Source organism: Lampetra planeri, chromosome 4 (assembly GCF_965212315.1).
Source record: "Lampetra planeri chromosome 4, kcLamPlan1.2.h2, whole genome shotgun sequence".
In the NCBI taxonomy this organism is placed as follows: domain Eukaryota; kingdom Metazoa; phylum Chordata; class Hyperoartia; order Petromyzontiformes; family Petromyzontidae; genus Lampetra; species Lampetra planeri.
In genome coordinates, this window is record NC_136110.1 from 5,652,261 (window position 1) to 5,713,208 (window position 60,948).

At 42.6% G+C, this 60,948-nt stretch overlaps 2 protein-coding genes across 3 annotated transcripts; one reads left to right on the forward strand and one right to left on the reverse strand.

Moving 5' to 3' along the window:
* Nucleotides 1-41,584: 41,584 nt before the first annotated feature.
* Nucleotides 41,585-48,408, forward strand: COMTD1 (catechol-O-methyltransferase domain containing 1). 2 transcript variants are annotated; one of them, XM_078593115.1, is made up of 7 exons: nt 41,585-41,828; nt 43,611-43,738; nt 44,700-44,805; nt 45,012-45,130; nt 45,825-45,879; nt 46,452-46,585; nt 47,450-48,408. In XM_078593115.1, the coding sequence occupies exons 1-7, from the start codon at nt 41,822-41,824 to the stop codon at nt 47,600-47,602; spliced, it is 702 nt and encodes a 233-aa protein (XP_078449241.1). In that variant the 5' UTR covers nt 41,585-41,821; the 3' UTR covers nt 47,603-48,408. The 2 variants fall into 2 exon arrangements, with proteins under 2 accessions (XP_078449241.1, XP_078449240.1); XM_078593114.1 differs by having other exon boundaries at nt 41,592-41,828; nt 43,608-43,738.
* Nucleotides 45,881-57,568, reverse strand: LOC144717613 (free fatty acid receptor 4-like). The gene is made up of 4 exons (XM_078593113.1): nt 56,791-57,568; nt 53,625-53,820; nt 50,704-50,832; nt 45,881-50,052 (listed from the first exon to the last, which is right to left on the reverse strand). The coding sequence occupies exons 1-4, from the start codon at nt 57,138-57,140 to the stop codon at nt 49,456-49,458; spliced, it is 1,272 nt and encodes a 423-aa protein (XP_078449239.1). The 5' UTR covers nt 57,141-57,568; the 3' UTR covers nt 45,881-49,455.
* Between the last annotated feature and the right edge of the window lie 3,380 nt (nt 57,569-60,948).

A 60,948-nucleotide genomic window follows, 5' to 3' on the forward strand; every position in this document is an offset into this window, starting at 1 on the left:
AAGTTTTTATCTTTAAAAATGTCGGGCCATATTTAGATTTAGTTTTTATCTTTAAAAATATCGGGCCATATTTAGATTTCACCCCCCACCCACCCACCCACCTCCCGCCGCCTCCCATCGGGAGGTTTCTAGAACTTGCCTCGGCTTGAGCTGCTGTCGGAAATTCCTGATGTCACGGATTCAACGTGGCAGTGCTTTTGGATAGTATAAGCAAACCCAACCAGACATCGGCACGTGTTTTACATGTTTACGACGGGTGCAGAGAACGTGCTGGGCTCACAAAAGCGTCAGGCCATGAAGCTTTGAGGCATGCAATTAACTGTGCCGAGCTGTTCCTGGAATGGTCCGAGCGTGGCTTGGATCTGATTTGTGATCATCGTGAAGACGCCGCATTAACCGATATGACAAGCGTGAAGTACTTCTAATGGATCAATGCTACGAGGAAGCAATCTACAACTGTGAGTTTAGGTGACCGATATATGCTCATGCAACTTTAAAATATACATTGCACTTAACTCTTGATATATAATGTAAAAATATAAACGGCAATAAAATAACCTTTTAATATATAAAACCAGGAGCTGTTTTTATTCAAAGTGTTATTGCCAGTAGCACTTAACTAATACATGATTTATATTGGCACTGAGCAAAGTGTGTGTCAGTACAGTATTACCAACTTAATGTACGTGGCACTTTAATGCTATAGTGATAACGCAGAACGACATGTCCGTTGTAGACATTAATTTCCATTGCAAAGGGTATATGATTTGGAGCAAATGGATATACATTTTCCATTGCGAATACTGGAGTGTGCTAAAGGTATGTTTTTCAGCTTTAGTTCTTTATGTCGATGTGACCTGATACAAAGATGCACCTTGGGGGAGGTAGAATAATCGTTTAGTGTCTGGATGCGTTTCCATTGATTTCCTTAATTGATTTTCTATTAGTTTTTCTCCTGCAAGACAAGTTCTTTATATTAATGTATATATTCCCCCTCCTCCGACAAACTTTCTATTTTGGAAACAGCCGGCTTCCTTAAGCTGAATCTAATCGCGGTTGGCTTATGACCACTTTGTAAAATCTTCACCAATTTGGGATTTTATACCGAACCGTGGCATGCACGGCTGTGAGTGATACCAGAAGCTGAGAAAGATGCCACCTGCCCGTAGCGGAGACTCTGCGAGCAAGTGTCAGAAGAGCCGTGGGAAATCTGCAGGCGATGCATGAAATCCGTCTCCGTACAGGTGCGGTGGTGAGATATTAACTCACTCGGCAGGTATGCAGGAGGTCGTGTGTTCGATCCCGACCCTCCCTGACGCCTGTTGCTGTATATTTGGAGTCTGCACGTTCACCCCGTGGTCGAGTGGATTTTTCTGCGGGTCCTCCGCCTTTTCCCTCCACATTTAGAAACAACACGCGCTTAGAGTATTTGGCTGCTATACATTTGCACGTGATAAACTACTTCGTCGAGCTATCGTTTGTGGCCAGGTCGCTTCTGAAAAAGAACTACTTAGCTCAGTGGGGCCTTACTTGGTAAAAGAAGAAATTATTTCGTTCATAGCTTAGTTTCTGGTCTCTCGACCAGCCCCAGGACGTGAATCGCATCTGTGACGAATGAGCGGATGATGATCCCTCGCCCAGCCGCTCCGCTCCTGTGTCGTCTGCATAGCCGATGCTTTAAGTTCAACTTCATTTCAAGTTCATTTATTAGGTATAGCCCTGTGAGCCATTCGGCTCTTGAATCGGGTGCAACCGCATCAAACATAAAATAAAAACATGAACAAAAAACATCTTAAAGTGAATATGTGACTGAGTACAGACAAAAAATCCAAGAAAAGACAGCAAAATATTGCAGAAAAAACACCGTACGTCAACGCTGTGTGCAAAAATCCCAGTGGGATGCAAGTCAAACAACCAACAACAACCACAAGACAACTTCGATTAAGCACCATTACTGACCCTGCGATGGCTTCTCCCCCCACACGTGGTCATCACCGGTCTGACTACGTTGGTATGATTAGGTTGGGGATGATTGGGCGTGGAGGGGGGGGTACACAGTGATGAATTCAAGGTGGAGGGAGGGGGGGCGATGGAGCAAATCCACCCCCCCCCCCAGTTTCGAAACCACAAAATTGATATGATATAAATGTAGGGCCAGATTTCGATTTAAAGCTTTCGTGACTGCAGGGATTCATCCTCTTGGTTCTTTCGGTAAAGTCACGTAGAAGGGAAATAAAAAAATAAAATGTTTTATTTTTATTACTTTATTATTTCCATTCTACGTGACTTTACCGATAGAACCAAGAAGATGTAGGGCCCGACTTAAGAACAAAAAATTACTGGACCGTTCAATCCACTTGAGAAGTTTCTCGATCCGCCTCTGGTAAAGCAACGGGACATATTTGGGCGGCTTTGTAACTGCGGGTGGAGTAGGTTGTAGGATGCGCACTGTAAAGGTTACAATAACTGTAGCATCCATTACTTTAACAGTGACCTTTTTCAGATATCACTTTCAGTCTTCTCCATGCCCTGGTGGAATTTCCATCATGGTGCCGTGGTGCTAGATGGAGACTTATAGCGAAGAAAAATCTTTAGAATGAATGTTAACAACCTCTCACTATTGTTTCCAATTTACAAAGAATAATGAACACGAGTGAAATGTTTACCGTATTTTTTCCCTTGCTCGAATGAATGTTTGCAGTTAGTAATCAATTAAAGGGAATTACATTGTGAATTTAAATACTATGTTTCTGTGTTTTTGTCATTCTTTTGTTTAATATGTTGCAATGACATTTTTGCTGTGTAAACCTGGTCTAGTTGATTCAACAAAGGGTACATTGGATTAACTAATTAAGAGTTCTTAATTGCCTGCCACGAACAGTACATCACTGTTTGTTTTTAAGAATGAAGCATGTGCCTTTCATTTGTTTATTAGGCTATATGTGTGTTTTATTTTCCTTTCAGGATGGTCCCTTTGCAAGCATTTAAACAAAAATAAAAACAACTCAACACACTAAGAATGGAAGCAGCAGTGTGATAAGCATGGCTGAATATTTAATGATGGAGATAGTGACTTGTTATCACAGTTTAACACGTAGGCTTTCACGACCAATATTATTCATAATAAAGATTTTTGGGTTAGATCGCGTAAAGTATAAATGTGTCGTACCCTCCACCACCTGACAGCCAATTAAAAAGGGATTTGTCACGTAAACAAAACGCCAATTAATTACTACTTCAGCCCACCGGTGTGTTGGAGAGTAAATCCACAACATTTACAATTGTTATCACACACTAATGTAACCGACTTATGTGTGTGAGATATCAAGAAAGCCACTTTGTAATTGGATAGTTGACTCAGTCCATCATCCCTCTGGTGTCAATAAAGTAAATACACTTATAAAATAGCCATGAAACTGGTTAAATGGGAGTATCCATGTAGCAAATTCAACAAACTTAAACTTTAAAAGTAGACTGTGGCTCTAACTGACACGTTCTTTTAGGTACCCAATACATCAAGAATATATAAAGTGTACAGTTTCATATTATATGAAAGCACCTAACAGTACCTACATTTAATCACATTAAGGTATTCTCAGACCATTCGATATGCATTACCCCAGCCTACATCGTGTTACTTTCCTTGTTATCATCCACAATTGTTGCTTTGCAATCACCTGTGCACATATGCTGTCTCTTATTGGAGGGCACATTTCAAAGACTAATGTTCTATTAATGGGTCAAAGTCACTCGCAAATGCCTCCAACACACACCCCCTTCCTGAACTGTTGAACAAATACAAGGCTACAATCCAACTATATAAAAAATTATATGAGCTAAAATTACATGCTTAGAATATAAATGTGTCCGTTTCAATTATAGCTAATAAATTACCTAGGAAATATGTGTGACAAGCGAAGCATACTTTCCTTTTGTTGGAAATAACTAATTCCCACTCAAATAAATGCTCGCCTGTCCGGAACAGCATTATTGCGCATTTTAATAACTCTTCCTCAGGACTCAATACTTTTGTAATGAGAAAATATATTATTATTGTTGTCGCTTTGAATAACTTTATTTTAATAATAAAATATCCGTGTAAACGCAATCGAGCATGATATGTTAATGTTCAAATGCTCTGAGAGTCAATGGAGATGTTGAACATTGTATGGATTTATGAGTGAATTATGAACACTTTAAATTTGCTTTCAACATGTTCAAGGAATACATTTAAATGTTGGAGTGGCATAGAAACAAGGTATAATGACTGACTATACATATTTTAGAAAAAAATTATTCAACTGAATTTTACCCAGAAATACTTCACTGAGTCTCATGTCTCTTTCATGAGTGTTCTGCATTGAGACGTTTGACCAATTCCAATAATGAATAGTACGTTGGAGGAAACCAGTTACTGGAAAACTCCATGCATATGACGAAATAACTTACAACGCTTTGTATTTTGATTTACCTTTAAGTTTTCAACTGGTTCCCTATTCATGCATGTATGTTGAACTTCTGTCGCACCGTACATAGCCAACCATATCAATTAGAGGTGCGGGGAAGGACAACAACCTAACCCAAAAAGAAGTTGTCAAGAAATTAGCTATCAATCTGTATTTAAGAGTAGATAGCTCAAATTGCTTCCTAATATCGGAAGAATAAAGAGCGTTCCAGACGGCCGTAGAAGCACATCTGCACGCGATGCAGTGATCGTCTTTGTTCAATGGCCAGCCAAAAGCCGCTGCAAGGATAACCAGAGTTCACGTGATGGTTTATGTTCCTTGACAAGATCAGCAAGGTATTGTGGTTCGTTTGCGGCAAGCACTTTGCGTGTAATGAGTGCAACCTTATAATGGATGCGTTCGGCAACCGGAAGACAATGCAGATTGGCGAGCACTGGACGGACACGGTCAGTATTCTTAGGTTTTTTCGGTAAAGTCACGTACCAGGTTTAGTTTTTTCTTTTTTCACACTTTTGTTATGTAGGCTAGGCGTAGTCACAAACCGTACCTCTCCATAACAAAGGCTCAGTCTTTTGTTATGCAGTCTATTCTTAGTCTTAAGCCTCACCTTACCATATTAATAAAAAGTGTGCCGTACTTGGCCCTTCCCCTCTTCAACCATTATATATACGGAGTGGTAGCTCTTATAATCTCTCATTTACTTGATACAGCTGTCGTGGCTGTGACGGTTCCACCTGAAGACGGAAGCTTGTGTTGCCTCCGAAACGTCGTGATTTTTATTTTATTTTACTTTTATTAATTTAAATTTTTTACCTACGTGACTTTACCGAAAAAACCTAAGAATATGAATCCTTGCAGTCACGAAAGCTTCAAATCTAGGACACGGTCTGATCTAAAGCATGAACTAATACATTTCGATTTAAAGCTTTCGTGTCTGCAGGGATTCGTATTATTGGTTCTTTCGGTAAAGTCTAGTAGAAGGGAAATAATAAAATAATAAAAATAAAACATAATAAAATAAAATTCTCACGACATTCCGGCCACAAAGCAAGCAGCCGTCCTCAGGTGAATAAAAAAAGGAGGATGGCTGCTTGCGTTGTGGCCGTAACGTCGTGAGAATTTTATTTTATTATGTTTTATTTTAAATATTTTATTATTTCCCTTCTACGTGACTTTACCAAAAGAACCAAGAACATGAACTAACACTTGCAGTTTTTATTGTGACCAAAGGAAACATCATTGTAACTAAGATCCGCTCTGTAAAACATCCGTACCATCGCAGGACGCCCATGAAATAGAGCGTAACACATTTGTGTGACTTTCCTGCAGAAATAAATGCAATCTATGAATATAAATGTATAGTTATAAAAAAAAACCGAAAAAGAAACAACGATGGATGACACATTGTATTCTCGATCTAATGAGCCAACGAAGAATGTACAAAAACAACAACTTGGAGAAGTACAAACAAATGCAACAGAAGATCAGAGAAGCAATCCGACAGGCAAAAGAAAAGTGGATGGAAGAACAAAGCGCCGAGATTGAAGAACTAATTAAAAAACATGACAATTTTACTCTGCACAAGAAGCTCAAAGAAGCTGGTAACATCTACAGACCACCCCCAACAGCTACCTTGTATGCGGACAACAACCAACCAATCCTAAATAAACAAGAAAAAATGGACACCTGGACAAACTATATACACAAGCTCTATGGCGCCATGAGAACACCTGCAGAAAAAGACCAACAGATGTCGAAAGACGCTCTACACATTTTAACATCAGAAGTAGAACATGCAATCAAAACAGCTAAGTCAGGCAAAGCGTGCGGGCCCGACACAATCCATGTAGAATTGCTCAAACTATTAGACAGTAACAACATACGACAACTGACTAATTGGTACAATCAAATATACAATGGCAATAAAATTCCATCCGACTGGCTACAATCCATCTTTGTGGCAATACCAAAGAAATCAACAAGCCGGAAATGCGAGGACTACAGACTGATAAGCTTGATGAGCCACGTGCTGAAAGTCTTCCTGAAGGTGATCCAACAGCGCATACGCTCCACATGCGAAAATGCATTGAAGAACACACAGTTTGGCTTCTGCAAAGGACTAGGCACAAGAGAAGCAATCTTCTGTCTACAGATACTACTACAGCGATGCTACGAACATCAGAAAGAAGTGTACATCTGCTTCATAGATTACGAGAAAGCCTTTGACTCAGTCGACCACGACCGACTAGCAGCTCTATTTAAACAACTGGGACTAGATAAAAACGACATCAACTTCATCATTGCTCTTTATTGGAAGCAAACAGCCCAACTCCGATATGACAACGAATTGACAGACCCAACACCAATACAAAAAGGTGTACGACAAGGCTGCCCACTTTCACCCAGTCTTTTCAACATCTACTCGGAGCAGATTTTTGATCGAACACTAGCAGATAAAAACATTGGTATTAAAGTCAATGGACAATACATCAACAACATCAGGTATGCCGACGACACTGCACTGCTGGCCGATTCGGAACAAGACCTACAACAAATCTTGGACGAGGTTGCCACAGAGAGTCAAATATGGGGCTTACGAATTAATAAAAAGAAAACAAAGGTTATGAAGGTCAGCCGAACTACAAGCGAAATAACAATCAAGCTTGGTAGCGAAAAATTGGAACAAGTACACCGATTTAAATACCTTGGTGTAATCATTGACGATCAGTTGAACCATGAAGTCGAAATCAAGAGCAGAATTGAACAAGCAAGGCAAGCATTTATTAAATGGAAAACACTCCTTGCAGACCGCAACTTGAGTACATCACTGAAACTGCGCACACTGAAATGCTACATCTGGTCAATTTTGCTGTACGGAGTTGAGACGTGGACACTGACAATAACAGCAACAAAAAGGCTCGAAGCTTTCGAGATGTGGCTGTATCGAAGAATGCTGAAAATCCCATGGACAGCCAAAACCACCAATACACAAGTTCTGCAAGATATGGGCACTGACAGGCAACTGCTGAAGACCATCATTAGCAGGAAGTGTTACTACCTAGGCCACATTGCCCGAAACGACCACAAATACCAGCTATTAAAGCAAATCCTGGAAGGAAAAATCGAAGGGAAAAAACGACCAGGACGGCCAAAAACGACGTGGCTCAGTAGCATCAAAACATGGCTACAATTAACAATAACAGCACAAACTCTACACGCCGTGCTAGACCGGGACCAATATCATCGTGAAGTCGCACACGCCGTTAGGCAGCACTAAAGAAGAAGATACACAGTTACCATGAAGAGTCCATTGCTGTAGTACCATCTCCTAGCCAGCAAGTAGCCCAAGCCTACAACATCTTGTATTCCCAGACATCCTCCAATCAAAGCACCCAGCAGGTTCAAGATCTGAATAATTTGGGAACGTACATGGTGAGACAGAAATTGGAAAATGTCAATTTAAATACCAGTCAGATAAAGCGACGATAAAGGCAATACGATTATGTAACGTCGGAAATAATCATTATGATGTGATTTTGTAACAACTAAAAAATTATATTAATGCATATTGACGGATATCTTGATTTAAAGCTTTCGTGACTGCAGGAATTCATATTCTTGGGTCTTTCGGTAAAGTCAAGTAGATAGGTTCAAAGAAAATAACAAAAAATAACAACAAACTAAGACGTTTCGATCGCAACACAAGCGGTGGTCTTCAGAAAAAGGAGGGTTAGCTTTCAAGGCAAACTGTTTATAAGGGTTTGAAATGGGCGTAGCCCGAATGTCTTCTATAAGGGCTGTCAGCCGTCTATTAATCCACGCTCTCACACTGCGTCCTACGCTCACACCAGTGTAGGTGCACTCTATTCTCCGTCCTTCACTTAGACCTGGGATAACTATATTCGGCTACCCCTAGGCTCTCTCACCCATCTGCCCGGGGCGGGGGATCAGCCAACACCGCCCCATGACGAGAGAGACCTCTTCCAGCCAATCCTTACCCTGGCTCCCCGCGACGACCACGTGTCCCTCACGTGGTCCCCCTCAAGAACCCTCTCGGTAACTCCTCCCCCTTAGCTCGGCCCCGCCCACTTTCTGGAAAGTGCTTTCCGAACGTCCCCCTACATGGCCCGTGACGTTACGTCATTCTTGGTCTCGCATAGCTCTCCATCCACTCAGACTTCCTTACGCTCATCCCTCATTGGCTACTCACATTACTCGTCTACATAATCACATAATCATGGGCGGCTGCCTGAATTCGAACCCAGGATGTCAGCGGCGCCTTCTCGGTGCTCTGACCTCTGAGCCAGGTCACCTCGCATATTCACACACTGTATGTTCACACGCACTGTCTGTTATCTTTGTTCAGAGGAAACTATTTGTACACATGTGACCCTCGTTTGGCCATAACCACATCTTGCCAAAACAAAGCGAATCAATATCAATCAAAAGTGATTTTCCCCCAGTGTCGTTGATGGAGGCATCAGCATGTTTTTATTTTGCAAAATATCTGACAAAGAATAGGAACTTTTGCGAACAAACAAGCAAGAGAAGCTTTCACCGACATTTGAATCCGATTCACAGTGCATTTACTTTTCTCAGGAACAATGATAACATGCTTTCAGCAGCAAAGGCCATTCTCCATTGACAATCCCCTAACTGGATAAGGACTACTGGACTTGTTAAACCGCTCTTGTCACAGTAGTCTCCATAACAAGTGACCAACGTTGTCCGACAGCATTTGGAAACTGAAAGCAGAGGTGCCTTGTCTTGCTGACCCTAAGCGATTCAATTGAATCATGTGCATGTCGTGAAAGCAGCTCGACACGGCATACAAAACATGCCTTGCACCTCCCAATTTCATCCGGACGTGTGCCCTTCGTCAGTGTCATGAGGTCAATGTCATGTAATGAGCCTTATTGTCACTTCATCGTAAGATGTAAGAAAAACGCCAAATAATAATTGAGATTCATGAGGCGCGATTCATCCAGGGATCTGGGTGCACCGTGCACGAAGTTAGAAATAATAAACACTCCAAGGTAGTCAGGAGTCCACTGGTCACACATGGGAAGTGTAGGCCTGCAGGCGAAATAGTTTGAGTCTTAATATAAAACCTAAACAGGGCGAGTGAACTCGCCTGTTTCTCCACTGGTGGCAGGGCGTTCCATAGTCTTGGCGTAGCGCATCCACTCACCCCAGGTTACAAAGTTCAGTTCTCAGCACGTGGAGCAGATTCATATTGGTGGATGGGAGAGGTCATGACGGTGCGGAGAGGTGTATCAGCTTTTGAATATAAAGTGGTGCCAGGCCATTTAAGTCATTTTATGTCCGAAGCAATACTTTAAATTGTACCCGAAATTTAATTGGAAGGCGATGCAGAGATTTTATTGTTGGCGTAATGTGCTCACGGGATGAGGTTCGCGTGGGCATCCAGGCCGCCTTATTTTAGTCGTGGTGGCGAGATGTTAACGACCTCGCCTGGTATACAGGAGGTCATGGGTTCGATCCCAACCCTTATGCCTGATGTATATTTGGAGTTTGCACGTTCTCCCCGTGGTTGCGCAGATTTTTCTCTGGTTTATCCCTCCACATTTGGCGGCTATACATTTCCACGTGATAAACCACTCTGTTGAGCTATCGTTTGTGGCCAGGTCGCTTCTGAAAAAAAGCTATGTAGCTCAGTGGGCCCTACCTGGTAAAATAAATAAAAAATGTCTCGTCTAGTTTAATCAAAATGAAGAAGACAAGAGCATGCACGAGTCATTCCAGATCAGTAGGCAACCGAATGTTAAACTACAATCGTTCATAATAAAGGTTTTTATGTTATATCGCGGAGGTATAAATGCGTCATAAACCTCCACCACCCGACACAGCTAATTAGTAAGGGATTTGTTACGTAAACAAAACGCCAATTAGTTACTACTTCAGCCCACCGGTGTGTTGGAGAGTAAATCCACAACATTTACAATTTGAGTACGACGTTTCGCTGGTAATTACATCCAGCATCATCGCGCAATTTGGCAGAAAGCTTACGTTTTAAACAACAAACGTTGTGTTTGCAACAGAATAATACAAAACTGATGGCATACCTTTTGTCCCAGATCACGGTTGCAGCTTAATGTTTCATGCACTGCTTCCTAAATTTGCTCCTCTGCAGTTTGTTAATACGTAGCACAAAAAAAACCATGATGTAAAATTTAAATTTGCAATCTCTCACAAAAAGTCTTCAGCTAGTTTTGAGAACAACGACCATGGAGTGCGCACTGCAATCCGGACGCATTCATTGGACTTCTGTTAGGTTAATTAATTCGAGTGTTTAAGCTAAAACCTGAATTATAGAATTCCCCGTCGATGCCTCCAAAATAAATTTACATCGTAAGATGCCGATTATGTAACCTAAATTGGGCTGCAGAATGTCTCAGTGTACCAAATGTCTGAATGGAAATGGAGGTGTTTTAAATATAAAATGTTTCTTTTTTAATACACAACAGATGATTGTGGCCATTTGTCGTTGTTTAGAGGCTTTGAGAATCACATTGCCTTTAGCCAAAGGGTTTGCTAAAATTGTGACACTTGGATGATGCTCAAACGTGTCTTGCAATCAGTCTTCGCTTGGCTCAACGTTCGTGACTGTGCCGAATTTAAATATTTGAAGCTGAAGTCCCGATTTACATTTGAAAACCACCCGTAAGGGTGACAAGCCTATTTTTTTTTCTTCTTGGTTCTTTCGGTAAAGTCACGTAGAAGGGAAGTAATAAAATAATAAAAATAAAACATAATAAAACAATTCTCACGACGTTTCGGCTACAACGCAAGCATCCGTCTTCAGGTGAAGAATGAGACACTGCCAAGCTAGCAGCTTATATATAAGCTCTTTATTTGTATTATTTTATTACTTCCCTTCTACGTGACTTTACCGAAAGAACCAAGAAGATGAATCCCTGCAGTCACGAAAGCTTTAAATCGAATTTTTTTTTTTTTACGAAATCCGTCTCAGAAACTACTTATGGCACATTCGAACGTCTGTGCCGTTCCAGAAAGATAAAAGAAATATCACGATTAGAAATTCTCATCGCCCCCCTCGAATCTCACACTGGCACCTGGCAGAAGTGGCAGATACGAAAGCAGAACGCGCTTCCAAGTGCAGACCTACCTCAGCCCGACAGCGGGTTAAAGGATTGGAATCTCAGCTTGGCGGATCAGAAGTTCAAATTCATAATATTTTATGTTCATTTGACCAATGTTACTTTTGTGTGAAGGCACCGCACATAATCAGCTGAACGTTGTCTATCAACGAAGTGATTAAAAAAACGATGCAATTCAGTGCCAGACATACGTGTACTCGTGGGGGATATTGGCAACTCTTAAGTGAATTGCGGGCGGGTGTCTGCAACACTTTTACATGGTTTCATAAAAAAAAGTTGTGATAATGTTTATTAAAGCACACTGTTTATTTTATTTTACACGGTCAGTGCTCTTTAACAAGAGGCCTATTTAACTCAGAATTTAATGATTTATTTTAAAACTTCATTTGTTGCATTATACAGTATGTATTCCGAACCATAGCCATACTGCACACAAATAAAATTATGAACCTATTCATTGTGTCCATAGTGGATGTGAGTACCATTTGAGAATGTCTATTCACTCTCTGGTAATGCTATTCTTTTGAAATGTATAATGTCCCTGTTTGGAAAAATAATTAGAATTTGCAAGATTATATTTTATTAATGTACGTTTATTTTTAAAGTATCTAATTTAATCCCCATGCACTGGTGTTATTCCTATTCATTGTTTCCAGAAAACCGTATTTCACTTTTTTTTGTTCTAGAGGAAAAAATGCAGATTTTTTTGTAATATATTTGGTTTATTTTTTTAGTTTAAAATGTATCCAATCTGGAAGGTTGTTTAGTTGCATTGCAGGATCGTGAGAGGTGGCAGCATCTTGGGGAGGCCTACATCCAGCCGTGGATTGAACATGGCTGATGAAGATGATGAAAACTTGTAGCTAAACATGTAATCGTTTGTAACAAAATATCATTTTGTGTGGTGACTGTCATGCACAATATGTTATTGTCTGGGATACTAAAAATAATGCATCAACATGGTAAGTAGTGAGTGAGATTGTCCATCACAAATGACAAAAACTGGAATGTAATTTTGTTATTTTCCACAATACACAGTTATCCACAAAGAGCAAACCAAATATATGCGGAATCGGCTTGCTGTGTCTTCTCTGCTGAATATAAGTCAAAAGATTGATGGCTTCACAAATTTTCACTTCACTGTTTTCTTAGTGACAGACCCATCAAAGTCTCAAACAAAAGTCCAAATCAACTCATCACTCATGGTAAAAAAAACCTTGGATAAGAGAACTATCATTTTAACATCTCATAATTAAAATTATGTTTCATGGTTTTGAATTCATGTTTTTGTTTAAATGGAAATAACAAATAGTTTTTAAGCGACTGAAATAAAGAGTTGTAATGGTTAAACATGTGTAAATAGTAAATTATTTATTTTGGTGAATAGCATCACATGACACGAATAAATAGCGTTGCTAATAAGAGGCCATTTGGCATTAAGTGAGGCCATACATAAATATGGTTAAATCCACAATTGGGCCATTACTCTTTAAGATAGCTATGACATTGACAAGTGATGTTACATGGCATCACGTGCAGATACATCGACAAAAGGTAACATTTACACGCAGATTGATTACGCCAAAGCAGTGGCGTCTCCAATGTTTGTGTTTTTATTGCTATAACAATTTACCTTGTTTCACCTTTTTGTCATAATAGGAAGAACATCATCATCAAAATATTCGTCTGGCTTCCACATTAATGCGCCAGGACAAATTGCCTCATAAATCTCACTCGTTTTTTTCTAAACTAATGAAATCTACTACCATATGATTTGATTTAGAGGGACATCAAGATCTGGTTACATATAGAAACAGATGATTAATGCCTCATTCCACGGAAAGTTGTGGCAATTCTCTTGATTAATGGTCACAGAACCAGCAGTTGGTATTGCCATTACTGAAAGGAAACAGGTAGCGCTTGTGGAAATAAGAATGTTCCTTTCTGCACATAAGCCAGTCTGAAAAACAGGGCCTGTATGTTGAGATCTGACTCATTCAAACAGGGGATATGCTGTGATAATGCAGGTAAAACATTCAAATGTGTTTGTACATTTGAAGAAGATCAGTGATGACAATTATGCCACGAATAACAAATGTCCACTTTCATCTTTTCAATGCCTCTTCTGATTCATCTGGGTTCATCAGAATGAAACAAATACATCCTGGAGCTGGTGTATAATTTATAAACACCACTGCAATGGTACAATAAACAATAGCGTGTTTTTTTTACTTCTAGTTTATTTCAGCACCTAAATAATTGGAGATATATTGCTGAGATTTCCTCTGCCTGTCTGCCTGTCCATCATTTTTTTCCTGCTGTTTGACCGATTCTGTCTCGCCGTTATCACGCAAGTGAAAATCTCTGCTCTATATCTCGATGTGTTTGTTCCTTTACAAACCCACTTCTTATTGTATGGTTCATTTTATGTTGTATACCTGCTGGCATTCTACATGTCTGTTTACTGGTTTCTTTTGTTTTGCTTTATTTGTTTGCAAACCTCGATAATGTTTACGTTATTTAGCTCTCTATATAGATGCCTGTGACGCGCTTGTCAACCCCAGTGTCTGCATCTGTCATCGTGCTACTCTTTATTCGCTTGCATTCATTTTCTTTTGTTCCCCGTCATCCCAGCAGAGTGGAAAAAAGGATGCACATAACAGGCATCCCGCAGCTGCAGGTGGTAAAGTACGGCAATTATTGCAGCTTGCTTACCACACAAATTCTGAAATTGCCGCAGTTTTTTTTTATGTAAGCCATTTGTATACGGAACGGAAAAGCTTACGCGGCTAAAGTGAAGACCAAAATTAAATTGAGTTATCCACTTGGAAAAAAAGCATGCATGGTCCTTTTCAAGAAATATCCTCTGGCTTGGGAAACAAATCTCATTTTGTTTCTGGGCATGACCTAGCATTTAAAAAAGAAACATATTGATTATCAATAAATTTAATCAGGAGTGCTGCTCATTACTGCTTGATGCTTTGCACAATTTGAACTGAAATCACGCTGACTTACATAGTGTTATAACTTGAATCCCTACCTGGAAAAATTGTAATGAGCAAACAAAGCATGTACACCGTTTTGATTGAAACACAGCAGCTAATTATAAGGCACTCATAGGTACGCACACAGTTTATGAAGGCCTAAGGTAATTGATATATATTTTTATAGCCACATAAATAAATAAAATATGCATGTGCACATTTAATTAGCATTCTTTTTGTAATTTGACATAATATTTTATTATAAATAATAATATTAGATATGCAACCATTAACCAAAACATACCATCTGCGGGTGGCTTTCATTTCTACTTGTAGCGTTTTTTTTTATTCAGCTTACTGATTCATTTGATCTTCGTTTCTGGGAGCTTGTGTATGTGTGCGTTTTGTGTTTTTCCCTCGCTATTTGCAACGCGTTGTTAATGGCTTTGCCATGACCTTTTCACCTTCATTGGCCTTTCGTGTGGGAACGAGCAAGAGATTTGTTCGGAGAATGACTGAAAGTGATATCCTGTTCAAATGAGCATTGGGGCGGTGCCCATCTCCTGTTAACGGTCTCTCTAGCGGACTACTGCTGTTGACTTGTAAATGCGCAAGCTCTCTATATAAACTACATTTTTGTTGTATCTTACCAGGTAAAGCCCACTAAGCTACCTGGCCATATATGATCGTTCAATGAAATGGCTTATCATGTGGAAATGTGTCGCAGCCAAATTCTCTCAACGCATCTTTCTAAATGTGGAGGAGAAAACCGGAGGACCCAGAGAAAATCCATCCGACCACAGTTAGAACAAACAAACTCAAAATATATATGGGGCTCCCGGAGGCATATGGCAGCAGTATACATTGATGGCTGCACTGTACTTATGAGTCCTAAAGAAGACGAAACCAGTCAACAATTGTGCCTTTGTATGTATTTATTTAAAACTTATTTTGCACTGTACGTAGCCAACCGTGCTAATCATCGGTGTCACTGCTGTCTGTTAGTTGGCCACATATTTTAGTTAGTGGTCTAAGTCAAAACATGGCCACACAATTCAGTTATTTTAGCTGGTGGTCTGGACAAGTGCACACACCTCTGTGTGTTGTTAAATCCACAAGCGACCTCCCCACAAAGTGGCACAAATTTGATCAACCCCGGAGGGATAGATGGGCTGAGTCAAACTCCAACCAGGATTTGAACTCACAGCCTTCACGACTGCCAGCCCCTCGCTCTGCCGCTGAGCCACCTGACCGGGGAGTGATCAATGAGAATATTGCTGAATACTCTTCAAATGTAAAATCAAATACGGCTATTGAACACACACAATCACAAATATTAACAATCCAACATCAGAAGCATACTCCCTTGATCTGCGTTGCACCCCGTTCGTCCCATATGAATCCTAGAACAAATACTTATAATTTACTACTATAATGAGCCAAGAATGTCTGTGTGTCCGACGCGTGACGTCACTCCACGTCGGCCAGCCCCCCTCATTAATACTCATGAACAGGTGACGTCACTCCACATGGACACCACCCCCTCATTAATAATCATGAACAGGTGACGTCACTCCACATGAACACCTCCCCCTCATTAATAATCATGAACAGGTGACGTCACTCCACATGGACACCTCCCCCTCATTAATAATCATGAACAGGTCACGTCCTACACATGGACACCTTCTCATTAATAATCATGAACAAGTGACGTCACTCCACATGGACACCTCCCCCTCATTAATAATCATGAACAGGTCACGTCCTACACATGGACACCTCCCCCTCATTAATACTCATGAACAGGTGACGTCACTCCACATGGACACCACCCCCTCATTAATACTCATGAACAGGTGACGTCACTCCACATGGACACCACCCCCTCATTAATAATCATGAACAGGTGACGTCACTCCACATGGACACCTCCCCCTCATTAATAATCATGAACAGGTCACGTCCTACACATGGACACCTCCCCCTCATTAATAATCATGAACAGGTGACGTCACTCCACATGGACACCCCCCCCTCATTAATAATCATGAACAGGTGACGTCCTCCACATGGACACCTCCCCCTCATTAATAATCATGAACAGGTGACGTCCTCCACATGGACACCTCCCCCTCATTAATAATCATGAACAGGTGACGTCCTCCACATGGACACCCCCCCCGCCACGTCACGCGATCTCCGTAACGCTATTGAGATATAGAAGTAAAAAGTACGTCGTGATGAACAAGGGATTATAAACTTTAAATGAAAGAAGTCTGTGTCACCGCAACCTTACAAATTGCACACGAATTGATGCAGTGAATATCACGTCGCGGTCTGATTTTCGCTTGCAAGTTTCAGATTTACTGCAATACACCCGCCGTCCTTGGACGGACAAAAGGCTCGTGTATTTATAAATAGGGTATAAAACACACAGTTGCAATTTCGCTTTTTTCCGTTTAAAAAACCCAAAGCATGTTGCTTATCTTAACCACAAGTGAATTCAGTCTCAAAACGTGAACAAAAAACATACATATATTTTGTAAATAAATGTTAATTGTAGACCACGTTTCTGGGAATTGATATTGCTCCTTTAATTAGCGTTTGGGTACAAATGATGATGTTTTTTTATTCTCACTAGAACACATTTACATTTTGAAGTCTACATGTACCTGCATTAATATGTATAAGTATGAATGAACATAAAACACATCTTTATTTTATATATGTGTCAAATCACATAATCCTCTTTTGGATATGTTTCAGTATTGTACGACTGTTGGTGAAGCAATTATGTTGATGTTATGGTTCTTATCCTGGCAAAAAAAAAGCAATGTCATTTTTACACTTTTTGTTGGATAGTGACATTAACTTGAAGTCCTATAGGATATATCGACAATACACACATTGCAATGTACTGCAGATGATACTAATATTACCAAAATAGAACATTGGGAATTTGTTTGCACAGCAGATTTGTAAACATGTTTGAAATGATGAAAGTGAGTTCTATAAAGGGCCCTATTACTAGGAAATACATTAAAATAAACTGCGACAGGAGTTAACATAGAAAATGTGTATTTCTGCTCAGTTGTAATTTTGCATTTATTTAGTTATTTATGCATTAAACGTTAATCATGTTCTGGCTTTCCCTTGATATGCACACACAGATAATGCTTCATTGTCAGTAACTGCACGGTTGGAAGGTTTATGTCATTTGTTACAATTTGGAATCAGATCAACATGCATTATACTAAAATTGCTTAACATATACATTGTAATAAGAAAAATATACCAATACTATTGCGTACATTTGTTTCGTTCATTAAATAACGAGTGTACTGTATCTTATAACGATGCAGTTTGTCTACAAAATGTTAATACCCACTATATATAATTGGTTTTTAAGATTAAATAAATTCTCCATTTTAAAGCATTTTTATTTCACTTGTTGACAATGAATCCCAACGATGTTTAGCAAATTTGAAATTAAAATGTTGTTGGTTTTCTGAGGATAGCATTTCCTGATCAGTTTCAACTTGAACTCAATAAATCAGATATGGTTCAATGCATTATGTTCTGGCTCATAATCTCAGGTCAATACAACCAATATCACTCTCCTTTTCTGTGAGGTTTTATTGCAGATTGTGGCATCTGCTCAATACAGATGAACTTTAAACGGCAGTTTTAGAGCGAACATAAGTGCAGTTTTGTATTTCTACAGAACCCACTGTAAAGGGACTTTATCGTGGTGTAATGGTTAGCACACTGTAATTGCAATCAAGGGATCGCCAGTTTGATTTGCTCTCCCGGCGGGGCATTTGAAACAACGAGCATTTTCTTTTATCCCTCCGCCTCTGTCCACCCAGAAGTATAAGTGGATTCACTATAAGTTTGGTCGGCAGGTGGTGCGTGGTGAATATAAAGTATGGGTACTTCCACGTTTTCAAGATGTCTGGCCAGCATGGAAGAGTAGACCAAATACCATCTCGAGAGGATCTCTACATCTCCCTCTTGTCGAAGCCCTTTTCTCACCAAAGGTGTGAGCGAACAATTGCAGTGCTGCATCTTAACCATATCCAGTACTATATCGTGGAACCTTATTCTAATTATAGGAGAGTTATGTTCAAATCTAACCATCCAGTAGATAAGGAGCTCAAGATGAGTCGCTTTTAATTTGATACCAAGTTTTTCTGTTACAAATCTGGAAATGTAGACATTATCAAGGTCTACCAAAATCAGACCGTGTTAGTCACTTGTGATCCCAGTTCTACTCTGCGAATCTGATAGCTGGACCCTTATGAGAGAGAATGATAGAAAGATATTGGCAGAAAAAAAAATAACTGGCTGAGAACGATCCAGGGAGTTGTACAAGACACTAAAAAATGTAGTCCATGAGGGAAATCCCTAAGCCAGTGGGACACTGTGGTGCAAAGGCAAGAACAACGCAGACTTCTTTGGTGTGGGACATGTGAAAAGTATGGAGTGCCCTTGCACTGCCCTGTGTACTGGCGGAGCCAATGGGGGGTGAGGTGGCACGTAACCCCCCCCCCCGCCCCCATGGGGTCTATTAGTAATAAATCGGCATGTTGCGACCCCCACTGCCACTGTGTAGCATTTTATTATGTGCCAGGGACTCTATGAGATGATAGGACAATAGTACAGTCCATAATTGGCAATAAGTAACGGCAAAGCAGTTATAAGTGACTCACAGAATTGTGCGCAGTTGCGTATACAGGACACGACTTCCCTGAAGGCATCAACACCTTCAGCGAGCGCGATGACGATCACACCACGCGGTTCGATTTCGACCCTCGATCGATGGCTGCGCCATCGCCGCACACGCGTCGAATAAAAAGCAAGGGACAAGTACTTACTTACTAATAACTCCTATAATTTTTCATTGCGGAGGGGTTGCCCACCCCCCTTACTTGAAAATCCTGGCTTCGCCATTGTCCATGTCGGAGGAGTAAGAAGAAGAGGCCATCTGGACAAAAGGCGGACAGATGGTGTCAACGAGGAGCACTCAACATAGAAAATGTAGGCCTACATGAAGCAATCGTCCTGACCAGAGAATGGAAGCAGTGGAAAAAATATGTTTGTCTGCCATAGTCAGCTACCATGTGATCAAATGACGATGGCTTTGAACATACTGTGATTACAAGGCATATGAAATATACAAATGTGTGGCCATTGAAAGAGCTTGGAAATTCCTCAATTGGGCTCTCTTTTTAAAATGACTTCATTGCAAGTGTGAACGATATTTTTTTTCACGAGGGCTATTACATGTGACAGTTGCACAGCCTAAAAAGGGAGAAGTAATCTCCGAGTGGACATTAGCGTACATAGCCACAGAGCCACACGTATGTGTGTATGCATGTTGAACTTCTTTCACACCGTACGTTGCCAATCATGGTAATCGGAGGTACGACAACCTCCTCCTCCAGCCAGTCTGCCCGGCATGCCCTGTCGCACTCGACAGCTGCCATGGCTGGCCAGAAGTCACAGGCTTAGGTTGCACGGCAGATATTGTCCACGTATACAAATCTTTGTGATTTTGCAATAGGTAGATTGTTGACATAATTGTTGAAAATTGTTGGGGCAAGAACAGATGTCTGAGGTAGTACGTTCTTTTATATCTTTTATAAAGAAGCATGCCAGGACTCGTGACAAATTTAGCAGAAGTCCGGTGTGCCAGAAGGTTTCGTATGCTGCTGTAATGTCCAGCAACATTGCACTTGTTTCTAAACAAACGTCAAATGCCAGGGCCTGGTCACTAGCGCTTCGGCCATGACAAACGCCAGTTTGGTCGATGGTCAAGATGTTATTGACAGTAGGCGAGATACATTGTTACACCAATCACACAAAAAGCTTAATGTACACACATTTAAGGGATTTGGGATGATAGCGAGCTGGGATGTTCAGGTCCTTCCCCGACTTCAGGAGTGCAGTGACTTTTGCTCTTCTTCAATAACTTTTGCTTTCTCGTGAATTTTGGCCAAACTACGATTGTGACACGTCTCATGGGAAGAAACTTGATAACAAATCATGTGCTTGGTGGCCCAGGTGGTTCAGTAATTCAGGAGATTTGATATCTAAACCAAGAGCTTTTCCAGGTCTCAGCCTGTTGAAGTGCTGAATGCACATCAGCAGCAGTGAAACGCTCATGCTGATGTTCTGTCTCACCTTATAGGTATTTCTGCCACTCATGGCGTACTTGACTCTCGTGTGCCTTGACACGACTGGATTTGGCGATTTGCACAAGGTGACTCGCAATTGTATTTGGTGTAACGGATAGATGATGTTCGTGCGCTGGAGTTTGCCGGGTAGCGCCGTGCCTATGGACACGTGCCGAGCCCATTCTGCTGGACTTCGAGAAGTCTGCACCTGTGACCGCTTCCTCCTCCCAATGGGCGCGTCGCACGCTGCTGAGGCTGTCAATCAGACGACTCGCCCCATGTAGGTCATCGCACTGTTCACAGTTTGAAGTAGCTCGTCACGCTCACCATCGAGACATGAGTATGAATGAGACAAACACCGTGGGGTGGGTGGATGGGGGAGGGAAGGTGTTGAACGTAGTATTGCATGATTTAAAAAAAAATACACTTAGAGAATGTAAAGCTAAAGAACCAATAATAAAATCAATTAGTAAAGATGAGCTGACTACATAAGATTCCAGCCAGTCCATACATAATATTACAGCCAGTCCATAATGTTGCTGTGCTTTTGACAAATATATGTTGGCCCTTCTCGAATGAGAAGTTCATCATGCTTGTTGGTTTCACTTTACTATTTATTATCATAATCACAAAGCCGACTTTCTTTGCACATACTGCTGTTGGTCTGATCTGCCCTCTACTGTTGTTAAAACATTATTATTTAAACAGCGTGATATAACATTCAAGCTGCATATTCATCGCCCAGGTAACATGACAGGCATTTCGTCTTGTCTCCAGATTAACAGTTTATGGGCATACATCAGGGCTTATAAAACCCTGTAGTAGTCGTAAGATTAACAAGAAGAAAAATAATAGACTGTCGAGGTCACGAGTGTGATCCACCATCGTCGGTGTTCAGTGGCTAACACGAGATCTTCTCGTCCGTTGTAATGCAACACAATTTAATAGATCGTTTTTCTTTCGCCACACAACTTGCCATTAAGAAAAAAGAAAAAAAAATGTCGCGCAGAAAATGGAAATAAACGCACGCGTTCCGTCGCGGTCACTGCACAAACTGATAAAGGACGAATGCGTCGTGCGGTTAGAGAACCCGCACAGGTTAATCACGTAATTGAAGCTCATAACCAAATGTAAGTGGGCTCGGGTAGCACACATCGCTAGGAGTTGCCATGGCCAATGGCCAAGAATAGTGACGGAGCAGCAACCAAGCAATGTGACGTGTCCGAGAGGTCCGTCCAACACGGAGATGGATTGGTGAAATCAGCTCACGTGCAGGGGTTAGGTAGATAATATGATTGCAGTATTGCGAGAGATGGCGGCGAATTGTGGAGGCTTTCATCCAGCAGTGGATTGCCCACGGCTGCCGATGATGATGATGATGATCGTGCTGACGCCGATGAGCCGTGTTTCGGTGGATCTGAGAGAGCGAAGTGTACCTACCGTAAGTGGTCTTAGAGTGCACCACTACTCTGTGTGGCACACAAGGGAAGGAGGTAGATGGGCAGTGTGCCCAGACTTGTGCATTCCTACCCCAGCAGTGCCCGCAGCAGGGGAAGCTCATCTCAAGCGGAGTCAAGTTGGCACACGGCGTCGCGCTGGATCCGAACGCTGAGATGAAACCCTCATAGCGCACACATTGGCCAAACAAGGTCTCAGATGCACTCTGAAAATCCCTGGACCCTGAAGGGGATTTACTTTGTATTTCCTGAAAGCACCAAAAACATTTATCATAATCCATTTTCGACCCATAAAGCATAACAATCATAAGTTATGGTCGATCCACTGCTGAATAGCCTACAATCCGACATATCCTACAAATATGTGACACAATCCACCTCGCACCTGCACACGAGTTAATTTAATTGCCCCATCTCCCCTGTCGACGTGCCCTGAGATGCGTTCGGTTCCTCGGCTGCCACTGTGATTATTGCTGACCATTCAGCAGCTGCAGGCTCTGGGGCCCACCTGAGCTGTGTTGAAACATTTAGGCTGGTGCGTAAAACTAGAACTGCGTATGGTATGCTCTTACCAATGCGTTCTGGTAATCCAGCTGCAGGCTTTTGGATAAGCTTAGCAAGCTTTGGCGAGGAATATTGTCATCAACAATTTTGGCCATGATGACAATTATTTTGATCTCATAAACGGTGGTGAAATGTTAACTACCTCGCCTGATATACAGAAGGCCCTGGGTTCGATCCCGACCCTGACGCCTGTATATTTGGATTTAGATCGCGTTATTTATAAATGTGTCGTAACCCTCCACCACCCGACACGGCCAATCAGTAAAAAAAGTGTCACGTTGACAAAAGACAAATAGTTCACTGCTTTAGCCCACCGGTGTGTTGAAGCGTGAAACCACAACATTTACAATTTGAGTACGACGTTTCGCTGGTAATTGCATCCAGCATCATCGGGCAATTCGCCAGAATCGGGCAATTCGCCAGAATTGGCGAATTGCCCGATGATGCTGGATGCAATTACCAGCGAAACGTCGTACTCAAATTGTAAATGTTGTGGTTTCACGCTTCAACACACCGGTGGGCTAAAGCAGTGAACTATTTGTCTTTTGTCAACGTGACACTTTTTTTACTGATTGGCCGTGTCGGGTGGTGGAGGGTTACGACACATTTATAAATAACGCGATCTAAACCCAAAAAATTGTTGATTATGAACAATATTGGTCGCGAAAGCCTACGTGTTAAACTGTATATTTGGAGTCTGCGTGTTGTCCCCGTGGTCGCGTGGATTTTTTCCCGGGTCCTCCAATGTTTCCCTCCACATTTATAAACATTCGTCTCGAGTTTTTAGCTGCTAGACGTTTCCACAAGATGAGCCACTTCGTTGAGCTCTCATTAGAGCCCAGGTCGCTTCTGAAAAGAGAGGTATATAGCTCAGTGGGCCTAACCTGGTAAAATAAAATAAAAAGTGTAGTTAAGTTTAGTGATCTTGCTCAACGCTTTTGAGGGAAGTATTGGTGGATCATGCATATTTAGCCAGAAGATGACAGTACAGCAAGTGGGTTGTGAACTCATACGTGCAGACTTCTAGACTTTCTCCCCTTGTAAATGTGGCTTTCCTCAGGGGCACTCTGGTTTCATCCCAGATACAAAATGTGTCTCGCCCTGGAATTGGCCAAACATCCCATTGCAGGACCATCTTGAAAGAGAGTTTCAAGACTCAGTGAGAATTGGAAGAATAAATAAATAAATAAATGCATCTTGCTTTAGCAATAACTAGAAATCACTTGATGGAGATGTGACATATAAAAGTAATAGAGGCATATTGAATTTGTTCACAATACATCGGGAACATTTTTTTTAATGAATGAAAAGCAATTTGTTCACAAAATTGGTGCACAAGAAGCCCATTTAAGATGTGGGGGGGTTGTTCATAGTTGTCACTTTTCAGTATTGGATCTTTTGTATCAATGCGGAAGGCAGGGCGAGGTCAGAGGCAATGGCCGTAACCTATTACCTATTTGCAGTAACTGCATCCACTCTTCTGAGATGCAGCACGTCAATTTCTTTACCCGCCTGCCTCTATCATTCAGACTGTGTGTTGGGTAGGTATGAGTCAATGAAAGGAATCATCTGGAAGGGTGGAGAATGAGTAGCCCACGCACCTCTCTGAATTACTTTCTCAGAATGTCCAGCTCTGGGGCCTAACTGAGCTGGACTGTTGGGTAAAGCTGAAACTGTGTCGGATATTGCTATTTCCATTGAATCTGTTCCCATCATTTATGTAGAGTGCTGTGACCAATAAGTTCTGGATATCGAGTAACAATTTTTTTTCACAAGCCTGACTGCTGCTGATGAGACTCGAAAGGTTGAAATCGGCCCAGAGTTGGCATGCTTAAACAAATACTGCTTGATAATATTTGGAAAGCCACATAGGTTGATGGATGAAAACATTATTTTGTTTTTTTAACGTATGTTTTACCCACAATGATCCACAGCAAGGCATAATGAGTACAGTATTATCATGATTTCGTGGCATTCCAAAAGAGGGATCACTCCCTAGAGTAAGTCCACCGTAGAGATGGAACAATGAATGCAACTCGTGAGCGATAACTATCTGATTGTTGCATTGTGAGAAGTGGCGAAAGCTTGGAGAGGCCTTCACTCAGCAGTGTATTGACCACGACCGATAAGGAAGATGATAATGGGTAAAACTGGAATAATGAGCTCATTGATTTGAAAGGAAGGCAGTGGGACAATGGTGAGGTGCAACGCTATGAACCCGGCCACGTGAGTTCGATTCCTGTCTATAGCTCACATCAGTGACACGTGATAACTTAGCCATCCAGCCCTCCTTGCCCTCTGCATTCACCAATCCATATTAGCCAGCGTGGTGAAGTATGGTCAAACAACAAAACCCTGACTGAATGTGTGGGGAGGTCTTCAACTTTTCGTGGATTAAAATGGTCGCAGTGCATTTATCTGATCATGTATTTATTAATTATTTTCCCGATTATTACTCACCTACGCTCGCGTTCTCATACAATTACTCTGATGAGCATGAACAAAGCCAAGGGCAAATGAGTATTAGCCTGCAAGCGTGCAGTTGTAGTGGCCGTGTGCTCCTTTGTCCAAGAAAAAAGTGATTGAAATAAATGTTCATTGAATCGATGCGCATTAAACAAACACACATCGGTCCTTAAAGTCATTGCCGTAATTTATTTAAATAGCACAAACGTGCTGCTTTGTGCTGGGCGAGCAGACATTTCTCAAGACAGGTCAACCAAGGTTAATCCTCTTGAGCAGGCCTGTAGCAGGTGGCTCATATCTGGCCCCAAATGAAATAAACACATTTGAATCGACTTTGTTTAAAAAGAAAATACAGTTCGAGACTCCCGTGAACTTCCGTTTTCAAAATGAAAAAACTGAGCTTACAACTCATATAACCAACATGGCCGATGCTATCTTCCCTCTTTTACAGACTTCATTTAAATGGACCGCCTATTGTTGTTGCTGTCATTACTGCTATAAATAGTAAAGATGCAGCCCATGAAATGCTTTGCTCACGCCACTCCTCGTAGACGGGCCACTATTAGAGGGAAGGGTACAGGCCCTCTCTAGAGGGCATTTGGCCTACTCTCCACACTGACCAGGCATCTTTGAAGAGGTAGGTGTTCACCACGCTTTACCGTACCACACGCGACCTGCCATTTGACGTATTGTGGTGTGCCCGCTTACAGATGCAGGGGGATTAAGAAATGTTCCCATTTTTGCAACTGCCCTGCCAGGAACTCAGATTCAACTTGCGACCTCTGGATTGCTAGTCCAGTGTGCTAATCAGTACATTCTGGAAGCATCCAAATACTGTATCACATAGTCGTTAATAATATATGAGCGAACGCCATGTGTGTATTTCACCCATGTACACGTCCACTGGGAAAATAAATGGACGTTAAAATGCATAATGGATTTTGGATAAGAAGTAATTTTAATATTTCTGTTAATGGGCCATATTTTATTTCCTGTTATGCTTCAGAGTTGGCCTTGGTGAACAGTCTTCAGAAATTAGTTTTTACAAATTTATTTCTTGCAATGATACCGTCATAAATATGTGGAATTACAATGTTGTTTCTTGGTTGCATTATTTTGCATCAGTCATGCATGATTTCCTCAGAGTCCATAAATTGTTCGAGATATCATGAAGTGACGATAAAATGAATCTTAGCGCATGCCAAAATAAGTAGTTTTAAAAATAATAATTCACGTAGTTTTGTTAGTCCGTAGGGAAGAGAATACTTTGTCAGTAAAACAATATTCCTCATCAAATGGATAGCTTATATTTTGGCAGTCTCAACATCCAGAGGATTGGAAAAACATTGTTTTTACTCTCATGCTTCAGATGAGTTTTGGTGTAATGTAAAACAAATCTTTGACAACTCATGTATTGTTGTCTTCTGGGCCCGTGGGCTAGGGTATTTGTGTAAAAATATATTGTATCTATATCCCTGCAACTACTCGTTAACGTCAGCGCGGGCAGAATGGACTCCACCTTTGCAAGGGTATCTTGGTCTAATTTTCCATGTTGCCCAGACATATTAGAAGAGGTAGGAGTACCCACACTTTACCCCACCACACACGACGTGCTGATTGGCCTACTGTGGTATACTGCTTCACGCTTGCGCAGAGATGGGTTTCATAATATTTTCCATTGTTTCAATTTCCTTGCAAATAGAAGCAGCGAGCTCTGGATCATCTGTGCTACAACACAGCAACATCCATATAGTTGTTTTTTGTGTCAATTTTGATTTGTTTAATTGCTGTACTTTCTTTTCTTTTTAGATTTTTGTGACCCAAGTTAGTCTGGTGTTTGAGACTATCCTGGTCTCTTGGTTGCTCACCTTGGATTAATACACGGCCTTCGCGGAGGGTGGGGGGGATGCGTGACGTCAGCAGGCACACTGCGTGACGCTGCCACATGCGGATGACATCACAGATGTGACGTCACCGCTCACTTGCCGTGCAAATATATCCATTGTTGCGTCCCCCCCCCCCCCCCAAATACAAAAGTCTATTATTATTTGTATATATATTAAAATAGGCTTGGCTATATGCATGCAAAGTTTCACCTAATTATCCTTAATGTAGGTGCGTATGTGCACAACGTATCTGTGTGTGGTACAAACATTATTCTGATCCACTGCTGGATGATTGCCTTTCCACTCCACACAGACCTCTGGGCTTATTTGACCACCCTGGTCAGGATATATATCTACAATATAAAAAACTGCTCGTATCTAGAATCTCTCCGAGGGGAGATTGGGCACAGGCATCAACAGAGACCTTGAAAGGAACACTTGGGTTCTAATGATCTTCATCTCCCAGTGTGATGGGAAATGTTCTCTGCACCAGCACAGCGGCAACAGCCTTGATTTTTCTCATATTGATGTCTTTTATCAGACCCAGTTTTATTGATCCCTACCTGGGAAAGAGTCCAGTAAATCCACCAGAGACTAAGTGCCAAATCCAAGAGATACTCGAGTTCAAAGCCAGATAACTTTCACAACAAATCATTTTGCTGCTGTATGGGGCAGAATGAAGGGTTTTTGAGAAATTGAGGTGTTTTTTTTTTAAATAGACTTTTTTTGGTGATTTCCAAGGAACAGATTTCAATCGTAGTATTTGAAGTCTATGAAAGCATTGTGTTAAACACACAACCGACTGAAAACTGAAAATGTCGACTTGCTTAAATTATACAATAATGTACAGCCCCAACAGCATGAACCAAAGCAGAACATGCTGTGCTGCAGTATTTCTAGGGAAGTAAGTTCAAACTGTGCTTTTTCTACTTAACATTTCAAAGTATTCATATCAGCTTTTGTTCGCACTGCTGCTGCTACAGAGTTCACAAATGTCAAGCAATGTAAATCTGCTGCATGAATTAGGTTTTTGGAGTCCGTAAAAAAGTCAACTGCACAGACATTACTTTGGCTAAAGTAATGGCCAGAAGGTTTTTGATCTCCGAAAATAGTAGTGGAAAGTGAAGCACAAAGTCGCGTGTTCATGCAAGGTCATGGATTTGCTATGCAATGTCAGAAAACTTAGTTTTTGATATCAGATGTGGAGATGGCTGAAAGCATATGCTTAAGCTAAGCACCTAATAATTACGAATTAAAGCACTTAAAAGGGGCTATATAAGCTTCTCCTTGTTTACACTTCTGCTCAAGGAGAGATAATTAGTCATAGGACTGTAAAACGGCTACAGGAAATCCATTTGGAGATATTGACTCTGTCCATTTCATCAGATGTTCGATAGCACGCGTTTATGCATCTATAGAAAGTAATCTGGCCCAGTAACTCAGCATTGGAGTGAGCATCTTGCAATTGATAGAGATGCGAGTTCAAATCCCGGTTGGTCGTTGACTCAGCACATCATCCTACAAATGTAGGCACAATAAGTACCACTTCGTGGGGAAGTAAATAGTAGTTGTCTTTTGGATAAATTCACACCCGCCATAGGAATGGGGAATTTCCACCATTGGCCCAGGGCTGTAAATAGAGTTGAGCATTGTCTCAATACTCATTTGGAGAAGGAAATCACTTTAACGTGTCGACAGAAAGTAAATCCTGAAGGAAGTGGAGTAGGAACTACATTATCAGCTCAGGGGCCCCAATATTTGATTTGTCTCGCACGGTCGACACACATTACTGCTCTAATTCAATTATAATTAATCGTGGAACGTAAATTGAAGCATTTAACCCGCATTTTTATATCGGTGTTTGTTGTTATACAAACACCGATATTATTGTCAAGAGGGCCCCTGTCCCCATGCTCTTCCCGCGACGACCTGAAGGGGTTTTTAAAAACATGAGGAGATCTCTCCTGTAAAAGCTGAGCTCGCTGTAATCCATTTGCACCCAATGACATCCTTGCGACAGGAGCAGCAATTCTTCAGCCGTCATCCACCGGTACCATCCGTGCAGCTCTCAGTCAGCTCATTCGTTCTAAGGAGATTAATTAACATCGCCGCATTTGTTCTAGATTTGAAGCTTTCGTTACTGCAAGGATTCACACTCTTAGGTTTTTTTCGGTAAAGTCACGTAGGAAAATAAAAAAAAAAACACCTGATGAAGGAAGCTTGTGTTGCCTCCGAAACGTCGTGATTTAATTGATTTATTTTCATTTATTATTATAAAAAAATATTTATTATTTATTATTATTTTTAACTTACGTGACTTTACCGATAAAACCTAAGAGTATCGACGCATTTGCCGGTTCACAAGAGACGGAGGTGTGGGTTCGAAGGGTGGCCTGGTGCTGGGGACAAAGTTCGAGTTTGGAGTGCTGTCAAGGCATGTCGTTTGTCATCCGTCCCTCCTCTCATTCTCATTCAACAAAACAGATCTAAAGGAAGTGCTCGATAATCAGCACCCGCTCGTTCAGCCTGGAAATCTGCCGCCACCGCGGCTTTCGAGTCACAGCCCACAAATCTTGAACGTTTTTAATCTCAACAATAATAGACGCGAAGACGTTAATCATAAAAGCGCGGTGTCATTATATATACTCGTTAAACATTTCGCGCGTTTGTTTGCAATTTAAAGTGCTCCATTTAAAAAATGCATATATTCGCAGTGGTTAAAATTAGCGGGCATGCGACGTTAAGCCATCCTGGAATTTTCTAGAACACCAAAGATTGTATCCTGGAAGTTTTCAAAACAGTTCCTATTCTTCTATTCGGATGTTTCATCTGAGGGGATATCGCAGTGTACATGGGCTAGAGGACAAAATAGCCTTCGACCACCGTCGAAATATGTGTGGGTACATTCTTTGGTTCTTTCGGTAAAGTTATGTAGAAAGAAAAAATAAATTAAATAACAATTCCTGCGGAGGGAGCTGGTAGGAACGTTGGGTTGCTCTGTCAATGGCCAGGGTCAATGGCGGCGTGGTGTATTCCGCAAATATGCCCGACTGTGAGGGCGGGCACAAGCCGGCGTGAGTAGGTTAAACGTTGAGTTTTATAAGGGCACCACGGGCTGACCAGCCCCTCCCCACCCAGTCCCACCCCTCCCACCCCCCACCCAGCCCCACCCTCCCCACCCAGCCCCTCCCCACCCTCCCCACCCAGTCCCTCCCCACCCTCCCCTCTCCACCCAGCCCTACCCCTCCCATTTTTGGATGCACGACGGACGGACAGACACAATAATCCCCTGTGGGCTGGTGTAACCAGGAGGTTCCTACCAGTAATAGCACACGACGTTTCGATTGCAACACAAGCAATCATCATCAGGTACAAATGAAAGAGAAAACAAACCTAGTAAACTTAGAAATATAATGCAATACAACACAGAGAGTCGGCTAACATAACAGTCAACACCCTACCTGGTTGATTACGTTCTTCCAAAGATTGCTAAATTTGAGAGAGAGACAAAACACAGACACGGAGACACATAGACAGATACATAAGCAGAGAGAGATAACAGAGACACAGAGAGAGACACACACATAGGCACATTCTAATTTCTCTACTCCCCCCCCTCTCTCTCTGCCCCCCTCTCTGTCTATTTAAGGCCTCGACACAGAGGCGTTGTTTCTCTGTGTGCCTATGTGTGTGTCCTCTCTGTGTGTCTCTGTGTGTCTCTCTCTCTTCTTGTGTGTCTGTCTGTGTGTCTCCGTGTCTGTGTTTTGTCTCTCTCTCAAATTTAGCAATCTTTGGAAGAACGTAATCAACCAGGTAGGGTGTTGACTGTTATGTTAGCCGACTCTCTGTGTTTTATTGCATTATATTTCTAAGTTTACTAGGTTTGTTTTCTCTTTAATTTGTACCTGATGATGATTGCTTGTGTTGCAATCGAAACGTCGTACGCTATTATTTAATCATTTTCCCTTTCTACGTGACTTTACCGAAAGAACCAAAGAGTAATTCCTGCAGTCACGAAAGCTCCAAATCAAGTATGTGTGGGTACAGTCCATGTAAAAATAAAACAAAATAAAAACCTGCTGTCAATGCAGCCAGTCCTAGCAACAGCCATTCAACTGCGCTCTGAACAGACACCGACGTGGTTGCTGCATGAAGCATTGCCTGCGTCAGCATTGGAGAAATAAAAAAAATTGTCGACAGAAATTGTGTGGTGTGCTGCCCCCTGCAGTTCTGTGTGAAAGTGATTTTATTCGCAGTCCATTCGGAGTGGCAATTTAACAGCCACCAGTAGTGGTTGGTAGTAGTTATTTTTCTGTCTGGACTGAATGCACGGTCCACGCGTTTGTTTGTCCAGGGGAGCGGTGGTGTCGTGGTTAGCGCAATGCGCTACATACCCGGCGACCCTAGTTAGATTCCCGCTCACGGCCAAAATCGGTGACGAATATCTGAACCGGTCCTGGACCCCCCCTAGGTCAACTCAGCCTTAAACGGGTACCTGGTGCGATGTGTAAATATCAGCACCTGGAGACAAAGACGGCCGAGCATGGTACTGGCCACGCACCCCCCATTGTGTGCCGTCTCGGCCTTCAAAGGTGCTCGCGAACAGCACTTGCCCCAAAACTTATACTAAGGCTTAAATCTTGACTTAAAGATTTCGTGACTGCAGGAATTCATATTCGTTGGGTCTTTTGGTAAAGTCACGTAGATAGCTTCAAAGAAAATAACAAAAAACTACGACGTTTCGTTCGCAACACAAGTGGTCGTCATCAGGAAAAGGGGGTTGGCTTCTAAAGGCAAACTATTCATAAAGGTTTCAAATGGGCGTAGCCCAAATGTCAGCAGCATGGGCGGGGCAGCTAATGTTAATGTAAGTGGTGGGCAGCGACCGCGACGATGTTGGGTTTTCCACCAATTAAGGGGCTGCCAGGTAAAACATTTGCATGTCAATGTAAGATCGGTGAGCGGCCTCCACGGCGAGCGCGCTGAGGTGGCTATGTTAATGTGAGAGATTAGCATGTTAATGACCAATCGCAGAGCCGCGACCTCTAGGTCGGCGCGCGAAGGTGGCTGTGTAAGTGTGAGAAATTGTACATGTTAATGTCAAATCAGAGAGCCGAAAATAACAACTAACATCGGAAGGTGGTACGATGGGAACATCACAGCCAGTTATGACTTAAACTGGTTGATAACTTCCTTCCAATGATTGCTCAGTTTATACCCATCTTCTCGGTTGAAATTGTGTCTGTGTCTGTATATATGGATAGCTTCAACCGAGAAAATGGGTACAAACTGAGCAATCATTGGAAGGACGTTATCAACCAGTTTAAGTCATAACTGGCTGTAATGTTGCCATCCTACCACTGTCCGATGTTTGTTGTTATGTTCGGCTCTTTGATTTTACGTGAACAGGTTAAATTTCTCACACTTACACAGACACCTTCACGCACCGACCTAGAAGTTGCGGCTCTGCGATCTCCCATTAACATGCTAATCTCTCACATTAACATGCTAATCTCTCACATTAACATAGCCACCTCAGCGCACTCGCCGTGGAGGCCGCTCACCGATCTTACATTAACATGCAAATGTTTTACCTGGCAGCCCTTTAATTGGTGGAAAACCCACCACCGTCGCGGTCGTGGCCCACCACTTACATTTACATTAGCTGCCCCGCCCATGCTCCTGACATTTGGGCTACGCCCATTTAAAACCTTTATAAACAGTTTGCCTTTAGACGCTAACCTCCTGTTCCTGATGACGACCGCTTGTGTTGCGATTGAAATGTCATAGTTTTTGGTTATTTTCTTTGAACCTATCTCCGTGATCTTACCGAATGACCCAAAGAATATATGCTAAGGCTTATAAAGGGTATTTGTATTTGTGTCTGCGGAAAACGGTGCTCTCATGGTTAACAAATACACTGTGCTACGAATCCGGTGAGCTGAGTTCGAGTCCCGCTCGTGGGAGGAAATCAAATTATTACAAGAACGAGTTATGGCCTATGCAGAAGTTTAGCACACTGAATTTGCAATTGCAAATGTCGCTGGTTCAATCTGCCGGAACAACACTTGAAACAATGGCTAGAATTCTTTGCCCATTTATTTACATTCTTAAATGGGCAGGGAGTCGGTCAGCAGATCTCGGTTGGTAGGGTAACGCATGCATACTCCCACATCTTCAAATACATTTTGCCTGCATAAACAAGGCCAAAATACCCTCCTAGAGCTCCCTTTTAGAGGATGCTCTTCTCCTGGCAGCGTCGTGAACAATACATTTCAGGGCTGCACCATTACCTTTTATGGCATGCGCATGAAACGGCTGACATTTGTGACTAACCTCACAGGGTGTTTAATATCCACTTCCCAGCCATTACTTTCTTGGCGTTCTCATTAAATGAACTGTGGGATGCAGCAATAAAGCTGTCAATTCACCGAACATTAGCGCGGTGGTGAGTGTGCTCTCCACTGCCTGCTACCAATCTGTAAGGAGCAAACATTGGAGACCAAACACAGGAAGGAAGAATAACGTCTCATGGACAAAGTTTGTTTGACATCACAATGCATTAAGAGGGCATTTGGTAAACCGACATTACAATTGCTGCAACAAAGTTTGGCCGTGAGAGCGTTGCGCTGTCATATCCATATTTATTTATATAAACTTGTACTGATATTTTTTTTTCATGCAAATGTACAAATGTTGTGTCAATGCTGTATGTCTACATTCTAGAAATAATGAGTACCGTGGAATAAAACAACCCTCAAACAGGGTGTGATCGGGCCTTTATAAATCAGTGGATTGAGAAAGGGCTGCACATTGTATTTTATTTACACATATATATTTTAGAATGTTCTAATTTCTTCAATGTACAGTACTGTATTTTTCACTTTCGTAACATCCAGAGCCTACTTCAGCCATCGATTACTGGATGGTGGCCACCCCATGATGTGTGGGGTCGTAGAGATTATTTGACAATACCTAACCATGTTGGTCAGTGCGGGATAGGGAAGGCGAGGGAGCATAGACGTGCATGCCTGTCAACCAACAAGGTGCATGCGTATTCTTGTACAGGGAAATTGAGGTTTCAGGTCCATACGGCGTGTTTCTCCCTTGTGATGGGGCTTTGTAGGATAAACGTTGAGATCTATAAGGGCAGGGGGTGACCAATAAGGTCTGAATTGGTCTGTAATAAGGTAGGGCACTGATAAGAGTTTGACAGGTATGGAGGTGGAAGCAGTATAGTACAACGATCGATGTTGCTGCGCTCCCTTCTGCTGCAAACCAGGTTGTATTGTTGTAAATATATTCATGACTTTTTCGATTTAAAGCTTTCGTGACTTTACCGAAAGAACCAAGAAGATATATTCATGACTTTATGGCCGACTTTTGTTAATTATTTCACAGTGCCTTAGCCATATACTCATATTAATATCCCTTAAAGTCCTGAAAAAATTAACATTGCGGTTTCAGCAATAAAACTTCCAACTCTGTCCAAAATTACTCATTAGTGAGTGCGGTCAATGCACAATGGAGACTAACAGACAATAGATAACGTCCCATCGACAACGTTAAAATTTAATGCAACACGCACAGGAATTTTTTTGCTGCCATTGCAAAATCTGGATAACTTTTTGAGTGTGTCATTGTTGAGAAATCTGTGGAGTCTGCATGAAAGTTAATTTTTACCTGCTCCCTGTGTTGTTGTGCAATGCATTTGTGCATGAAAGTGTGCAATCAAATGACTAACACACGAAATAAATAAAAATAACCCATCCTAATCAACCATGTTAACGTATTAAATGTATCATAATCAGTGTCCATGGTCTATCCTCTGCTGTATGAAGAATCCCCAAGCCATTAATCCATCTAGCCCCTCTACATGAGCTGATTTCATTTAACTATCCCCACAGTAGCCATCCTATTGGTTCTGTTTCCTCCCTTGGCTGCCACTCTGTCATTAGTCTCGTCCACCAGCCATCATTCCTTCTTGCGATGTGTCCTGCCAAAGCCAACTTACTCTTTTTTAACAACCAAAATGAAGCCTCTCACTTGTGTTTCTTCTCTGATCCGGCATCCTGTGTCTTTAAATGTAATGCCAAGCACTCTCCAATCGTCTTTGAACACTTTTCAGCTGTTTAAAGTTCCATATTCATATGTCATATCAGGAAATTTACACTGACTGCAAGCATTATTCTTTCGGCTCATTGGTATGTTACTCTTCATTATTAGGGTCCAATTTCAAACATACTCCATCTTGCTCTCATCCATGTCTTAATTTCATTATTTTGATTACACTCTGCTTTCAGTAATTGTCCTAGGTATGCCTATTCTCCAGTGCATTCGTTTAGATAATTTATTGCACTTGACTTTCTTCTTACTCTAGGTATGCAGCCTCAGTGTAGTTTTAAAAAATTCCATCCTGTTGCTCCAGTTTTCTCCCTTTTTATTACTTCTAAATATATTTTTGTATTTTATGACTGCATCAATTTCCACTGATTCAAATGCCATTTTATTAAATCTTGACCTGAAGCTTTCGTGACTGCAGGCATTCATATTATGTTTGATTGTCTGCAAGGCTAGGCATAATGGTATTTGATATTCACTAGTCTTTTACAGAATCTGATTGATAGTACAGTATGGTAGTTGCTTAATGGCAAAGAAACATTTTCTAAAACCGGATTATGCATTTGATTGGTTTGCCTGTAGATTTTACATTCTTCTCTTTCCCATAATCTTTGCGAACTCTGTATATACAGTACATGCATTGAAGATACTGATGGATCTGTAATTCAAGTCAGTTAAGTCACGTCTTTTGAATAGAATGATGGAGTCATATTACCACAATGGAGGTATTTCACTTATATGTAAACATTTAGTAATATTTAATTCTTCATAAAATCTTTTTCCGAATGCATGAAATAGAATTGATGTGTTCACATACACACGTGTGAGTAAAGCGAGATGAAATACATAGAAACAAACAAAACAATGCGCATGACATCGACGGATGATTGTAGGTGAATCATGGGCGCCAAAATCGGTTCTGTTTGTGGGTGATAAAACACTGGGTTTGCTTTGCACTTGTATGTATCGTGACTTAAGTGCCTGCTGTCCTTGTTGTTTCGAAATTGACCCATGGCGCACAAGGTAAGCTGACAGCAGTAGCGAGTTGCATTCTTAATAAAGAGCCTATCAGGTGTTCATGTTCCCATTGTTGCTCACGTCTATCAGCCGATCGACAAAAATACACGATGCAATTTCACAAGCGGAGGCCCCCAAAAGACCTCAAACACCATTTCGAATGTCCAATGTTTCATATTAGTGCCCGGCCGCCTATCGGTAAAGTTGTATTGCACGCATAATTAATTAAACGCGAAAAATATTCATGTGGTATTACTGTGGGTGACAACACAGTTTATCCTTCGATATAATGTGGGCAAATATACCGTGTCTGGTATATAACGGGATTTATTTGGGACTGCTCAGAGGTGCATATAAAATTGGATGGTAAATGTCAAATTGCACTCCCAAAGCTCAAAAACGGAACGTGCAAAGCAATACCGACTTTTTGTTAGCTGCGTCTCTATACATTTTGCTCCACCACATCTGCAGACCAAGTTCTTTTATATGATCGGTTACTATATATCTTCATATTATATACTGCTTAGATTTTAAGAAATGACTTGTTGAGCACTCAAAAGTAACATAACAACCGACAAATTTCGCCTCTAAGGAAATTAAGTGGGTTTTCTAAAAAAAAAAACATCGTTGATGTGCTGTTTTTGTGTGCATTCACGTTTTCATTATAACGCTTTCCAATTGAGGTTGAACACATTCATGCTCTGTCGGTGTTATTTTGCATTTTTAATGGAGGAGAGGCACAATAACGCTTGTGAAGATTATCTCAATATTTAGTATTGCTATTAGGGACTTACCCGATAAAAAAAAACTGGCCAAATTGATGATCGGGTTGCCAACAGATTTAAGACAAGAAAACCAGCGCTACAAAATATTTGATTTGGCATCTATGACACGAAAATAAGTGTTCCCATCGCAAAACCAAAAGTCACTATCGTGCCATTAATACGGCCTTGTAACATCACCACCAGCCATGATTTATCCACTACTTCGGGAAGGCTTCTCCACAATTCATCCAGCTCATGCGCATGAGCGCCCTTCCTGGTAGAGCCGCGATCGTGCCTATCCGTGCCCTGCTGTCTCATCGCGGCCGATGTATGTGAAGAGAAGAAACTGGCATGTGCATGTAGGCAGTCCATGCGGGATTATTTATCACACCCCGAAGAGACAGACCACTGAATCTCCCTACCCTCCTTCATTTTGAATCGGCCGTCAATCGAAGAGCAGCTGGCCAATCGAGCCATTCAATTTGATTGGTCTTACTCCTCGCCAAATCGGCATTGCCACGGAGCCAATTTAAGATTATCCGTGTTCAAGTTCAAGCATCAACGGTGGTGAGATTATGTCGTGAGAGACTGTGCTTTTCGTATGTCAGGGTTATATTTCAATGTCCCGACAGACGTAGTCGGTATGCGCCTGGCGTGAGAACTACAGTTGGTGATGACTAGTTCCAAGGACAAACGCATGTTGGAATTTGTTGTGAAACCCATACATGTGATTTGTATTAACTTGTGGTTAATCATTTGACAAAGCTGCTTACAGTAAACGATCCTTAAGGTATAATTTTTGAAAGCTACGTGTCCTTTGTTTTATGGCTACACATAAGTCATACATATGGTCAACAGTAGTATTACTGTGTTAATCATTCTATGGTACGGCAAGAGCCGTCCCTCGGGTGTGGCGAATCGGGGCGACCGACCCGGGTCCCACGCTTTGGGGGGCCTGCGCTTCGACTTCACGGTGTTAGATGTAATACTTCCGGTTTCAAATCCATTTTTTATGTTCATATTTTAATTTTCTAATTGAATAATTAAAATAAAGTAAACACTGTAACAAATATTTAAACAGATGTCATGTTGCCAGATATGTTTAACGATTAAACTACTCTATTGCCTCGAGTTCCCTGGCTAGCTATTGCCTGGGCCCCTCCACCCGAACAATAACTTGTGTTAGTTGACGCGGGTCGTCACTACCGAAACTCGCTGGGTACCCGGCTAAACGGGATGTTCCGTCAAAAAGCAATTTTTTAGTTGAAAGGGTGGGAGAATAGGTGGGATTAATGAAGTATTATGGAAGACTGACACGGTTAATTTAAAATTGCTCGAACTTTCCCATGTGTGCTATTAATGTTATTCTTTCGCCAGAATATTTTTCAAGTTCCCAATAATATTTTCTTAAAACCTCACAAGACATATTAACTTGGTATTTTATTACATAAAGCAGATTAGTTTTAGAGCTCCGAGTACAACGTGTTCCAGATGTCTTGTGACCTCCATTTAATTCTCTAAAACCTAATACAGTATAGAGAGATAGGGGTTCAAGCCAAAATAGAACCTAACTCAATGTCTAAGTGTGTTATCCTCAAATTGAGTCAGTCCTCAAGCCCAGACCAGATATTTCACTTGAAGTTACCACTTGAGGTGGCATGACTTTAGTGGTTCCAATTACTGTGTGACCAATAACAGTGAATTGTTGAAACCACTTAAAATCAATGCGTTATCTAATTCAGTCGTATTCGCCATGTACAGTACTGTACATATATGCATTGGTTCTACAGGAATAACGTTTGAATACTTTTGGTGCTCTAGTCCAGTAGGGTGAGTGGGTGTGTTGGCATGGCCATGAGTTTATCAGGAGTACCTCGTTTTTCGTTTATTAAAATAACAAACAAAAGTTATTTACCTATGATATTCCATTCTTGAAAGTTTCGCAATTCGTGTTCAAAATAAATAAATCAACGCAACACAGAACAAAATACAGCATGTGAGTGCAAACGGTGTCAGTGTATCATTATGTATTACAGGTTAGTCCCATTAAATTATGACAATTCCATTCTTCCCACAGTCACCATCTTCATATTTGGAGCAGTCTGGTTCAAGTCTCTATAAAACACATTTCTGCGGAGGGAGCTGGTAGCAATGTTGGGTTGCTCGGTCAATGGTCAGGGTCAACGGCGGCGTGGTGTATTCCGAAAATATGCCCGACTGTGAGGGCGGGCACAAGCCGGCGTGAGTAGGTTAAACGTTGCGTTTTATAAGGGCACCACGGGCTGACCAGCCCCTCCCCACCCAGCCCACCCAGCCCCACCCCTCCCTCCCACCCCCCACCCTCCCCACCCAGCCCCACCCTCCCCACCCTCCCCGCCCTCCCCGCCCAGCCCCTCCCTCCCCACCCAGCCCCTCCCTCCCCACCCAGCCCCTCCCTGCACGACGGACACAATAATCCCCTGTGGGCTGGTGTAACCAGGAGGTTCCTACCAGTATATCTAATCGAACACTGTCCGCCGACTCTCCACCCTGCTCAGCTTTCATCTGATGCGCTAGTTTCGTCCCTTCCATACATTCTCACTCCCAACTCCAATCGTGTCTCCCTCCACGTACACACCCCCTCATTAAATCCACCTGATGTCATTAACAGCTAACTATCCCCATCCCTCGGGCGCTTCTCGTTTAATTTACTCTAACCACCAACCGTCCCCTTCACGTGTGCATTATCAACATTATTTACGCCACAATTACACGAACACCAGTTACATCACATCATCCCCATTCTGCAACGTGGTCCAGATGTCTTGTGATCCACATTTGACCCCTCACATTTTTTTCCTTTGCATATTCATTTCGATTTTAAATAAACCTTACTTCAAAAATATTCAGTTTTAGCGATATGAAATGCGGGTCACAAGACATCTGGACCACCTTGTACTTACGCACACCCTTTATTTAGTTTCCTTTAATTCCCGAATGGCTTATTCGAGACTCAAACATCGCAACCTCCTGGCTTTTACATTCGTCGAAGAGACTGGTGCAATCACCAACCGCATCAGAACATCGCCAATACAATGCACAACAGCTCCTCACGAACGGGAAATTAAAAACGAAAGCCAACAGTAGGTGAGATTGTGAGATTGTGGCCATGCAACTCAAACGATGGCCCACATCGTGAATAAACCCACTGCAGTCTGAGCTCCTGAACGACGGAATAGCAAAATTGCACACGCTCTCTCTCCCCTAAAGCCCTCTCGTTACCAAAAGACCGCAACATTGGCATTTGGCTCCTGAATATATTGCCAAACGCAAGAAAATAATTCCTAGAATATCTTTCGAATATTCATGGTATATCGTTCATCCCGGTTAGTGTTGTCCCTATCTGCTGCAGCACATAATAGCATTACATCAATGTACCTCAGTGCAGTACCCACTGCAACCTTATTCGGTTTATTGAATTGCTCATCAAACCCTTCGGTATAGTTTGTCATCAACTATAATAATAATATTTTTAGTTGTGTTTGTAACAATTCATATTTTGAGAATAGGGTTTCCCCTTTTTTCTGGCAACAAAACAGGTGTTAAGATTTTCTTGGTTCTTTCGGTAAAGTCACGTAGAAGGGAAATAATAAAAATAAAACATAATAAAATAAAAATTCTCACGAACGTTTCGGCCACAACACAAGCAGCCGTCCCTCAGGTGAAGAAACAGAGCTGTGTGGTGGTGTGGTGGGGGGTGGTGTGGTGGGTGGGGGGTGGTGGTGGCTTTTGCCCAGTTCCTGGACTTACGAACTCTTAACACTTTGACATCGCAACAAACGTTTACTCTGCCAGCCCTTTGGTGGTGGTGGGGGGGGGGTGAAGGGGGTGGTGGTGGTGGGGGGGTGAAGGGGGTGGTGGTAGTGGGGGGGGTGAAGGGTGAAGTTAGTGGTGGTGGTCGGGGGTGAAAGGCGAGTGGTGGTAGTGGGGGGGTGAAGGGCGGGTGGGGGGGGTGAAAGGCGAGTGGTGGTGGGGGGGGTGAAGGGCGGGTGGTGGTGGGGGGCGGGTGAAGGGCGGGTGGGGGTGGGGGGGTGAAGTTGGTGGTGGTGGTGGGGGGTGAAGGGCGGGTGGTGGTGGGGGGGGGGGTGAAGGGCGGGTGGTGGTGGGGGGCGGGTGAAGGGCGGGTGGGGGTGGGGGGGTGAAGTGGGTGGTGGTGGTGGGGGGTGAAGGGTGGGTGGGAGTGGGGGGGTGAAGGGCGGGTGGTGGGGGGGGTGAAGGCCGGGTGGTGGTGGGGGGGTGAAGGGCGGGGGGTGGTGGTGGTGGGGGGGGTGAAGGGCGGGTGGGGGGGGTGAAGGGTGAAGTGGGTGGTGGGGGGTGAAGGGGGTGATGGTGGGGGGGCGGGTGGGTGGGGTGGGGTGAAGGGGGTGATGGTGGGGGGGCGGGTGGGTGGGGTGGGGTGAAGGGGGTGATGGTGGGGGGGAGTGACCGACTCGCAGTCGCCGCCGACGTCGTGGACGAGAGACGCCCTCTCGCTGGGCCCCCTGCGCTGGCCTGGGAAGTGACACCGCCACCCGCCCGCCACCATCCGGCCACGAGCAGCAGCTGATTTGTCTAAGCTCGAGCCACGCCTCTGCAGGTTCAAGACGCTTAATCCGGCGTACCGTGGAGTTTGGAGTGGGGGTGGTGTGCAGAAGCAGCAGCAGCAAGCAAGCGGCTGCGTTTAAAGCCTCCGCCAAGTCGGCTTAGAAGCAGCTTACAAATTGGAGAGAGAGCTGGGAGGACTGCCACGAAACATGGCTGGTACGTTCGCCGTCGTTGTTGTTGTTGTTTGGTGATTGACGCTGGGGTTTTTTTATTTTAGGACAGCGTTGCTGTTTCGTGAACAAAATGGTGATGTGATTTTTCTTCTGTGTACACGTTAGGGGTTTTGCTGCATGAATGCTTCTCTGTCTGTTTCTCGTGCTACATTAGGCGCAGTCGTAATGCCGTCACCGCTGCTTTAAAACAAACCTGTTGACTTTTGCCGATTCACAGCTTTACCGCGTGTGGTGCCGTGGCCGGTGAATGTGGACGCAAGATTAATTAAATATGCAAGGATGGAGAGCCGTTTGAAGATGCTGAATATTAAATGCGCATGTGGTAGTCCTCCTAACTTGTATGGACTGCTGTGTAGTATTTCGCCTTTTAACCTGTGCGTGTGTTTTGCAGCGAACTGAAATACGTGGGCCTAAGCTGGGGTGGGTTTTTTTCGCCCCCACTCCATTTCCTTTCGTGTGACGACGGCATACCAACAAGCCTCTGCTGTCAGTACGCGGAAGTCATTGCATTTTAGATGGTCACGGGTGCATCCCTGCAGTGTAAATTCTGAAATGTGTTTTAGACTTTTTTTTTGTATATGAAAATCTCCAAAACATGTGCGTTAAGTGTTTTTTTTGGTTTTCAAGATGGAAATATTGTACAGCAGTTGAAACAAAAAAAACTCCATGTCATAACTATTCTTGGTTCTTTCGGTAAAGTCACGTAGAAGGGAAATAATAAAAAATAAAACATAGTAAAATGAAATTCTCACGACGTTTCGGCCACAACGCAAGCAGCCGTCCTCAGGTGAAGAAACAGAGTTTTTTTTACCGAAAGAACCAAGAATATGAATCCCTGCAGTCACGAAAGCTTTTAATCGAAATGTCAACTATTTTTTTTCCACGAGCCTTTGAACATTTTCTCATCGTTCATTGCAGGAACCGCTCATTATCCGCACATTTTTTCACAGACGAGTTCATCAGATCGATGGCGTGGTGCTTCGGACACTGCACTATGAACTTGGGCGATCCAAGTTCAATACCTGGCCATTGCTAATGTCGAGTTCTATCATATCATGGTTTTGGACACCCGTCCTTCACGAACCCCACCACTGTCAAGCGTGGTGACATATGGTCAAATAACCCCAATGACTGACCCAGCCGAGTGAAGCCTTCATCCAGCAGTGGACTGACAATGGCTGTAATTTATGTAATGGGTTCACAGACCCCTGCCATGCATCCACCAGAGTGCAATGCCTTTCACTTATACGTTATGATTCCTAAATTAGCAGGAGCGGTGAATGCCTCTAACTCTTAAAATGTACGAAATGCACACCCTACCCCCAGATGAAAACCCTAGGTGCCAGGCGATGTAGTACCGCTGTGACGAACGCAATGTATTGCAATATCAGCAGCTGATATACAAATCCAGGTAACTGTCATCAGAGCCTCTCCACAGACTGTCAACTTTGCTGAAAATAAATTATTGTGTTAAGAGCATGAATAGGGAGCAAAACAGAGCATGTCTGTTGTGCCATATACCCTTCACGTGTTACACAATGCCTTCATAAGGGCTCGCCAACAACACATGCCCCAGCAGATGATACTGCTGTTAATACTGCGCATGTGTTCGTGGTTGTGCTTTGTAGCTCGCAAATGTTTTCAGGGTGTTCATCATGATGTCCGTTTTGTTCCACGTGGTAACAGATTGTTCAGGGACTGTGGAATCTGATCTCTGACCAATGGTGTGTACTGTCACTGTTGTGTTACTGCATGATCTAAGCAGGTAATCAGGATTCAAGCACAAGGCGACCTAAATTTAAGAGCCTTACAGGCGTATCTAACAACTCGATGATGGAGTACATTATCTCTCACTCTCTGCGTGAACACCCAGCTCTTGAAAAACTCCGCAATGTAAGTGTCCTAAGTTGTCCAGTTTTCATGTTAAGGCAAACTGTAAAGACCGCTTTAAGCCTAGTTCATGGGAAAATAGTCAAATCACCGATATTTTGTGTTAGATTTTTACTTTTCAGCCAATTTGTTTTTCCACCAACTTAAGAATGGTCCTAGAGTTATTTTCTTAAGTTTTAGGCTGTTTAGGAACGACTTGTTAAATTTCCAACCAGCTGCAATGGCTACTACCGGGCTTATCAAGCAGCTTGCCTGAACATTTTCAGGCAGTCTTTTTTATTGTTGTCAGGCAATCCGCCTGAATTTTAAGCTGCCTAATAATTGTCCTCCAGCATTTCAGGCGATCCACTCTATTTTATTCGTAAATATTTTAAACGGCACAGACATCGGACAGAATCAGGATAAAAATGATTGCCGTGATCGGAATTAACAAGTCGCTCTGGAGGAGCCCCTAGTTCTGATCTATATGGCAGGAAAGAGAAGCAGAGGGAAGGGAAATGAAAGGAGATTTTAAAAAAATCACTAACATCTGGGGACCATTGCAAAATTAAACCAAATTCCCACTTTAATATCCAAATGAAGCATATTTTTCAAGGCAAAAGTTACAGCAGAAATTTATTTTTTCATGCTAATCACAGGCACATCTACCATGTGCACTCATTGGTGTGTGCTTTGCAAACAGCACTCGCCAGTGCCAACCTATTTAGCTGGTCTTCAAATGGGAGCTTCAATGTTATCTCAGGGTGCTTGCATGTGTGTGTATGTATAACCCAGAATAATGGCTCCCATAGTTTTTCTGCATGTTTTCTGCATTCTCGTTGCATGATAAACAGTTGCTTTGTAATAAACTGGCGATGCCCTGCTTGGGTGCAAAACCTCTGAACGAGCAATGTGTGTGCCAAAGAACAAGCACAAAGGGTGGTCTGGCATTCACAATGTGATCTCTGTGCTTTTATTCCACAAGTGCACGATGCAACACCCCGCGAGTGTAATGATGGTGGCTTGTGAACAGTCCCAATTTATGGCCAATCTTTTGAGGCTCATCGGGGGAAAGAAAGCCATCGAAGTTGGTGAGTGGATTTTGCAACAGTGCAGAATGACTTGCACAATATTCAACGTGATGTTGCGTAACATTTAATTCAATAATATTACATTAGCTACGTAAAATATAAAAGTAAATGTATCGACATAAATAATTGGAACATTGTGTTCGTGTTAAAGCCCATTCAATACACGCTAACAAACGGCTATGTATTGGTATTGTACATTTCCGAAGGTGTTTATACAGGATACAACACGCTAAGTATTGCTCTGGCTCTTCCTGACGACGGGAAAATAGTGGCCTGTGACATTACAGAGGAATTCCCCAACATAGGGAAGCCATATTGGAAGGAGGTAAGCACTACCTAGATTAGCCTCGATGCTATCGTTAGCCATGATCAATCCACTGCTGGATGAAGGCCAGATTATCCATGAATGGTTGAGTGTATTGGCCACACAATGTGGTTGCTGCAGTGTGATTTATAAAGCAAGCACCTGCCCATTGAAAAAGTATAACATGTATTGAATTCATCATCATTGAGTATTTTTACAAGTTGGTAATGAACTTACACTTTTATCTTTAAGCAGGGGCTAGAATGCTGTAATACATACCTGGTAACCTGTAACCTCCTGAGGTTGGCTCCCAGCCACGGCTAACATCCATAGCGAGTTTCTGAACCAATCCAAGGCCGGCCCTCCCTTCGGAAACCTGTACTGACCAGTATGGTCGGCTTCTTTCGTATGGTGATGTGTGGTCAAAAAACACCACAACTGACAGGTCAAGGATAATGTCACCCAGCAGTGGATTGACAAAGTGCTATAAATTATAATATTTTATGGATTATCAAAAAAGGTGCATATGTAACAACCGATAATGCAATCTTGTTTATATCCTAACCATGCTAGACACCAAATATTTCTAGTTTCATCACTTCTGTATTAAACCATGCATTAAGCATGATTGTGGTTAACACTACTTGTGTTATAAACCAAACATTAAGCATGTTTGTCCTTCACATAACTGATATTTGTTCCTTTCTATTCACAGGCAGGTGTAGAGCACAAAATTGACCTTCGAATAAAACCTGCCAGTGCGACATTGGGTAAGTATATAAAATATTTTAATAAATATTCTGCAATGCACTGTAAGCATAATTAAAATTGGAAGTCTCACTGCACATTGAACACACGTAGAATAATAAAGAGCACAACACTGGATTTTGAATCCAGTTTGCATATCAGTAAATAAATGGCACAACGTTTGAATCCCCCCCCCCCACCTCTGTGCAACAACCAATAGTATAGATGGATACACGAGCCAATCGCATGGTCATGTATGTTGAGATAAAGTGTGGGTACTTCCAACTCCTTTGAAGATGTCTGGCCAGCCTCGAAGAGTAGTCTAAAAATGTCCTCGAGTGGGGTGTATGCGCACCCTCTTTGGGAGCGAGATGCCCTTTCTAAGAACCAAAGGGGGGTGCGGTCAACGTGAAGAACCACTGCTCTGATGGGTTTCTTTAGAGCTTGCAGGAGTGAATGTCCTTCTGTCGGCAGTGATGTGAACAAGCAATCGCATGGCTGCACTTTGAAGATTGTAGGTCCTAAAACGTCCGTGTCTTACACGTCTGCCCACGAATTGCTCGTGATTTCTTGTTTTATTTACCGTCATGGACAGATGAGCTCCTTGCTGCCGGAGAGGAAGGAACTTACGACTTCGCATTTATTGATGCGGACAAAGAAGGCTACGTTAACTATTATGAAAAATGCCTGCGCCTGATAAGAAAGGGTGGCATTGTTGCGATTGACAATGTAAGTATCGACCGAGTTACGAAAGTAAAATCCATAATGTGCTGCTTTAAAATGTACTTAAGAGTTGATATTAAGAAAAAAATAATGCAAGTAAAGCAATACCATTATGGGCTAATAGCACATCAAATCAAGATAGCACACCAAAATATCAGTATTTTTTGCTGGGATACTTTTTAAATATCCCCGTGTAATATTCTTGGTTCTTTCGGTAAAGTCACGTAGAAGGGAAATAATAAAATAATAAAAATATAAATAATAAAAATTCCAAGCAATAAAATGTTCTTGCTGTGGATTTCACACCTGATGATGATTGCTTGTGTTGCAGTCGAAACGTCGTGAGAATTTTTATTGTTTTATGTTTTTATTATTTCATGATTTCCTTTCTACGTGACTTTACCGAAACAACCAAGAATATGAATCCCTGCAGTCACGAAAGCTTTAAATCAAAAATCCCCGTGTAAGTTAATACGTAGAAAATATTGTCAGCATAATGAATGTGCCAACTAACACAGGGGACTTAGCTCGACTCAACACCGCCATAGCAATGTGCGCCTTCCACCACTGGTTCAGAGAGAGCTATGAATGGATAATGAGTAGTGCCTCATAACTAATTTGAATAGGATGTAACTCTCTATTTGGCCGCCTAATACAGTGGTCCCAGCGTTGGTGTTAACGTTGAATACGAAATTGACAATTTGATATATTGACAAAATGGGGAAAGTAAAACGATGCCGACAGACGTTTCGGTCATTTTTGCCATGCATCATGTGAACATGCCAGGATGAGGATTCAGAATGTGAGGCAGCCGCAGAAAGGCTGGGAACGGCACCCCACTAATGACGTGCGCTTGGTCTGTATGCACAGGTGATCTGGGGAGGGTCTGTGCTGAACCCACGAAAAGATGATGAAGAAACCATGTCGATCTGTCGTCTCAATGATAAGTTGAAGGATGACCAGCGTGTGGACATCAGCATGCTGACCATTGGAGATGGGCTGACTCTGGCCTTCAAGCGTTAACCTAGACATTGTTTTTGTGCTATGGGGAAGAAGTGAGCTTTTTTCAGTGTGAAACTTTGTTCCAGGAGACTATAACTCATCGACAGACACGCAGACGGATGGAGCTGATTCTTTAACTCGGTTCAACCTTCATTGGAAAATGTTAAAATAAAATCATATTAACGTAACATGACCTCATTTATTGACAAAAAAAAACAATGCCTTCTCATTGACTGGTAATATCACAAATTAACTCTCCTTTTGTGCCCACGACATTTCTGAAAACTGGTCTCCTGAAATGTGGTTTTAAGGCACAAGTGACTAATTGTTCTTGTTATATTGAAACATCACCTTACCAATGCCACATTTTTGTGTTAAATGTTTCAACTAAATATAGTTTTTTTAATTTTACAGTAAATTTAATCTGCAGATAACTTTCTCAACAATGCAAATGGAAATCGATTTACAAGATACATATGAAAATATAAATCCCTTTTGGTATGCTTACATTTTAAACGTTCTACAAATTTGTCTGCAACAATGACTGGTCACAGTGTGAATTGTTATGATGCTGCTGTGGTGCTATTGTGGAGAACGTTTTTCGATAATTCATACCTGTGAACACAAATAATTTCAGCATTAGTATATCTATCCAACTGGTTAAGGTGTTGATTTTGAGATGAATGTTCATATTCATGAGGCTTGTTAGTTTATATATGACGAATTTTGAAAATCTGATTATTAAAAAATGTGTAATGAAGTATTAACATTGCAATTAAGTGGTTCCATTTTCATTATGTAATTAAATCAATTAACCGCACAATGTTTATGGAATATGTATGCGGGTGAATTTTTTTTATAATTCTTTGCAAACTCGCTGAAAATGATGTCTTGGTGTTGCCCATAATGTTGCAGGCAAGTTGTGATAGTGTAGTCATTCATATGCCATACAAATGTAAACAGAATGCAGTCATCAGGTCTAAAAAAAAACACATCTTTAATGAAAATACTAAAGAGGCTTCTGTATTTTTAACAAAAAATTTCATCTGCTTACATTCAACATAAATGCAATAATACATGGCATCTACGTGTATTGCCAGTCATGTTGATCATCGGGGTTGTTTGACTCGACATGATACTGGTACAATAATTGCAAGTTGAAGGGAGCACATGTCATTTGTCAACAGATAACATCAATTGTAACTCCTGAATCAATTGTATTTCCTGTTAACCATTTCATTATCCTTTAAACATAAATATTTTACATCTAAACAAACTACATCACTTCCGTCATCACATCTCACAGAGACGCACGTTATAACATCGGCAATGTGGGGGATCAAGGTGGTCGGAAATGGTGCTGTTCACACCACCGTGCGCTGTTTTAGCCTCGAATAGCTCGCCAACAGCACTTGCCCCAACAGTCTGTTAAGCGCTATGGGAGAACATTCATCTGATTAGTCGAGTACCGATTATCGGTAATCGATTACTTTAATAATGATCCCAGATATAGTCGAGTGCAAGTTACTTATTTTACATTGAGTTGTCCGAAGCGGGATCCACACGGGCGATCGACTGCGCTACAAAATCGCTTGACATTGTGCAACCAATTGCCTGCAACTGCTTTATCCACATCTGAGCGAGTGGTCGCACAACGAGGATATGAACAGCTTTTTCGGGATTGCAACGACCAATCTTAGTTTGTGAATGTGCGCGTGACGGAATTACGCGACTACAAATTGCTGAGCGGATATATCTTTTGAAAGCATCGTCTGCCCACCACCGGGCAACCGGTTGCGCAACTGCTCGCAAAACTGGTCGTCGAGAGAGGTCCACGCATATTCGATTCGGGTTGCGCAGGTGTGGACCCGACCTCAGAAACGGCGACTGATCGCCCCGCGATGAGAGGACGGCAGTGCTCCGTTACCTCGGTGGCCTCCACTTGACCTCCCGATTGTGGTGCCCGCTGGCCGCACCCCCTCGTGCCCCTCAAAGTCTGGCGCGGGGCCCCCGGCCCTCACCGCGCCGTTGACCGCGGCCTGCTGCCTCTCGACCGTGTAGCGCTCGACGTTCTGGACGTTCTGATCGTTGGTCGTCGTTTCGTCCGTGGCGGAGTCTGCGTTCGCTCGGAGGAGGCAGCAGAAGTACCTCTTGAAGCCGCGTCGGAACTGCGTGTTGAGGACCCCGTACAAGACCGGGTTTATGGCCGAGTTGGTGAGCGTGACGGTGCACACCCAGAGGAACGCTCTGGAGGACAGAAAGGGCTTCCAGTTGTAAACGTTCACGAGTTCTCGGTCTGCTTCGATGAGCCACAGCATGATGTAGATCGGGACCCACATGATGTACAGTGAGATCACCAGAATTATCAGCATCTTGATGAGGCGGAATTCTTTAAAGGAAATTCTGATGCCACCGTTAAGCCGAGCAGGCTCCGTGTTCTGGCGAACACGGATTCTGCTGTCCCTTGCCACCTGATAAAGAGAGCACAACTTAGATTTACGAATGAATCGCGGAAAACGCATTCACTAAACAAAAGTAAACTGTACGTTTCTTTATGGGGACATACACGGAAGACCCAGCACCAGCCCAATGATTACGTGGCATTGGGCATGGCCAGCGATTAAACTAAAAACTATATTTTACCAGATAATTCCCACTGAGCAATATAGCTCTTTTACAGAAGCGACCAGGCCACAAATGTGGCTTATGTTGAGTTTTATAACAGCCAAATACTCTAAACGCACGTTGTTTCTAAATGTGGAGGGAAAAACCGGAGGACCTGGAGAAAAATCCACGCGACCACAGGGAGAGACGCACGCAAACTCCAATATTAACAGGTGTCAGGGCGAGATAATTAACATCTCGCCACCGCTGCGCTACAATTGAACATAGATGGCTGGGTTAGTGGAATTCGCTAATCACTGTGCCACTCTGACACCACATGCCTTACTATAGGCTTAAATCATAGTTTGTAGGCATCTTATCTCAAAAGGTCAAGGTACAGCACCGGCTTTAAAATGCTTGCCCATTGTTTCAACTGCCGCACCAAGTTTGCCAACATCATGGCAATACACCTCGAAATGCTGATGTCAACAATCGCTCATGCTGTAAGAATAACCTGCCTTGTAAATCCTTTTGTAATTCAACGTGAGGACTGTGGAAGGCACAACCAGCATGCTCAAGAAAATCACCACCAGCCACGACCACGATGTGCCCCTTGTTGGCCACAGGATGGTACAAATGTGCACTTCCTAAAGAAAGAGGGCACAAGACAGCAAGCGTCCATTAAATATCCCGCACCAGGATGTTGTAATGATACGGGGTGATACATGGATACCCCACGAAAATAATATGGAAAAAGTTACAGAGGAAATCAGCATTTTATGCCTCCCACAAACCTCAATACTGTACAGTGTCCACTTCTGAGATATTTGAACACTCTCTTTAGGATATTAAGCCATTGAACACGATTAAATCACCCGTTGACAGGTACAAGGTTCGTTCGAAATGAGTGCAGTATCTATACGTAGATCACCCTGTACTATATCTTCCATGCAACGCGATGGAATTCAGCATTGCATTCATATAATATACACCAACATACAGTGAAACACGTGTAGTTGGAGATGTGGTGGGGCAAGTTTTGCTAATTCTTGACTGCTGTAACCAGGGGCGGAATCATATTAGCAGTCGAGAAGGTGATCGAGGTGTAAGCGTACAGCCCTCTCTCAGTCCATTGTTGGATTGTGGCCTCCCCACGCAACTTTACCACGCTGGTTAGCGCAGCTTGGTGAAGGTGGGAGAGTGCAGAGGTACGATACAACAGTGCATTTAAATCTTGACCTAAAGCTTTCGTGACTGCAGGAATTCACATTCTTTGGGTCTTTCGGTAAAGTCACGTAGATATGTTAAAAGAAAATCACAAAAAATTAAAAAAAACTGATGAGGACCGCTTGTGTTGCGATCGAAACGTCGTAGTTTTTTGTTTTTTTTGTTATTTTCTTTGAACCTATATACGTGACTTTACCGAAAGACCCCAAAAAAACTGTGCATTTTCCTGCACTTTCACCTGCTCACCAACATGTAGCACAGTCGCACTGCCACATGTGACAAAGCTGGCAATGCATGATGGTCACCCATCCAATCACTTATCCCGGCTCAACCCGAGCACTGCTTCGCTTGTGAGATGTGGTGGCATAGGAAAATGAGGTATCCACATTTTGTTGCGCAATGAAGTGCCATCGTCCGAAACGTTTTCTTTTAAGGCCACAGTGTTATTGACAATGTTGATTTTTATATCTTTTATTATTTTATTATTTCCCTTCTACGTGACTTTACCGAAAGAACCGAGAATATGAATCCCTGCAGTCACGAAAGCTATAAATCAAAATTTAATGTTGATTTTGTTCATACTCTGTGTACCAATGGCAACGCAGCATCACTAAATAATGTGTTTAATTCATGCACATTATGTCGTGCAGAAATATAAACTGCGACAGGTGAGATCCATGGAAAGCAAGTGATGAGCATTATACTGTACCTTCCTTACATTTACAACTTTCATCAATGATAGCGTTCTTTGCTCACCTGTCCTGAACACACTTTACTATTTGCCCCTGTGAAATTGTCAACCTGCCGCAGATCGCCTCAAGCCTACTGTTCATAATTAACTAACCTCGCCTCAGGTGCCAAGGTTGTTTTCTGAATTTGGGTCAACATCCTGGCCCAATCGGTGAGTTTTTCATTTAAAATGCGTGAATATGACAACACAACTGGCACGCATGTTTTAGGCAACGTGCCTAAAAGATGCAAACGTTGCAAACTGGGTAGATGGCATTCTTACTTGTCAGCATTGTTCCCTGAAAAGCGCCATCAATTTAAAACGTCCTTGTTTAATGAGCTGTGCGAGTGGAATATCCTTTGCGACTCGTGTTGTTTTGCCATGCACTGCGTTTTAAGCATTTAACTAAAGTTGAAAACGTAATGCATTACATTCGTCCATCTGTCTGTGTGTATGTCAACCTGTAACGAGGGAGGCATGTTAACTTTCATAAGGATGATCTCGTATGAATACACTTGTATTATAGAGTTGCGTGGCTATTCAGGTCTTACCCGATTGAAATTTGCACAAATTCATCAAAGGGGTCTCAAAAAAATTATGGAATCTTGAACCAACGTTGGATCAATGTTGGTCCAACGGTTCCAACCACATGCCTACATTTTACGTTGCATGTTCATTGGAGTGTTAAAAACATGGGGACATAAACCAGAGTAAAACGGACTCTTGACAATAATGCAAACTCATTTTGCCCTGACAGCTGTCTATCCGCTTCCATATGCCTGCTGATTTAACACTTCTTACGATAAATGCCTCGTCTTATTTTTAATCAGTGTGCTATGTACTCTTTGTTTTTTTCGGTAAAGTCACGTAGGTAAAAAAAGAAAATAAATTAAATTAAATCACAACGTTTCGGAGGCAACACAAGCTTCCGTCTTCAGGTGACTTTACCGAAAAAACTAAAGAGTATGGACCCTTGCAGTCACGAAAACTTCAAATCCAGTGTGCTCTAGCCACGTGAAACGCGTTCAGAAATGCTCGGGTGCGTGCAATATTTGTATCTCTATAAACGTGGAAAGGTGCACATAACCACCTGTCGATAGAATGTACAGCACTATAGTTCGCGAGGACCTGGGAAGTGTATTGACTTGGGAGTAAGGCGGCGAGATGTTATCTATCTCGCCAGGTATACAGAAGGTCGTGGGTTCCATCCTGACGCCTGTATATTTGGAATTTGCATGTCCTCCCCATGGCCGAGTCGATTGTCTCCGGGTCTTCCAGTCTTTCCCTCCACATTTAGAAACAACATGTGTGTTTAGAGTCTTTGGCTGCTATACATTTCCACACGATAAGCCACTCTGTCATTTGTGGCCAGGTCGCTTCTGAAACATAGCGATATGTGGGCCTTACTTTGTAAAATAAAATCGTGTATTGTGAAAAGCCTTCTTTGGACTTATAATACGTGGGTGGGGGGGGGGGTCTCACCTCGCCAGAGAAGGTGAAGGTCTTCACTTGGAAATAGATGCAGAGAGGTAATGCGCCCACACACGACAGCACCCAGGCAACGCAGATGGAGATGAACAGCTGACCTCGAGTGCGGATGGCTCTCACGTGCGGGGGTAGGATGTGACGAGCTCTGTCAAAGCTGATGAGCGCCATTGTCAAGACGGAGCAGAAGCCACTGCATGCCACACGCCGAAGGGTCGAGGGTCACATTCTCCGTAATATCTCGGATTGTAAGTCGCACTTTTCACACCGTATTTTCAAACAAAAGTGGTGGGGGTGGGGGCGTCCATAAATGACGTCACGTGATTTTGGACGGTTTTTGACCCCCCCCCCTTCGTCACACGGCGTCACAAAAAGTGAGACCCCCCCTCAAAGATCACGTCACAAAGCTCTGCCCCCCCCCCCCCCCCGAAATAATAAAACATGCTTCAAATCGCTTTAAACTATTGTCATTATAGTGCGTATTTAATGTGGCGCTGCACTCTGATGTTGTAGGAGAAACATTTATTAAAAAGTCGATTTAATTAAGTAGAACGTGTTGTCTATATTTATTTAAAGTTGCGCATTTTGATGTGACGTCACATTTTTCAACCCCCCCCCCCTCGTCACACATCGTCACAAATGTCTGACCCCCCCAGGTGCGTGACGTCATTTATGGACGGCCCCTGGGCGCGTCTTGGATCCGGAGAATATATTCTACCGTGCTCGACTGCTCTCCCCATTTTAAAAGCAGAGCGTTCATAATCATCGAGATGTCTGTCCATAACAAAATCGCGTTCTCCCGAATGATGAAATACATTTATTTTATGTTTTCAAAAAGACCGCAAAAGTTTGGGGTGCGTCTTATTTTCCGGAGCGTCTTACGATGCAGATAATGGAGTGTATATAGCTCATATAATGCAATGGACATTTCCATTCGGCGTGTCAAGATCCATCGATCGGTATTGATTAATGTGGCTGCGTGACCTCGAATAGCGTGTACTTGTACAAGAATTGATTTTTGTTAAAGTTCGTATGTCGCCTGCAGCCGCGAGAGGACGCTAAATTCAACTGCAACGTGAATCTTAACAGCGAAAGGTTAATGTTTTACACTCCTAATATGCATGTTCGTATATGTTTTAAAAGTGTTAAATTACGTGTTTAAGTGTGAACATTCATATATGAATGGTGCATTATGAATATTGGGGGGGGGGGATGTGTGTCCCCAATATATATTATAATTACGGCCTTGCCAAAGACCCAAAACTTCAAGCGGCCAGCAACAATGAGCACGCACTTTCACAGTTGCAGTTCGTAACAGATCACACGTTCCTTTGATTGAGAAGGTCATGCATACGTCCTTGGGAAAGAGACAATGGAGGGCTAATACAAAGTGGAGCAGAGCAAGGAAAGAACCAGAACGAGAAATGGTGTGACCTGCCAGTATAGTGGCGGTGGTGGTTAAACACAGTGCAGATGAGACGAAACAGCATGACCTGTATGATGGGTTTTTACGTACAAGCTGGGAGAGATAATTTCTTACATCGTACAACTGATTGGGGCCCATATGCTGGCTTCGGACAGTGAGAAGCTGTCGAGAAAGGTCGTGTTTTTCAAGGCAGATTTAAACATCCGTAATTAAGACACGGAGAGTGCAGCCAATTGCTTCACTTTAACACGTAGTCGACGGTAATGAATGACCTAGTGCACACTATGACATGACTTTATATACACTTCACAGTAAATGGAACACCCTGATTATTATCTGCAGAAATTACCAGCCCGGTGCCTGGATGTACCACTCACCTTGTGCGGAGTACCTAGTTAGTTGAGGGTGTTCATTACATTGATAGGCAACAATACCGTATTCCGCAGATTATAATCCATGAAAAAAACGTGCCTCAAACTTGTGCCCAGTGTCAGTGAAGTTATACGAATCTAAACCTACGAGAATCCAGTAACACACACGCATATGCCGCATTATAACAGAGGATAATGTATCTTTTAATTTGGAGAATGCGGTATACCACTTTAAAAAAAACCCGCACGGCTCTAGGATAATGTGTCGCTCCAGGCTATAAGGGTTACACAATTGTAAGGATTATAAAATCGCGTGGTTATTGAGGCTTGGCTACCTGACTGGCTTCCAATCCCTACTGTTCAATCATTAACACATGCATTCAACACAGATGGTCAACGCAACATGCGTTCACCGAATTCAGATTGTTTTCCCCACCAACAAGATCTGAACACTGCTAATGGGCACCTTGCCCACTAACCTTCACAACATCCTGTGGACAAGCCGGCTGCTCAATTATAAATTATCTGGAGACATCCACGAAGCGACATTATATTTTCCGTTATGATATCTCGGGTGGAGCACCCAGTTCCTATCTCTACTACATCTACACGTAATATAATTTAACACAAAGCAGTCAAATTGACTGGCGATCCAGCACTCGCTGATTCATTTCAGTCATTCGCTCACGAGCCTTCTTGCCACTCTTTTATCGCTATTATACCATGGTTACTTTTCCCGTGAAATTAAATCCTTCATTCCTCTACTAGACTATCAGGCTGACCTACCACAGAGACATGTTGAAGAGAGAACTAGCAGGACCTACCATAGAAACATATTGAATAGGGAATTTTCAAGACCTCCCACAGAGATATGTTGAAGAGGGTAATCTTGCAGGACCTACCAGAGAGAAATATTGAAGAGGGATCTTACAGGACCTACCATAGAAACATATTGAATAGGGTATTTTCAAGACCTCCCACAGAGATATGTTGAAGAGGGTAATCTTGCAGGACCTTCCACAGAGAAATATTGAAGAGGGATCTTACAGGACCTACCATAGAAACATATTGAATAGGGAATTTTCAAGACCTCCCACAGAGATATGTTGAAGAGGGTAATCTTGCAGGACCTTCCACAGAGAAATATTGAAGAGGGATCTTACAGGACCTACCATAGAAACATATTGAATAGGGAATTTTCAAGACCTCCCACAGAGATATGTTGAAGAGGGTAATCTTGCAGGACCTTCCACAGAGAAATATTGAAGAGGGATCTTACAGGACCTACCATAGAAACATATTGAATAGGGAATTTTCAAGACCTCCCACAGAGATATGTTGAAGAGGGTAATCTTGCAGGACCTACCAGAGAGACATGTTGAAGAGAGTGATCTTGCAGAGGCCCTTGCCGAGTATCCACGAACCCGTCCACCTGGTGATGACGATGGCGGGTATGTTCAGCGTGAACACGATGTCCAGAACGGCCAAGTTGGTCACGAGCAGACACGTGGTGGACCTCATGTAGGAGGTCGTGAACACGATCAGGAGCACTGTGACGTTGCCCACAAGGCTCGTAATGAAGATGAGCGCCAGGATAGTGGTTTCTGCCGATGCCTCGGCACGCTGATTGTAGGCTCCAAAGGTGGAAAAGAAGGTGAAAAACGATTGGTTTCCGTACGGTTCTGCGAAACCTTCCAGGTATGACACGGAGCCCATTTCTTCTTCCGAGTTTGGGACCCACGGCGAGTATTGTGAGGCTATACTTGGAGCTTGCCAGCCAAACCAACTAGCCACAACAAATATTAACTTACACAATTTGGCAAATGGGAAATGGTCGTCAATTTCAGTTGCATTCAATTAGGTTAAAAATTAATCTCGGGTCTGTGAGACTAATGGCAACATTGTTTTTTTGCTTCTCTCTTGTATCAAATTGACCCAACACTTACCAAAAAATAATATTACCGGCAGACTAGCCTCGAAAACATGTTCCGCCCAAAAGTGTATCAGCCGTCTCTTGCCAACGACATGGTTATGCAGCGGACTGGTTTCCAAAGACGGCTTTGAAATTTCCGTGACGGGTGAAATAAATAATCGCGGCTTGCAGCAACATTTCCCTGTGTACCAACAAGCAAGCTTCAGGGCCTATGCTGCTCTTCTGCCAGTCGGTGACTGGCACATATATACTCGAGCAGTGCGCTATACTTAGTATATGGCGTGGCGTCATGTTTGGTCACAGATAACATTAGGCTAAAGCGACTGCTGGGGGTCTTCTGTTGGCACAATTGATTGCCGAGATAACGCGTCGACTGTATAACTTCTTTCGCACCGTACGGAGCCAACCGTGCTCAGGCTGACCGCGCGTGGGGACCCACGCTATGACGTGCTGTCTGTTTGCGGAATTCATGACGCAAAAGATGAAGCGTCGCGTAAAGTTTGGAAACGAAAATCTCAAATGCAGTAAATAATTCCCACCGTATGGTGTCTGTATAATGGGTGCGATTGTTGTTGTCTTCACTATAGCGAATTGCTTTGAAATAATTCAAAGCCCTTGTCAATCCTCTGCTTGGGGGTTGTCGGAAATAGAGTTTTCTTCACCACACTTCCCCAAACTGATCACTGTGGCTTAGTGGTGGGGGTCGGGGGTTAAACCCGATTAATATATTACTCGCTACTGATATTAGCCGTCGTTGACGGTAGAATTCAGGACGCTGAGTTCATCGCGCATTGTGCTAATCTCCCTTAAATAAGCGTCATGTTTATTAGCGTTAAAACAATAAAAAAGTAGTTACAATAATTCTGGATTTCACAGCGTTATTCGTTTAAATGACCTGCGCATGTGACTGTGCATTGCCATGCGTGTAGAAACAATATTGATTTTAAAAACCCGGCCATCCGAGGTCAATTTTCGGCCACGGTTTACGTCATTGGCGAGTGATATTTGCACCTGTTTTGCCTCCACCCCCTCCCTTTTAACCCCCCCTCCACCCTTCACTAACCACAAATGAACAGCGTGGTGAAGTATAACCAAACAACCCCCATAACCCATCAGACACGTCATAAGAACGCCGTAATCCAGCATTTGATAGAAGTCGAATCCATTCGTATTTTTTAGTCGTATAACGACAGCAACAGCTTGACGATGATGTGTTTAAAAAAAAAAACACTTATGGCTTTTATATCACCGGCCGTCATTAAGAGTTCAAGGGTCAACTGCAGAAGAAGAAAAAAACAGAATGTTTTGGAACAATAGTTTGGTAGCCTGAAGGATACCAAATTGTTTCTGTCGTAAAATATGCGTGGCCGTATGCTGCTTACATTTCTCCAACACAGAAACGTCGACATTTAGGGAGATATATTGCACCCATAGACATCGTTTAACTGCGGGCATTCGAGTGTCAATTTACGCGTGAAATGCTCGCCTTGCACAATGCTGCTGGTTATTGTGCGTGTTCCAATGCCAGAGCCAAGCCCGATAATCCAGTTCCAGCGCATCCCAACTGCTCCATTAAGCTTCTTTTTTAATGCCAGCCCGCGTGAGCATCTACAGTCATTGGATGCGTGCTTTGAATATTGTGTGCCTGCTTAATTTGACATCGCAATCGATGTCTGTTTTTGTAGATAGACTGACCATGGATGAAGAGTGGCTGGTTTGCCATGAAGATATTATTTGATATTGTCTCATAATGACCATTGCAAAAGTGGAGATTGTTTGTGGTGAATTTCCATTAATTTCAAGGTTATAAGACCAAGTATCTCCAGTTCCTGAGACATCCCGATATATAGGATTAAATGTACTCTTGTAAAACCTAAGCTTGTTTGAGACTGGATAAGTGTTTGGGTGGGTGACCATAATGTGCCAATTGCAGATTAAATAGGCATCGTGGGCAGTAGAGGGCACTGCAGCTAAATGTATTGTTGTCCTGCACACATCCCACCTTCAACGAATCCGGAAAAAAACTCAACACATTCGTCAATAACGTTGCCTGATGAGTGTGGGTCACACGTCAGAGGTCGCAAACGGGGTTTGATTCCTTACCCGTACCCGTACCCGGCCGCACCAGGGTCGCAAATGGGTACCCGTACCCGTACCCGGCTGGGTACGGGTACCCGTTCCCTACCCGTACCCGTACCCTACCCGAAATGAGTGACAAACGGTTACTCACCAGTGACTCACGGCCTACCCGTACCCGTACCCGGCCGCACCAGGGTCGCAAACGGCTACCCGTACCCGGCCGGGTACGGGTAGCCGGGTATCGGGTAGGGTACGGGTATCGGGTACCCGGTTGCGACCTCTGTTACACGTCCCTCAGGGCGGCAGAGGGCCTCGTCTTGCATTGAATTGCAAAAACGAAATGTGCAGAGACGTTAATCCGATGTTGTTAATATTATCTTAGCTTATTCTATTTCAGTGCTAAAAATAGACACCTGGATTGTGACGAGCAATTAGACTGGGGTTAAACACCGGGCGTTGAGGTTTGTTCTTTTAGATTGCTTACAAATGTTTTTGAACGCATACACGTACACATAGGTAAGGGGTGGAATGGTGGGGCAGTGGTTTGTGCACACTTGCGCTATGAATCCGGCCATCTGAGTTTAATACCTGGCCAATGACGAATAACGAACGTCAGTGTCGAGTGGAAACTAAACTCGTTCTGAACCTCCCCACTTCAGCAATCTTACACTGACTAGCGTGGTGAATTCTAGATTTGAAGTTTTTGTGACTGTGGTGAAGTATGGTCAAACAACCCCCATGGTCGACGAGTGAATGGGGACACACATGCAGCATTGGAGACAAAGGTATGTACATTAAGTAATAATAATCATGATTATAACAATAATTGTTATTGTCTTTGATACACCTTGTGGATACATAATGTATACGTTATGTGAGTTGAAGATATATATGGTTAAAATGTATTAAAAAAAAACAACTTCAAACCTATAGCCTATTAAATTGCGATAGAGTAGTCACACTCAAGCTCGACAATTATATAATCGGAGAACTCCATCATCATCCATGATCAAGCAATCCACTGCTGAATCGAGGCCTCCCCTATCCACCACCATCTCTCACGATACTACGATGCAACTATCCACGCAGAACGTAACTACGAATTGATCTTGATTTTAAGCTTTCGTCACTGCAGGAATCCATACTCTTTGGTTCTTTCGGTAAAGTCATGGAAGTAGAAAAATAAAATTATAAAATAAAACCAAAAAGAATATTTTATTTTTCTACCTACGTAACTTTACCGAAAGAACCAAAAAGTATGCTCTAATTGATCCTCATGGCGGTACCCCGGGCTACCAAATAATACAAAATGGGCCGAGGCAATTAAATATTTAATTTCTGGGACACTATTTTTTCCAGGGGTGTACTTAACTCCGCGACTGGGGTACCAATCAATCCGAAATCAGTGCTACTTCAGCGATGTCGAAACGCCGAACATCAGCATAAATATCCGTTATCGAAAAATTAGACTTTGAATAGTGCATCGTGTAGAGCTCGTCGAGATGAGTCGAT

Bases quoted from the DNA above. Each gene is read 5' to 3' on its own strand.
- COMTD1 (XM_078593114.1), top strand. The intron at 43,739-44,699 runs GTAAGTGTCCTA...TTATTCCACAAG, and splicing joins CTCTTGAAAAACTCCGCAAT to TGCACGATGCAACACCCCGC. The intron at 45,880-46,451 runs GTAAGTATATAA...CGTCATGGACAG, and splicing joins ACCTGCCAGTGCGACATTGG to ATGAGCTCCTTGCTGCCGGA.
- LOC144717613 (XM_078593113.1), bottom strand. From the start codon at position 57,140: ATGGGCTCCGTGTCATACCTGGAAGGTTTCGCAGAACCGTACGGAAAC. The intron at 53,821-56,790 runs GTAGGTCCTGCA...TGTGGCATGCAG, and splicing joins CTCTTCAACATGTCTCTCTG to TGGCTTCTGCTCCGTCTTGA. The intron at 50,053-50,703 runs GCAGGTTATTCT...TCTCTTTATCAG, and splicing joins ATTACAAAAGGATTTACAAG to GTGGCAAGGGACAGCAGAAT.